At 44.5% G+C, this 72,089-nt stretch overlaps 2 protein-coding genes across 5 annotated transcripts; both read right to left on the bottom strand.

Moving 5' to 3' along the window:
• Window positions 1–18,529: 18,529 nt before the first annotated feature.
• On the bottom strand, window positions 18,530–45,920 carry plod2 (procollagen-lysine, 2-oxoglutarate 5-dioxygenase 2). 2 transcript variants are annotated; one of them, XM_079361963.1, is made up of 20 exons: window positions 45,459–45,920; window positions 36,041–36,132; window positions 34,616–34,752; window positions 32,757–32,920; window positions 30,697–30,809; window positions 30,536–30,599; window positions 30,163–30,260; window positions 29,215–29,316; window positions 27,310–27,435; window positions 27,077–27,198; window positions 26,481–26,585; window positions 25,410–25,535; window positions 24,408–24,549; window positions 23,664–23,726; window positions 21,839–21,952; window positions 21,471–21,536; window positions 21,104–21,208; window positions 19,962–20,108; window positions 19,716–19,841; window positions 18,530–19,602 (listed from the first exon to the last, which is right to left on the bottom strand). In XM_079361963.1, exons 1-20 carry the CDS (start codon window positions 45,559–45,561, stop codon window positions 19,447–19,449), a joined length of 2,271 nt encoding a protein of 756 aa, XP_079218089.1. In that variant the 5' UTR covers window positions 45,562–45,920; the 3' UTR covers window positions 18,530–19,446. The 2 variants fall into 2 exon arrangements, with proteins under 2 accessions (XP_079218089.1, XP_079218090.1); XM_079361964.1 differs by lacking the exon at window positions 23,664–23,726.
• Window positions 45,921–53,508: 7,588 nt separating this feature from the next.
• LOC306835450 (phospholipid scramblase 1) lies at window positions 53,509–58,393 on the bottom strand (the record flags this gene model as incomplete). Of its 3 annotated transcripts, none has more annotated exons than XM_079361989.1 (7): window positions 58,305–58,393; window positions 57,555–57,645; window positions 57,014–57,056; window positions 56,269–56,489; window positions 55,988–56,149; window positions 55,301–55,462; window positions 53,509–54,399 (listed from the first exon to the last, which is right to left on the bottom strand). In XM_079361989.1, the coding sequence occupies exons 2-7, from the start codon at window positions 57,621–57,623 to the stop codon at window positions 54,370–54,372; spliced, it is 687 nt and encodes a 228-aa protein (XP_079218115.1). In that variant the 5' UTR covers window positions 57,624–57,645; window positions 58,305–58,393. The 3 variants fall into 3 exon arrangements, with proteins under 3 accessions (XP_079218115.1, XP_079218116.1, XP_079218117.1); XM_079361990.1 differs by lacking the exon at window positions 58,305–58,393 and adding an exon at window positions 57,811–58,203; XM_079361991.1 differs by lacking the exon at window positions 53,509–54,399 and having other exon boundaries at window positions 55,292–55,462.
• Window positions 58,394–72,089: the final 13,696 nt, after the last annotated feature.

The following is a 72,089-nucleotide window of genomic DNA, read 5'->3' as shown; positions in this document are numbered from 1 at the left end:
CCAACTCCACGTCTACGGGTAAAAGACAACACAAGGTTCGACCTGCTTTTCAACTCGATATGGTTCATTTCTTTTCTTTGCTGCAACGTCCAGGTCAGCCATTTTTAGCAGTTTGACTCTCGTCCAATCGCACAATTTTATCCCCTCCTTAACTCACTTGCTGGAGGAAACACACCAACAGTCGATCAGAACAAAGCAGAAGAGTAAAATCCAGTCTCTGCAGACGCGTACGGAGGCCCAGAAGGGACACTGGAGCCGCTTCACCTCGGTATGAGTCTTCATTTTTTATTATCCCTTTACGTGCTTCCATCGCTGCAGCACCTGTTGACCTGATAACTGCTCTCATATCTGGCAAACCCAGGGGCGTCCAAAACGGCCTTCAGAGACCCGCCTACCTTCTCTGGTCCAATCAAATCCAGAGCATTCAGGAGCAGAATCTAAAGTTAGAAGGAGGACATACTGGCTGCTGCATTGTTGAAGAGAAGCTTCAACACAGCAGGTTTCCTCCATGATCACAGAGGAAGAGAGCAGCTCTCTGATTGGTCCTTTAAAAGACTTCACGTCTGATCACAGAGGAGGAGTAAAAGCTGCAGGATGCGGTCTTTTAGATGATGAAACCTTTGACTGTGTGTCAGTATATTGATTTAATTTTCTGACTGCTGTGGGTTGACCTTTTTTCATACACCACTAAACTTCTTATGAAGTCGTAGACATGGTGCACTGAATTATATTATTAAATACTCTTATGCCCCTAGGTCACATTAACTGTTTATTAAGCTCATAAATATGAAGTTTATTCAACACCAACACACTCACAGGATTAAAAAGTCTTTGGAGAAAGTGGATCTTGTTTTTCTTTAGATATATTCTCTCCAATAGGGCTGCAGTCTGCATCTCTACAGTACGCCACTGCATCTAAAGCAAAGTGCTTTTTCACTGTTTCCTCAGAGTACCGACCTGACAAACTCAAGGCCTGTTAGTCAATCAATGTCGCAGTCATCAGCGACTGCCTGAGAATTTAAAGGGAATGTACTCGGCTCGCTCAGTGGAAGATACAGGTGATGCTGCTCTGAGGCTTCTCTTTCAAACGCCAGTGACAGGACGCACGCCATCTGGTGCACAACTGTTGTGTATTTTAATGTCGTGCATGACGGATTTGAATCATCGCCTTCATAGATCCTTAACTATCACCATCGTGTGGCAGCCACCATCTTGGTTTTTCTTGCAGGAAACATACTTAAAGATAACCTTGTGAATCTGTATCGGACTTTATGTCATTTCTTTTTTTTTTTTTTATTCATCAACACGTGATGTTCACAGAAAGAAATATAGGAAAAATATTCACAATACAATTATGTTCAGAAAGGAGCAGGGAGAAGAATAAATCTTCTTTTTACCTGTCCCTTACTTCCAACCCCCCCCCCCCCCCAAAAAAAAAAAAAAACATGTTTTGTGTGACAGTTACATTTAGAGAAATAAATCTTACAAAGTTCTGTTTCTTCAGTTTTGAGACATGAGAATATGTCAAATGAAAAATCAACCACCTGCTAAACAGAGGCGGAGTCACACAGCGAGAGACGTGAGCAGAAATATCACAATAACAGAAGATTTATTTTGAAAAGAAATTCCTGCTATTCCGTATTGACACACATCTATAAAGAGTTTATCAATAACTCATTTCTGCTCCCAGAATAAACCCAATAGCAGCACCATTTATTTCATTAAGACTCGACTGGCTGATGGACTTTACAAAAGATGACCTTGCCAGATCCTCCTGTGGATATTTTTCTCTCCGTCATTAGAACGGTGTGAAGGCCGACCACGCGCACACTCATCTCGCCTGTCTCTGCGGCGTCACGTCAGGTGGCCTTGCAGAGTCGATGTCTCAGTACTTCATTATATCCCAGAATACACACCAGGTCAGCTTCCAATGAAAACGATTCCGACCTCACATGACTCGGACAGAAGACTCGCTCAGGGCAGAACGGTTTTTAACGCTCCTCCTCTTTTTCTAATGACACCAACTTCTCTCACCAAGGCGTCCCATCGTGCGCCTGTGTTTTTAGACTCTTTACACACTACACTGTATTCATCAGCGGCAAAACCGATATAATTGAAAATCTCCATTACAAAACTATCAACACAGGCGTCACATGAGAAATATGCTCCAGAGGCACAATAACAACTTTATCAAGGCATTTATATCCTTGACAGCAGTAGAAACCTGGTAAATTGCACAGCGCAGTCTTGTCATCTTGATAGCTTTTGTACTTCTTGCATCTCTCTCTTCGCCTCCTCTCGCTGAGATTAATTGCTCCTTCACCCAGCAGTGACAACAGCGTTTATGGAAGGAGGGTTATGGATATAGGAGGCCTGTTCCTGAGGTCTGCTTCCCCGTCTTATTTTTCCCCCTTCTTCCTCCGTCCTTCTTTTTCCGCCCTCTGCTGTGATCCACCGCGGGAGCAGCACACAGCGAGCACGTAATAGGCATATTGTAGATATGACACGACAGGCAGCCGTCTGCAGGAGAGGAAAGGTGATGGCTCAATTTATGATCCACCTCACCAATATTTTTATGAAATCCGTCATCCGCAGATAAACAGCTGACCTCCTGCTACTACTGAAGCCACAGTCCCCGACACAAATACGCCGACTGTAACCACCGGGGAATTCAGTCAGACGCCAACATTGCACTGAGTTCCTCCCCAGAGGAGGAGGCGGCTGTTGTTGCTTTACAAAGTAACATGTCAGAGTACTCGTATGTGAGCAAACATTACAGCCTCTCTGCAGCTCGTAACACACGCTGGTCAAACAACGGAGGCAGCAACCAGCCGTCTGCACGAATCGACTCTAGCCTCCCTTACAGTTACACTCCATCATCTGTAACTCTGCAGCCCATAATGGAAGTCAAAAAAAAAAAAAAATCAACACTTACTCACTGAATTAGCTTGCTGTAGCTACGCATGCACTCTGACCTTTCTGCTAATAAGCGGCGACCTCCGAAGAGGAAGAGAAACAGAAACCAAAGATGATTCTGAGATTTCTTTATTTTTCTTTTCAGGCGACGAAATGGAAAAACGCGCTTATGAAAAAGTAACTTTTCACCGCTTACTTGATTGGTGGCGTTACGTTACTCGTCACTACAACAAAGCTATCTGAGTAATCACAACAGATACATGTAATGTGTAGCATGTTACAGTTGGAGCAACACTTAAAGAAACAATGCAAACAGTCTGAGGGTGGTTTCACTCGGGGGACCCGGGGCCATGTCCAAGTTCCACCCCGAAGTCCGCTTCATTAGACGTTGGCGTCTCAGAAATAACAAAAAAACATCCACACTCGTCAGCAGGCGAGTTGTTGCCATGGTTACTTCTTTTTTTTTTTCTTCTTTCTGCTTCCTGGCGGATGTGCAAACACACTGCCCCCTGCTGTATCGGACTGTGTACAGAACCATGTTACTAACGTGAACGCAGAGCAGCAGGGAAGGGGGGGGGGGGAGCGATCGAGCTTGAGGACTTTACCAAACCGTGGTGTCTAATATGAAAACTAGCGTATTAGCTAGAAAAAAAAACCATGACATCGACCTTTGCTAAGGCCCCGTGTGGACGCGACGGGCAGAGAGAGTAACTGACGGTTAGTAATTCATCAATCTTACCCACATGTGGGACTTCATCCGAGACAGTGAAAGGCGGCGTCTGGAGCAGTGAAGAGGTTTTATTCTCGGCTGATTTAATTCACCTTGTGCATTTGTTGGGTTGTGCGGTTCTCGAGAGGCGTTTGGGGGACAAGCACTCGAGGATGCTTCAAGAATTCAAAGTGCTTCAGGGCCGAACTACTGGCATAATGTCCGAGGTTTCTCTTCAAGTGCATGCTACAAGATGAATTAATAGACAAGGCCTTAACTCGACTGACCCCCGCCGGCTGTCAGCGAGACATCCATTGATGAAGTTTCCAAAGAACTTAATCAGCCTCCACACTTATTACTACTGTTACTTTTGAAAGCAGAAAGTGTGAACTCCCCATGAGGGCAGAAAATAATTGTAACGTCAACACTGACAATAAATGAAGAGCTGGAACTAGTTTTTTTTTTTTATCAGTAAATATTCCTCTATAAATCTCTGAAATATTACATTGATAAGAAACCTGAAAACTTGATTGAACCTGGACTGATGGCGGGCTTGGATCTGTGAGCTTATACCAGGCGATAACAAATGTCTTAGATGGATTGCTTTGTGATTGATGTCTGCTCAGAACAGGATGTTTCTGTGTCTGTAGCTTTAAATATGTAAATGAGCTGTGTCTGACCACGCCCCCTCTCTGGAAGGGCTCGGGTGTACTCGCTGCTTTCTGGCTCCATGTCCTATTGTTTACGGTGAGAAGGCAGACTCAGAGGGCAGAACAAACACCTAGCTGTTGGAGTGTCACCCACCTGGGGGAGGGGCTACTGCCCTTTGTGATGTCATGAAGGGAAAACCTCCAAACGGCCTGTTTGAGCACACATTTTCTGAAGAGTGGAGCAGGCAGAAGACGGAGAGGATGGACTTTTCTCATCATGATATGAGATGCTCTTCTGTTGAAAAAGAAATGACTTCAGGAACTTGTTTTTTCAAATCAAAGGTCACTGTCAAATAATACACTTAGATGTCTGGCTCGGTTTTGACATTTTCTGATGGAGAACTTTTATTTTTTTTAAAGTTTTCAAAAGGTTTTCTGTCAGTTTAATTTGCCACAAACACATGGATGACGAATAGTTTGAAACAGAACCGTATTAATCGCGTCACCCGCTCAGCTGTCACACTGAATGATGGGTTTGTGTGTTGCATGTCCCAGTGGGACATTTTCCATTAGGGGAGGCAGCCGCTCGGTCTGCAGGGACCAGGGTCGGGACCAGTTCTTGTCCTGGTGCAGATCAAGTCTGGAAACTGGTTGACAGATTCTAACGTTAATGACCCTTCATCCATTAGCTGATTGGACAACGAAGGTAAATCTTTATTTTGGACATTCTATTGAAAGAGACGTAAATCACACGATTTCAGAAATGGTGGGAAAAGTTCATCGGGATTGACTCGACAGTTAATCACGTCTGCCCCCGATTCTGATCTCCCCTTCGGGTCTCGGCCCGATTGTGAGCGTCCCCTCTTGTGATACGAGTCAGTCCACAGGATGTGCACGCTCATTCAATAACGCAGCACCAGAGTAGTCGTGGTGCTGTCGTTCATCGGACACAAAGAGCAGCATGAGAGCCCGTTCTAATTCTGCTGCCACCTGATGTTGCCTCTCAGGACTGCAGTGTTGGACGAGTGTCTTTATCCTTGGCTGACACGGGACCCACCTTGAGAGTAAATCCCTCACGTTCTATTATTCCTGCTGCCACACCAGACCACACCAAGACTTCGGGTTTCCTCACACATCCATCACATCTCCCCGGACACAAGAACAGAGAAGATAAACCAAGCGCTGTCCATCCCGTTCATCTCTTCTTCTTCTCCTTCTTCTGCTTGTGCAGTCTCCTCTGATCTCCTTTAAAGCCGGATGGACTGACGGACTGAATAACAATTCTCTTTGACAACACTTCTCTCTCTCTCTCCCTCTCTCTCCACTTCTCCTCATTCTGCTGCTGAAAACACACTGACACCAATGGGTTTGAATCTCCAAGATGAAATGTGCTGCATCTTTCTTTATTACCAAAGATACGGACCATTCAGTTTGTTTATGAAAAGAAAGCGGGGGAATGAAGGCGCATCATTTTTTTTATGTTTTTGTTGGAGATATCAGTGACTCCCAAGCTGTCGCTGCGCCTCATCAAAAACATTTACTTATACTTTACGGATGAAGCTCAACTCAGATCATGAATTCACTAAAGGCGCAGGAATCTGCCACATTAAGCCAGCGAATGGGCTCTGCTATTTACACCCCCCCCCACCGTGTTCCCGCCTCCCATCACCGACCTGCTTTCAAGCCCCAGTGGCATTCTTCTATTCAGCTGATGAAAGAGATTGCTCGGGTCTTGCACTAATGAATTGGCATTATTATTAAATGATGTTTGTAAATGATGACCCAGTTTGCTCCCAGTGAACGGCACGCAAACTCAAAAAACCCACATCGTCAATTAGAAGCCTCACAGCAGAGAGCGAGCGAGAAGTTGTGGAGGTGAATTTGGATTCGGAGTGCAGAGAGTCTGGAAGGTGGAGATTTCATTTGCAGCTCACTGGCGCCACCTTGTGGCCTAAAGGCAAACATCCTCGCTCTGTGCCTTTAATACGCGCTCCATTAGAAGCAATGCACCCAATCATTCAACGTATATTTTATTCATAGAATAGTCTTGATTGTTAACTTTAAAAAACAATGAAAGGTGAAGTCCTTTTTAAGAAACGTGAAGAAATAATGTTTGTTTTTACATGAATTAAAGGAGTGAAGTTGCAGAGGGTGTTTGGTTGGCAGGAGAATCCACAGGAAAGGATTGACAGTTTTAAAAAACACAAGCTTGAAAGGCGAATAGTTCTCCCTTAATTAGGCCGATTTTTGAGTCCCGTTCTCAGCCACGAGAGGGAAGAAGAGAGGAACAGATGGAAGCGTCTCATCTCACTGATCAAATATTTCCTTTTCATTTGAAATTCTGCTTCTTGGTTAATGATGTTGACAACAACTTCAGTCAACTTTTGATAATTCTGATGAATGAACGTTTGACAAAATGCAAATGAGTAAGTGTTAATCAGTCTTTTGATCCAAATGTTTTTTTGTTTTTTTTCTGAAGCATATTTTTGAAAGCTTCCTTCCTGTTGGATGTCTCACTTAAGAATGGTGCAGATGTTTTTAGCTCTGTGGAGGTTCGTCCACGCTGTGCGACCTTGTGTTGGAGTGGCTGACGTGTTTAAATTCAAGCAGACTGAGATCTGCATTAAGATGCATTTTTGAACATTATGTTTTTTACTGTGGTTTATGGTTTACTAGGTTCAGGACCGTAATAAGGAAATATAAGCACTTGAGAATTCTGCTCCAACCTCCTGTAGTGACGTCACCCGTCGGTTCCTGCAGGGGGCTCCTGAGGCTAATTGGCAGCAGCCGCCATGTTGGAACTTTCAGTCGACATGGCGACAGGCTGAGAGCTGGAGCTGAAGACAATAACTAAACCGACCGACCGATATTCGATTTTTGTACCAGGATGTAAACATGTTAATGTCCGCTGTAAAAACGTCTTGTGACTTCCTGTGCTTCTGCAGACAGCCTCTAGTGGACACTCGAAGAACTGCAGGACTTCTGCGATGGCTTCATTTGTCTGCTTGCTTTTTACGTGTTTGTGGATTTGAGTTTTTTTTAACGCTTTTCTCTTCGTCAGACAACTCAAAGGGTCACAGGTGACACCTTCACATTCACACACTGATGGTAGAGGCTGCTGAGTAAAGAGATTAATCCCAGGCATACACATTCAAACACCGCTGACAAAGCAGCAGGAGCTGGGGATCTGAGTCACAGCCTTCACAAGTATCAAAAAGTTAGACGGCCATATTTTAACTTCAAATTTCTCAGTTTGTGAGATGAATAAAAGATTATCTTTAAGTGTTACATCATAAGCCCTCCTTACCAGAATGAACTACAGCACTCTGTCAAGTCTGTAATTTGACCCCGTGACCCTGACGTACAACACTGACCACACAGGCAGCAACAGCTCCAGGTGCGACTTCACTGTTTATAGTGCACATACTTTCTCTCCTGCTGCTCCTGACAGCTGTGCTGACGCTCTGCATTCAAACGAGGGAGGGATTTATCTGTGAGTGGACGGACAGCAAACTGAAGGCGACAATGAGACGCTGTTTGTTTGGACCTTTACTGAAGCGTGCAAAAGGCCTGTTGGTCGACAAACAACTCCAGCGAGAGGACACAAAGAGAGCGTGTTTGGCTGCACAGATTATAAACGGTGGTTTCAGTGACTCAGATGTTTGACCACGCAGGTTACCATGTCGCAGACACCGTCCCCGCTTCTCTGTCAGTGAAGGTTTAGAGTTTCATTCCAAAACTTCCCTGACCAGACGTCTGTCCCCCGCGGCACTGAGGCTGTCGAGTGTTTCCATCCCACAATGTGCGACTTTTAGCACACAGCTCCACCTCCCCCCAACACTTCAAACCACTGGAGAACGATCCGTCTTCATCAGCACTGAGTCACACAGTCAGACGGGAGGAAGGAACCGTGAGGGAAAAGCATTCTCACTCTCAGGAATCTTTCTCAGGAAAGCGTTATGTTCCCGGACATGATGGAAGAAAAACTCACTTTGTGTTTTTTTTGTTTTTTTTTAATGTAGCAACCCTGCAATTTGACGAGGCTGGAGTGAAGTGCATCCTTGCAAATAGCAGCCGGGATAATATCCGTCATTTTAGGGTGCTTATTATTATTTGTTTACACCGCTTAAAGTGCCTCGAGTGAAAATGATATTACACACGTCGCTTCTTTATGCGTTTATCCACAGCTGTTAAAGGTTCACTCCGAGTTTTGTGTGTGTCTGTGAACTCTGTCTGTCTCCACTGTAAGATGGATTTCACAGCTTTGTGTTATTCAGACAGCAGCAGGGTTTGAAGAGGGCGTGGGAGGAGGAGGCGGGGGGGGGGGGGGCATCCAGACCCACAGAGGCTTCAAGGAAATGATGTCAGCCTCACCCAGACTATCATGACTCATTAGTTTCAGTCTGTGCCTTAATGCTGCCCTACATTGGGACCCCTGGCAGTCACGACTGTCCTGGCAGTGCTCAAGAAACTCAACGAGGAAAAACACCTCGGCCATTACATTTCCGTCTCCACACCCATTTCCATTTCTTTTGATTCCTGCATGGAGAAATGTTTTGAGCGTGTTTGTCTCGGCGGCAGACTACACACTGCAGAGTTTTTTTTTCTTCTTCTTCTCATTGTTCCCTCATGAAAGCACATCTTAGTGCCTTGTTAGCAGGCTTTTCTCGCCGTGGATTCCTCTCTGCAATAGAAGAATTTAGAGCGATATTAACATTAATGATTATCAGATCGGCACAGAGAGCGGTCTTGAAAGCTTTTTCATTCCATCATGGCTCACTTGAGAGCAATTTGAGGTCATTATAACCAATTGATATACAATTTTCTTGCTCTATTACTATTGCTTGTTTGTGCAGCTGTAAGGAGCGTGCGCGCCAAAACATATCAACTGATAGACGGGCCGTAACAAGACGCTAATTTGCTTCACTTCTCACCAGATGTTCTGAGATCAGAGACAGCAGCAAACCTGCACGGCGTGCGTACGTGCAGCGGCGAGGTGATCGCTGTGTGGAGGAGTGTGCGATTACAGCAGCACTCTGTGGGTGGGACAGAAGGCAATCAACACACCCAGCGCTGGGCGGCCATATGTGTACATTTAAGCTGCTTCCTGCGCGCAGTGTAAATGATGGAAAATTGTGTATGAATGCGCACGTAGGAAAACATACAGTAACCACCGATTGACCCCAGTTATTTCATCCTGCTGAGTAAATCAAACGAGGGCCTTTAAATAGTCAGAGTGTGTGTGTGTGTGTGTGTGTGTGTGTGTGTGTGTGTTTAAGGAGGTCAGTGTGGCATATATATTTCTGCAGAGTAGCGTAGCTGAATGTTTTTTTTTACTGGAGAACAGACGTGTTGTTTGTAGCCCTTCAGTTGATAAAAGAAGTCACATCTTTGAGACCTCAACGTTGTCATTTTCTATTTTATCTTTTATAATTAAAATACGAAGATAGTTTTTTTTCCCACTGAGGTTGTTCAAATTATTTAGTAAAAATATGAGCAAGTAATTAAAGGCTAATATGTACAAGACTAAACTCGAGAAAGAGTTGCACGAAAAACTCTGTCACGTACTTTTCTACACATGAGGTCAAAATACTCCTGAAGAAATTCCAGATAACAGACTTTTGGGATTGATCTGGATGTTCCATGTCGGAGCCCATTAAACATTAGAGGGCGGATGCGTTTCAGGAGAGCGTCATACAAAAGGTCCAAGCTCGCCAGTATCAAGACAAGCAGTGAGTTACACGCTCCTCTGGAGAGAGCGTGATGTGTGGCAGGTGGAGATCGTCTGTAGATACTGAGGATGATCAGACATGAGTCAGTGCTCAATAATGTCATTTGACTTCTCTGTGTGACAGCATGTTTATCATTGCATCCAGTGTGTCCTGCCTTTAAACGTGTATCCAGGCTCTAAACAAGCAGGGACAGTTTGATGCTTCAGTATGCATGAGTGCAAACGAGGATCAGGCTTTACATGAGGGAAAGGCCATGTACCAAAGTGGAAACATATGTATGCTTTCAGTGTGCACATTTCCTGCAATAAATCATACATATTATGGAAGTCTGCCACATAAAAAAGAGCTTACTGGCTACTCCCAAGCCACCGAGCAGAACGTATCAAGAAAGGTTCTGTCCTGTGTCTATTTAAAAACCCCGTTTGAACCGGTGGTCTCACGTGCGTTCAAAGTTTGAGAAGAGGAAGCAGTGGAGGAAAGAGGAAGGAGAGGAAAGTTAGAGAGAGAGAGATCTGCGAGGGGGAAGAACTTCTGACCTTGTGAGCCGGCCTTAGCATTCCGGGAACGTCGTGTTGCTGGAGAGAGATGTGTGATTTCAAGCTTTCACAACTCCCCCCAGTTTTCTAACCTCTGTGCTGATGCGTGCAGGGGGGAGAGGGGGGGGAGGGGGTGTGTGTGTGCTCCATACTGACCACTGCTTGGCTTTGGTTTTGTTTCTCAACTAAACCTTGACCTTCAAAAACTGCATTTTTATTCTCTTGTTGTTTTTGCAGCGATGACCCAACGTTAGGTCCAGTTTACTTTGTTGCATCTGAGGGGTAAAGGTTTGTCTCCGTCTCAGCCAAGCGGCAACCTCCGGTGTAAAAATCCTGCAGTACCCGGAGTGTCCACTAGAGGCTGGCTGCAGAAGCACAGGAAGTCACATACACACCCATATATAAAAAAAATGTACAGCAGAGTCTGGTTCAGGACACTTCAACCGTACTCTGGATGTAAACTGGCACCTCTAGAGGCATTGGAACCAGCAACCCTCTGGCTCCCGACCCAGGTCAGAATCATCCTTACGTGTTCATTCACCTTTATAGAACTACAAACATGAGGTCATCCTGTTAATGCAGTGACACTCTTTAAAGGTTTCTCTGCTCTGTTCATGCAAAATATTCATGTCTTTGTCTTTTTGGATTTAAAAACTGATGAAAAAGGGGAAAAATGTGATTTTCTCACTTGTGTTTCCCAAATTAAACAAATCCCACTCGTAAAAAAATGTGATATGACACTATGTTCTGGCTGGTTTCACTTCACCCCGATCGTGAACCTTCCCTCTAAAGTAAACTTGTGGAACTTCAAAGAAAACGAGGTTAATGGCAGGATGCCCAGACGAAGGCAGAACGCCACAACACCGGGCCGCTGACCACAACTACCAACTCAGAGGACTTTCTTTGTACATCCACAGAGGTATCCAAGGAAAAACCTAAAGAGTCCCTCACTTGTGGTTGGTCTTTTAAGTCAGAGCCAAGGAGCCAATTAAATGGATTAGGGTGGATCACCACTGGTCTTGTCTTGATGGTGCTGTGGTCACCGGATTGCCAGTCCGCTGCTGCTGCTGCATCGCTTCTGGCTCCGTTCGAGGGCAACAGGTTCACATGAAGTGGATGACTTGGAAAACAAACACGCCCCGACTGTGGGATTCTGCTTCTTCAGTGTGTGATAGGACCCGAGGAAGAAGTGCAAACTACAAATCCAACAAGAGCCACACGACTGCAAACGTGCAATTACATCGTAGCAGAGACATAGACGGGCAATCAGAGAGAAGCTGAAGAGACGATCGACGGTCGTAATGCTCCCCTGACACGAACCCTGCTGTAACCCTCTACTTGTTGTCTCTATAAGGAAACGAAGCACGCACCCACACTCACACATAAATATAGTTCAGAGGTGCTGTAAATATAGATTTCAACACCGGAAAGAGGGAATGTGGTTGATTCATTTTTGGTCGCTGGCTGGATGAGCCGTGCTTTGCCTTGTGGCAACATCAGGTGAGTCAGATATTTGACTGGCAGGCTTTCATCACTGCTTCAGAGCGAGAGCTTCTTTTTTCATTGTGCTTTGGAAATTCACACTACACTGAGTGCACCTTTGATATTTATTTATTTATTAAGCACTGTGTAATGTTTTCTTGATTTCCCCCTCGTCAGTATTGATGATTTGGTGTTTGGTGAGTAGTGACGGATGTTCAGAGCTGGATGAGAATCCCATTTTATTCTGCACATCTTGTCTTCCTGAAAAGGCCACGCTGATACTTTGTGCACCATGGTTTCCTCACACTTACTTCAACAAATGTTCCTCGAGTATGTCGACACACATATTCACACACTGATGGCAGAGGCTCTTATGTAAAGTGTGTGTACACACACACACACGTATATGCTGCCAAGAAGCAGGAGTATCCATGGTTATATTGGACATGTGGCTGCAGGAGCTGGGGATCGAACCTCTACCTTCCTCCCTTGAGTGATGACCGGCTCGACCGCTGAGCATGCACATCCTCCATGTTGAAATGTTCTCTCCACGCCAAACCTGACAGAACTCAATAACAGCCTCCGTCACAGCACGCATTGCAACCCAACAGAAGCGGACATCAGGGCTCGCCTCGGGAGGAGCCTGATCCGGGCCGTTCTCTGAACAGGAGACCTTCCTGGACAAACACAGTGGGAACTCTTGACTGTTTGTGATATACTCTGTGATTTGTTTATGTATGTTCTGTTTTGGGAATTGTCTGTTTTGACAGTAACAGTGCTGTGGAACAAATAAACAATAATGTGTAGAGTATAAGAAATTGTTTCCTGCAAGGCTAAAAGCAGGGCCGTCAGCTGCCAATGTGTGTGTGAGCGTTTCAGTCTTTATGAAAGTTGTTGTAGATATCCATCTTATTTCTCCTCCTATCACAGAAACTAAATTCAAAATGCCAAACAAAGGAATACACAAGCTTCGAATCACTTAAAGAGTAATTCCTCACTCTGCTTGTGTGCGATTGGGAAAAGCTGAGCGTGGGTGGCCATCTCCGACACTGCGCCAAAAATCACAAACCAACACAGATAAAAATCACAAAACAATCATTTAAGGGAAGCAAACACAGGGAGCGTTTGTTGACAGATGTCAAACATTGCTGTAAATAGCGTCATCTGACATGTGGGAGATCTCGGTGTCTGTCGGAAAAAAGGAAATCTGCAGAGAGATTTCATCACTTTCCCGTGCCTGTCAGCACGTCACCCGTGTCAACATGATGCTTTCTCATTTCTTCGGGGCGGAGGGCTTAAACAAACTCTCACCATGTATGAAAAGAGAAGAAAATGGAATCCTTAATATCAGCGCTTTCATGTTTGATGAAGTTTTATATATGAAGGCAGTGAGAAAAGAGAACGACAGGAAGTCTATCCCAGTTGATGAAAACCTAACAGCGGCTGGTCAGCTCGGAATTGAAATTATGTCTGCAGGTTATTTCTTTCCAAAGAGCCAAAACAGGTTTTACTCTTTTTATTGCATCATGTCTAAAAATATTCAAACGTTAGATCTTCATTGGTGAAGATTAATTTTTTCAGACTCCTCAATCCATCGAATTAAAGGAGCAGTATGTAACTCTGCCCCTAGTGTTTAAAACAGGTACTGCAGTCTAAACTCTAATCATCACAGAGAGCTGTCTGGCTCCGCCCCCTCCTCTCACACAGGTCAGCATGTGGTGGACACTGTAGCTTCAGTGTTTAGCCAGCTCTGCATGTGGTGGACACTGTAGCTTCAGTGTTTAGCCAGCTCTGCATGTGGTGGACACTGTAGCTTCAGTGTTTAGCCAGCTCTGCATGGGTCTGTAAAGCTTTCTGCGTTCTAACCTCTCTCCATGTTTCATCTCCAACATTGATCCTAGTTTGAGCAGCTTTCTGCTGCTGGAGCTTATTAGAAACATGCAGAGGCTTTTTAGCTCGGGTACAATCACTTCTATCTGAAGCAGTTCCACTGCCCGCTTCCATCGCTGCAACACCTGTTGACCTGATAACTGCTCTCATATCTGGCAAACCCAGGGGCGTCCAAAACGGCCTTCAAAGCCCCGCCTACCTTCTCTGGTCCAATCAGATCCAGAGCATTCAGGAGCAGAATCTAAAGTTAGAAGGAGGACATACTGGCTGCTGCATTGTTGTCAGAGAAGCTTCAACACAGCAGGTTTCCTTCATGATCACAGAGGAAGAGAGCAGCTCTCTGATTGGCTGATTGATCACAGAGGAAGAGAGCAGCTCTCTGATTGGCTGATTGATCAAAGAGGAAGAGAGCAGCTCACTCTACACATTTTACTGATTGCTCCTTTAAACTGCTTCAACTTGACCTCAAAATGGCACAGACTGTGTCTACCCACACGGGGGCTCTGGGGGACTAAACACTGGCCTCCTGTTGCCCTTTCCTCTTTACTGATGTTGACCATAGACAAGCAGCCTTCACACACTGCGACACACACACACACACACACACCCTGACACCAGAGCCCTCCACGTACACTCCAATTCGTTCATCTCCACTTCAACTCTCAGAGTGAAACGATTGAAACCAGACTAAACACACTGAAAGATCATTCACAAGCCCCAAAGTAGCTCATAAAAGACACGTTGTGTGACTTTCATTTTTTCTCTTCTCTGCTTACTATAAATGGAGCTTCTGTGGCTTTTGACATTCACCCGTCTCTAATTCGGCTTTTGTCTTTTTCCATAAATCAATATGTGTCAGGGAGTGTGGGGCTGCTGATTGTTTTTACAGAGCGTTGCTGTGTAATTTGGCTAAATGCTACGTGCAGCCATTTGACTCTGAGTTGGTAAACAGTCTGGCTGGTTTAAAAGGGAGTGTGCTGATAGACTCAAAGCATACAATCAGATATAATTGGTATTTTGGACCGTGGATCTATTTGATTACTTACCTTGGAGATAGTCATGATGGCAGCCGTGTAATAACAAGTGCTATTTTGGGTAAATTATACAACACTGATCCCATTCACTACATCACCCGACATGCCTGCTTCTATCTCTCCACCGCTATTATATGAGCTCCTATTAAGAGCGATTTCCAACCGAAAAAAAAAAAAATGGGCCCAGCCATACATCGATTCTCACGGTGTTCTTTTTAAGAGCCCAGTAAAGTTGACTAAAAAAAACTTTTACAGTGTGTAAGAGCTGGAGCTGAGTCAAGAGTCGGTGGTTGAAGTTGTTAAAATTAAAGAATTAAAGGCTCCTTTGCTACAGCTGCTGGAGCGCTCAGACTCGTTCTATAGTAAGACATGTCGAGTGGTTAGTGTCACGAGAGAAACCCACCTGACCTGCTGTCATTCACAAATCATTGTACAGTGTAGAGTTGTGGAAAGACGGTTAAAGAATAGGTTATATATGAACATATACATCAGATTATGCTTCACACGCGTTCTCGCCAGAAAAGATTTTATTCAATATGTGCAAATCTAATTCTGACCGCCTTAGAGCAGTGAGCGTCCACCGAGGAGGGCACTGACCCCAGGTTGGGACCCACTGATGTAAATGATATCAGATCATGCTGGGGGTTTTATTCATGCGTTTAGAATATAATACTAGCAACACAAAATTCCCGAAGTGCATGTGAACGCCTCAAACGTCATCGTCCTAATTTCTCAAGGCATCTTAAAAATGTGGGCGCTTGGGAGAGCTTCACTTTCACAAAGGTGGGGGGCGAGGGGGGGGTGTTTCAAGCTTTTTCCTGTAATCACTGTATCTCGCTCACACACAGGCTTTTGGAATCTGTTGTTCCCTGAAACGTTTCTTGTAAAGTATTTGATAAAAAGGTTAAATTAAAATAAAAACCCTGCACAGATTGAACGTTTCCTCCCTGAATTCCAGTTTCATCTCAGTACTTTTCCACTGACTCACAATGGCACTGTGCCTGAACCCGGATACCCCCACTCCTCCACCCCCTCTTCTCTAAACATCATCTGAGAGGTTTACACTATGTGACCCATGCATTATAATGTATGTGTTATGGATGTGACTTGCATGTTTCATGGATCTGTAAGTTGCGGTACTGTGTTTGGTTCCACAGTCTTTATCTCAAACTTTTGCACAATAACAAGGATACTTGACATTTTTAAGAAAGCATGACATTGATGAATTTCTCCGACTTGCTCTGCTCCATAGACCTTCTTTGTTTGAAAGATGATTAAAAACCCATCAAAGGGCTTCATTGTTCCACGTTTTCTCGTTGTGATTAACACAGACTGTTTATTTTGAGTCAGCTCCAAAAACTCGCAGTCCTACAGAGAAAGTGTAAAAACAATCACTACATACAGTTCCCAACAAATGTTTGATTCCTTCTCCTCATTTAATCTTCTGTATATATATATATATATATATATATATGTGTGTGTGTGTGTGTGTGTTCAAACGTTTGGACTCGGTGCAAAGGGCCACCCACATGCTGATGAAGATTCTCACAGCTTGTCAGGAGCTGCATGAAAGAGGTACGAGGTACGGATAAACGCCTTGTGGCACATACCAGGTCACCAGTCTGCATCACGGTATGCTGGAAGCTTCTCTCGTCTGCCACATTTGCACGATCGGCTCCAAACCACGGGCACCAGATCTGACCACACACTGACTGGCCTCAGGCACTTGCAGGCTCTCATCATTGTAAACACTTAATTTAAATCCTTTGTTTAGTCAGAACCAGCGTGGCTGCCGCAGTGATGGTTTAATCACTATCTGTCAGGAGGCACCCGGCAGTTAGTGGCATGCTTGAATTTACTTTGGGAAGGGATCATGTTTCTCATTGACCCTATACAGGCTGCTTTTATGGCCCACTGATGTGTTCAGGTTTGACTTTAAAAACATGCACTCTGTAGTTGAATCTTCTCATAATTCAGAAAAAAAAGAAAGATCTAAGACATCCTGTGTTTGGATTTCAAATACCCAGGCTGCCTCATTCTCCGCCTGACTTTAGAAATAAATCAGACTGCATTTCTTCCTTTTGATTGGCCCATTGCAGTGACAAAAACCGAGAGTTTAGAAGGTATGCAGGTTTTCCTGCACGCCTGGCCCCGATCAATGTCACCTTTCAGAAGGGGCTGGACACAGGGCAGAGCAGGGGAAACGGCTGCCACAAAGGGAGTCTTTCAGCATGAGAGCCTTTCCCCCATGCTGACCTAAATCCCCCCCCCTCCTGGTAGCAGCTACTCAGATATTCAACCAGGCTTCACAGGGAGCAGAAACGTGTCTGTAGTCATGGAGTCAGACCTGCGGGGCACAAACATGGGCCTCAGGGGAGGACTCAAGTGTCTACAGGGTTTGGGTGCTAAGAAGTAAAGGGATCTGAATGAGGGGCCAGACCTGGAAGTCAAAGAGAAAAGTGCCCTGACCCCCCAGTCTGACATGTTTTCTGTTGTCCCCACTTCCCATAAGCCCCCCCCCCCGCCCCCCATACACTGTTCTGTCGTCAGCTGCACAGCCCGCGTCTGTCCAGCTTTCATAAAGTTACATGTACATGTTTGCACTCGGCCCCTAAGGTAAACTGAACTACATTCGCACTGATGTACATCATCACACCACACCCCAAACACTCAGTGCTGCTTCCTGAGGCAGAGCAGACCCCAGACCAGACCAGGCTTGATCTTTCCTGCATGTGACGTGTTCAGAGTGGAGCTCCACTCCACAGACTTTGTGTTGAACTGATACCGTCATAACACAAGAAAGGGATTAATGAAGTGGCCGTGATTATTCCCATCAGCATAGAGGACCGTTCAGCATCTAAAGTTATGCTAACCATTTCAGTTAAAGTCACATTAATCACCACTAACATGCTAATAATCAATTAGTTTACTGAATGATGTGACCTTAAAGTGCCGGAAGATTTGAAATCCTCTCCTCCATGTTCCTCCAACATGTGTCTCTATCTGTCCTCAAACCCCCCAATGATGAGAGAAGTCCATCCTCTCCGTCTTCTGCCTGCTCCACTTTTCAGATAATGTGTGCTCAAACAGGCCGTTTGGAGATGTTCCCTTCATGACATCACAAAGGGCAGTAGCCCCTCCCCCAGGTGGGTGACACTCCCACAGCTAGGTGTTTGTTCTGCCCTGTGAGTCTGCCTTCTCACCGTAAACAATAGGACATGGAGCCAGAAAGCAGCGAGTACACCCGAGCCCTTCCAGAGAGGGGGCGTGGTCAGACGCCGCTCATTTACATATTTAAAGCTACAGACACAGAAACAGCCTGTTCTGAGCAGGGCTGAAATAGAGGGGTTTATAGACATGATCAAATACAGGATCAGAGTGGATTTACAACAACACACTTCACACACATGATGAAGAGGAGCCATGACACTGATTTCACCTGAAGGGGAGGAGATTTGAGCTTTAACATAAAGTGTTACCATAGTTTGTTTATTCTGAAAAAGTAGGAAAAGGTGCTCTCTATAAAATAACAGATCTTTGACTGTTACATTAAGAACATAAAACACAGGAGAAAACTAAAGACTTTCATAAAGACTTTTATTACATTTTGTCAATAAGTTAAAAAAAACTTTTCTGAGTAAAAAAAAAAAAACGTTCACACATCTCTCAGGAAAAAAAAAATTGCAGAATGTTTCTTTAGGAATGCAAATGAAACGAACACATTTCAAAGCAGGGAAGAGAAAATCCTTTCAAGTAAAAACAAAAACATTGAACTTCATTCAAACAGAACTCATATTGACTTCTGCCGCCTCGCTCGCTCTCTCTCGCTCTCTCTCTCTCTTTTGTTCTTGTGTGCAAAATTCCAAAAATAAAGTTATTTTATTGGGTAAAAATCCAACTTTAAATAAATTACAAAACCTTGCACTCCACCAAATACTGACCTGATCTGTAATGCACAAACATGGATGGTTGAAAGCGCCAGTCGTCATTCTTGAAACAGTTATTTGTTAGGTGAATAAATGGGATCAGTGAATTCAACCTGAAACACACGAAAACAGTATGCTAGCGTAGTACAGCTAACTGCTAGGAAAGCTACCAGTGTGTCTGAATAATGGCTATGACAGTGTAAAGATCAGTATTGTAAACGCTTTAAAGCTACAGTACCAGTTCATCGTTGCTGGATGTTGGTTTTGAAACTAAACAAAGAAAACAAATAATGGAAATGAGAGTCAAGCGACTTTCTACTCTGAGCTTCTTCTTGGATCAGCTCCCTTTCTCATCGACTCTGTTTGACAGAGATTCCTTTAATGCAAACATTTTTTCCTTCAGTTTTTTTTTTTTTTTTTTTGGCTTGAAGAAGAATTGCATCAGAAAAACATGTAAGGACACAACACGTCAAATGACAGGGGGGTAAAAAAACAAAAACAACAACAACACAAACGTGACAAGAAAAAAAAGGCAAGCAAGGTCAAGAGACTAGTTTACATCATAGAAAGGTCAAGGGTCGATGAAGGAGACTGCGATGTAGCGCGTGCCGTTGGTGGTGGGCAGGCCTTCGTGGAGGTGGGTCAGTCGACCTGGGTGCATGAAGCTCCAGCCTTTCCTCGGGGAATCTATGGAACAGTTATACCTGTGAAAACGGCAACCTCCGCCCTAGAAGAGGAAGAGGAGGAGATGAATCATCGGGCGAACGAGGATATCCAAATGACAGAAAAGTTTGAATTAGTCCGACACAAAGTCAGCAGGCTGCTGTGGGTGAAGCTCACCTGAAAGTCTGTGTCTTTGTTATTCAGGGCGATGTTGATGGTGAAGGTGGACGAGTCGTGATGGGGCCTCAGGTATGCCTGCCTCCCCGGTGTGTATTTAACCACAAAGTTCATTACGGCGTAACCCTGTGAGCAAGGCACAGAAGAAGCAGACGTTAGTTCACTGTGCGTTCAGTCTGAGTCTGTGAAAACATCACAGGATAGAAATGAGCCCGGTTCTGTTTGGCTCTCTCTTCTTTGTCCGACCTTCGTGTAGTATCCAGAGAAGACTTTTAACGTGACGGGAGATATGAACTCTCTGATGAAGTGCAGCCACTCTTTATCGAAGCCGATCTGCTTCATGTGAATGTCGTCCGTCGGCACGGTCTCGTAGCCACCGGTGATCCGCTTATCCTAGGGATGAAAAAAGAGAGAGAGAGAGAGAGAGAGAGAGAATAAAAAAATCACTGCAGAGCGATTAAGGCTGGGATAAATGACCCGCCTTCCTGGATATGAGGATGACCACGCTTTTTCAAAGTGATGATGACGTGTGCATGTGTGTGTGTGTGTGTGTGTGTGTGTGTGTGTGTGTGCGTGTGTGTCTCTAAAACCGCAGGCTGTTCTGTTGTCTGTCTGCGTGAGGCTTAATGACCCGTCCAGCTCGGTCGTTTCCAAAACACAGTGACTCAAAGTATCTGGGCACATTTTGTCTTGGAGGCGAACTTTTTAGACACGTTGAATACCAATTTAAAAAACGACATGAAACACACCACATGAATTATAAACCACACACACACACACGCACACACACACACACACACACACACATGAAACAGAACATCAGAACCATTTATTTGGCTGCATGTGAATGACAGACCTGCAAATGATAGTCGTTAAATTAAGCATGTGAGGATAAGTACCATGAACTCTATTGTGTGTGTGTGTGTGTGTGTGTGTGTGTGTGTGTGTGTGTGTGTGTGTGTGTGTGTGTGTGTGTGTGTGTGTGTGTGTGTGTGTGTGTGTGTGTGTGTGTGTGTGTGTGGATTCAAACAGGAGCTTAGGTTGAAAGTAACATCCCAGCGCGCCGTCAGAGAAATAGATCATCATCCGATCAAGTTGAGTCTGCAGCTTGTGAGCCTTTCTTCCCTTCACTGTTAACTCCACTCATTAAACAGGATCAAACTCTGGCTGTTAAAAAGTTTGTAAGGTTCTTCTTTAATCATCATTTTTTTCTTCAGGCTACAAAATGGGCTCTGCTGTCTCACACTGTGCAAACTGTGTGCGAACACTGCGGGAAACGTGCCAAAAAGCCGTGGTCAGATTTCAGCGTTGAAAGAGAGGAAACAAGAGAAGAAGAAAGCTGAATGTGATTTATGATGCAAAGACTCAGAGAAGCTGACAGCACCCACCTCGTGTTTGCCTCCAGACCAGGATCCGTAGTGCTCCATCTCCTCCACTATTTCATCACAGGCCTTCTCCGAGAACACTGGGAACCAGAACACATCTGGACAGGGCTGCAACACACACGTGCACACACACACACACACACACACACACACAGACAGAAACACACACACAGACAGACTTCAGTCACACCTTCCGCCTGAGCTGCAGTTGATGTAATGTAATATTCAGATATGTTAAAAACAGATGTCGTGCTTTGTGATACTGTGTTATGTCATTCTCTTTCTCTGTCTCACCGTCTGCCTTGAACAGATGCAGACACACACACACACACACACACACACACACACACACACTCACTCTAATACCAACCTCCTCCATGTAGTTCTGAGTGAAGATTTGAGTGTAATTTTGGTGGATGTATTTCTCCTTCCAGTCCTGTGAGGAGAGAGAATTTTCCATCAGTGGCCGTTTAGTGCGGACTGTTTACTGACCTGCATACCTCACACAGATAATCCCCTCTCCCACCGGGCTGTTCTCAGCGTGCCCAATCCAGGAGTAAATCTCAACCCTTATCAGTCCGGAGTCTTATCACATTCAAGTCATTATTTCAAAATCGTCTCACATCTGTAATCCCCTCCCGCTGCGGGTAATAACCTTTGCACATGGCTGCGGTTTATTTCAGCTATTTAGGAAAAAGAAAATGTGATGAGGATTAATGAGGGAGACTTCTGACTTACCGTTGGGTTTTCAAATATCTGCCACAAGTCACTGTTATAGTGAGAGATGTTATAATTGGCCGTGGAAATGAGCCTCCCGAAGTCGTGACGGTTTGTGATGTACATGAAGACTCCCTGCAGCCGAGCGGAGAAAAAACAACGAGTCAGTTTCACAAACGGGGAAAGTTGAGTTACATGTCACAGGAAGGATTTCTAACGTAATCTAGGTAACCATTACACATGCACAGGTACAGTTCTAAAGCATTCTGCAGTTTGTAATCTGTAATGAATGGTTAGCATTCGCATAAAATCTGACCAAACTGTTACTTGTTGCAAACTACTACAATGCTTCATTTGCATCAAAAAAAAGGGGGGGGGGGAGTGCGATTTAAGTGTGCTTGAACACACTGAAATCTGTAGTTTGTCACTTTAGATAGATGCCGTATAAATAATCTGGGATTATTTATAGGATTATAATCTGGGATTATTTATGGGTGTTTGTTGGTGTCAGGGAACAGGAGAGGGAGGGGCAGTGAGGGGGACAGGAACAGAGGGGTGCTTGGAACAAAGCAAATCCAGGAATGATATTCCCTCTGCGGTGAAGCATGGGGGAGGGCGCTGTGTCGGACCGGATTTGGACTCACTATCAGACTAGGCTTTGCAGAGAACAAAAGGTGATGAATTGGGAACGACTAAACAATTTGATTAGTGTAGGTTTCCAAATAGTTTGAGTCAAAAATCAAACGGTGAAAGCTGTGATTTAAAGCAGAAGGAATTTCTTTGGAGCCTAGTCTGAGATCAGTCAGTGTGTTTAAAGGAAGCAGCTGGTTACGTGTGTTTTCTGTGAAAGTACGGCTGTTGGGTGTAAAGCATCAGGACAGCGGGGACTTGCATGTGAACCGACTCTCCAACCTTTCTCCTCCTTGATTTCCCTTGTGGGGAGGCATTTAAAAAAAAAAAAAAAACAGGACAGACATCATGTGTATATTTCCTTTCTCTATCTCAGACATCAATGTGTGCTTTGAAACAAAACTCAGGAAAAACTTCAACATCAATTTCCAAAGAGCTGCCAGCTCCTGATATGAGGAGAGGCAGCGAGAATTCAATATCAAGATGTTTTTTTCGTTTGAATATGTTTCTGCCAAATGTGTTTAAAGGTCACATATTATGTCACATAATGTCTCTGGTCTGTCTCCAAACCCCCCAATAATGAGAAAAGTCCATCCTCTCCGTCTTCTGCCTGCTCCACTTTTCAGAAAATGTGTGCTCAAACAGGCCGTTTGGAGATGTTCCCTTCATGACATCACAAAGGGCAGTAGCCCCTCCCCCAGGTGGGTGACACTCCCACAGCTAGGTGTTTGTTCTGCCCTCTGAGTCTGCCTTCTCACCGTAAACAATAGGACATGGAGCCAGAAAGCAGCGAGTACACCCGAGCCCTTCCAGAGAGGGGGCGTGGTCAGACACAGCTCATTTACATATTTAAAGCGACAGACACAAAAACAGCCTGTTCTGAGCAGGGCTGAAATAGAGGGGTTTATAGACATGATCAAATACAGGATCAGAGTGGATTTACAACAACACACTTCACACACATGATGAAGAGGAGCGAGGACACTGATTTACACGTTAAAAAGGAGGATAATATGTGACCTTTAACCTTTATAAATACCTGCATATTTCGTGAATTTTAACTCAACCGGTGCCAAAAAGATCCCGAATCACATAAAGCACTTTGCAAGTGAAAGTGTCTGCCTTTAAAATGAGCCAAAGCTCCGAATGGCTCCTGATTGCTAACCCATTGGAAATGGATGTTTCAGGAAGCAGAATAATCAAAACAAATGGACACCTTTGGGGTCCTGAGCATATGGAATGATTCCGGAGAAGGGGAGTCTTTTTCTCTGTGACTCGTCTAAAATAAAGGAGAAGCATCGTGTAAATAGGATAACAGGAATCATGATTTCAGAACAAGAGACAGGCTGACAGCTGAAACATATATGTCACACACATAGCAACTTGGGAGGAGAAAATAAAATGCAATAAAAAAGGAGCAAGGTTCCCTCTGAAGCTGATGTTTTCGTGGATTAATACGGGAGGAGTGCATGCTGGCGAAAACGTCAATCCAAAAGAAAAGGCAGTTTGGATCAGGCAAAGCTGCACACAGTTTACAAGAGGAAAGTAATGCACAAGGAGCAAGAGAGCTTTTCAAGTCAGGTAGTCCGGGGTCGGGAACGTTTGTGTTCATGTTACAATGCGGGGCAGGGGAGAGTGAAGGCTGATGGGATACAACGGGAGCAGAGCACATTGAAGCACCAGAGAGAAACCGTAAACAGGGTCATGCCTTCATAACCGACAAAAACACTGAAAAAAAAAAGCTGATACTTGCCGTCAATCGGATTCTGTCGCTCTGTTGACTTTTACGTTAACATTCATTGTACTTTCCACAAAGCAGGACTAAATCACGTCTCTCTATGTTTCACGTTTTCTCTTATGGACATTCTTTAGCGTGGTTGCAGCGTAATGCAGACTTGTACATCTCGACAGCATGTTTACATTGGCGTGCCGTGAAGATTGATCGGTACGGTACACTTACCATCTCCCGTGCATTCCTACACAAAGACATATCGGGATCTAGTTTCTCCAGGACAAAGAAGTTCCTCTCTTTCAGTTCATTCCTCAAGGTAGTGCCCTTGACAAGGTATACATGTGCCATGTAAGGAATGTTCCACACACCCCTAAAAACAACAAGACAGGAGCAGGAGTGAGGAAGTTCAACTACGCAGTCTTTGCATCTGAAGCCGTGCATGACTGCAGGCGTCATGCGGGGGTCATTGGTGGGCAGCGTGATAAGAAGAGGAATATAAAGTATCTCTTCAGCTTCTTCGGGATCTTCTGCATTGAGGACATTCACTGAGTGCTAAACATAAGAAATCTGGCACATCGCACATCAGCCTCTGGAACAAAAGTATAGTGATAAATAAAAAAAAATAAAGTTTGCAGAGTCGGTCGTCACTCATCTGGAAGGTTGAGGGTTCGATCCTCAGCTCCTGCTGCCACGTGTCCAAGCAGAGGTTGCTATGAGAAGTGTCCATCAGAAGTAACTAATGCTGTTTACACACATTCATACACCACCAACGAAGCAGTGGGAGCAACTTGGGGTTGAGTGTCTTGCCCGAGGACACATCGGATATGTGGCCACAGGAGCTGGGGATCGAACCCGAGACCTTCAAAGTTCAAGGGCTAACAACTGAGCCACAGCCGCCCAAAAAATTAAATACAGATTTTCTGTCATCTTTCAGGCTTTGATTCTCAGTATTCAATCGCTGCTCAGCTTCTTCTTCATCACACGTCATGTGTGTGTGTGTGTGTGTGTGTGTGTGTGTTAGTGCTCAGAGGAATACTGCGTGTGTCATGGTGTCTCTGATTTGACCGTATCAGCACATCCTTTCTTTTAGTCATGGACATGCTAAGAGTTCATGCTCTGGTGTGTGTGTGTGTGTGTGTGTGTGTGTGTGTGTGTGTGTGTGAACCATAAAAAATGCAACGCTTGGCTGTGTGTGTGTGTGTGTGTGCATTTATTGCACTTGTGACTTACACACGTTTCCTCTGCACAATGTCGACATAATCCTCAGAGCGAGCGTAATAACCATCCAGACTCAAGGCTCCCCAGAAGTTGGACCACAGCTTGCTGTGTCGAGTGACAAGGGGGCCAATTATTTTTCTGTAGGGAAGCAGGAGAGAGAGAGAGAGAGAGAGAGAGAGAGAGCGAGAGAGCGAGCGAGCAGAGAGATGGTTATTCTGTCAGAGCGGATAAAACTCAAGTGACATCTCACAGACAACCAAGCGGCTAATGTACTCGGTCTGTTCGAGCTAAAGCTAGCGTGCTGCATCGATGAGATCAACCTCTCCTTGGAGAGAAGTGCTTTCAGATCACAGAAGTGTGTAATCTCAACCTGGCCTGAGCAGGAAATCATTCTAAACTGGATTCAGATTATGTAAGTGGAACAAATCACTGCAGAAAGCTTTTTTTTTCTGAACCCTGAATCTGCTCAATTTCCTCGAATTTCAGGGAAATACTGTAACAAGAATGTTTCCACTGCTGACTTACAAACCTAAAGAACCACAAAGAAAGGCATGTTTCTTTCCTCTATGTGAATTAAACTTGACAATAATTGAGCCGTAAATGACGGGGTCGTTTGATATGGATGTGCTGCATACGAGTGACAGATCGGCGTTTTTCTTCCCGCAGCTTCAGTCCCAGCAGAGAATTCTCAGGCTGTCCTTAAATAATCCGACTTTTACTTTGCATGCATCCGACAGGACTCGATGCCACGCCACTGCCACAAAACATCGAGTTTACGGGAAGCTTTTTTGAAAATGACGAGCTGCAAAAGGGAAAAAGGGTTTGCATGTTTGTTTTTTGGATAATGAAGAGTGGCATTTCGGGGGTTTGGGCAATTGACTTTCCCACTCTTTCCATGCAGCCGGGGAAAACAGGAAGCCGGGCCGTCTTATTTTTAAACTTTCATTCACTCAGCTGTAATGTTCATGTGGTTTTGCAACTTAAAGGGACAACTTCCAACTGCTCCCAGTCACAACAAACAAGCAGGGAGGCTTGTTGACTTCTTTCCAGTTTGGTCTTTTGTTCCATTCAACGTGTGATTACCTGTTCTGCTCGACGAGGAGCTTCAGTGTCTGTCTGTTGGTGAGCATCACATCCGAATCGATGCTGAAGTAGAAGTCGCATGTGGCATCCTTACGGCAAAGGTGCCTAATGAAATCGAAAACAGACAGAGGAGAAAAGCGGTCATTACTCAACCCGGCACTGATTACAGTCAGTGACATACTGAGTAATCACAGAGAGTCCCACTGTTGGATAAAGATTAGAGAGCGCTAATATAACTCAGACGTCCTTATTAAAAGGGTTGTCCTGACCAATGCTAGCATGCTGAGCTTTTGATAGTACCTCTCTTAAATTATCACCATGACGACTGACTAATACTTGACTCCAAGCAATGGGAGAGAGGACAGACGCTGCACCGTTTATTTCTCCCGAATTTCCCCCTTAGGGATCAATAAAGTAATATCTGATACGCTGACATGGATCAATACAATCACATACTTCTGGAGCATCAGGGGACTTTCTGTTCCAGGAAGAATTTTGAGGTTAAACCAAGCAGGAAGTTATTTGGAGCTAAAGATCCCTTCATCTGGTTGAATACATTTCTTCAAAGAAATATGAGATCACAAGCGGAGACCCACATGCCCATGTTCCTGGCCTCTCCTTGGCTCAGATTCTCTTCTGGTCCCACGACCTTGAAGCTGCTGAACGTGTTCTTATGCTCATCCCAGAACCTCTGGATGTGCTTCTCGTGGTAGACCTCCTGCGTTAAGACAACCCGGTGTTAAAAGGGTAAAATACCATGAAGCCGATGAACGTTTCATGACAGAGAGATCTGGCGTAGAAGGAACAGGTGGTAGCTTCCTTCACTCACATTATTGTGGATAAAAAGGTTGAGTTTGTCTTTGGGATAGTCCAGAGTCAGCAGCCGCTGGAAGAATTCAGGGAGGAAAGGAGTGGGCTGCTCGATAAACACTCCAACAAGAACGTTTGGATACTCCTGTTTGGATAAAAAAGGAAATAAATTAAGACTATTTCAAACATAGCAGCTTTACGATGGAGCAATTTCACATAAATCCTGGTTGTATTTGACACTTTGTGTGTGCAAATCTGATCAGAGTCCTCCTGCTTCTCAGGACCAGACAGTGATTTAATAAACATGAGCTGCTATAAAAGCATCCTAACCTTTAACACAGACTGCCACGTACAGTCGGACCCTTTCAGAGTCTCGCTGCTCGGACAGTAAAGAGACACGGAGGAGAGAGGAGGAAACATTTTCCCATGACACTCGAGTCCCAGCCCACACAGCTCGGTCTGGATCCCTGATCCTCTTGACCGGTTCACAGCAAAGGTCTGGGCCCCGACATGAAAAAGGGATCGGCGCAGAACCATCTAATTTGCAAGTTCCGCAATGACTGTGTTTAGTGCACAAGTACTGGAACTCGTGAATCTTTCAAATATGCGCTTACATTATTGTGGACACTCAAGAGGACAGACAGGAAAGGCACAAACAACAGAGGGAAGCTTTCATTATTCATTAAAGCAGAAGAAAGTGACAGCTAGACTTTCTTTGGAACGCAGGACTGCAGCTCCAGCTCGCTCAGTGAAAGGCTAACAGAGCGTGCCGCCACGGGGAGTTAACCCAAACCAAAGTACACCAGGAACCAAAGCAGACGGCCGGTGACCTGATTTTACCCCAGTATGACCAGTGTTTCCACACGACCTGAAACTCCACAAGTCTCAGAAACACAGCGTGGCACAGTCCAATGAGATGGTTTAACCTGACCCTGAATGAGAAGCAGCGTTTTTTTTAAAGCATTCACGACGGAAGGTCACTGAGAGCGTTTTTCACAGAGGAGCCTTTCATGACGCTGCGTTTGTGTTGAATCCGCTCCAGTCAAAACATCCAAGGAGAATTATTTATGAAGCGTACGGGCGGACGGCAGATCTGCTGTTTGTGTATTGTGACGGCCTTCATGAGTTTACCCTTATCCATTAATGTGCTGGTCCATGATGAATGGATTACCTGATAAGCCAGAAAAAACGCTCATAATAATAATTTCCCCGAGCGCGGTCTTTCAAATTCCTACCAACAAAGGCCCAACGTCTTTATTGATTTTCATAATAGACGAAGAAAAGCAGAAAATCCTTTGATGTAAGAAGCACATTTCATTCAACAGGAAAAAAAATAAATATTATTGATGATCCAAAGTGTCTGCAGCACAACGTTCATCCAAACCAGAGATAACAGAGCTGTGTCCACAGAGGGAAAGTGAGGAACCACCACAGCCAGAGACATTTCCTCTCTCCTGCCATTCCTGCTGTCTATACGTCGTCAGGCTCGGCTGAACTCTGTAACCACTGTAACTTACTGTTGTGGATAAAACCCATACTGAAGGCTCACTAAAAGGCAGGCTGGCCGACAGTGACACCCCTTTAAATGAACCCTTCTGAAAACCCCAGAAACCATATCCTGCACCACAGCACTGCTGGGCTTCCACTTCCCCCAGGAGTTTCCCTGGCACTTATTCTCTTTTAAAAGGGTCCAAAAGGACCAGCGGGCACATGACCTATTTCTGTTGGAAAGGCAGCGAATGCAGAACAAAGCAGCTTATCTGTTGAAATAGGACAGACTGGGCTGCCCTCCCGCTGTCCAGACAGACACACACACGGTTCACACTGGAGGAAGAGGCGATGTTTCATCCTTTCCACAAATACCAACTCTCTACAGCTGCACTTTAAATACGGGAGAGAAAACGTCTTAATTCGAAGCACTTACTTTTAACCGAGACAAATCCACGATGTCGTCATCGCAGTGGCTGCACCCATGCTCGTAGTTCCACGTGTTGGGGACGTAGTTGCCCAAGTAGTTCAAGTACATCTGCAAAAGAAAGAATTCAAAGCAGGTGAAATGCCTGGTTGTGGAAGTTTGATTTCTGCCCTTTTTTTTGGTGGGGGGGGGGGGGGGGGGGGGGGGCTTTTTCTCTTTATTGTAAAGGGCAGCTGAAGAGAGACAGGACACTTTGGGAGGTGAGATTGGGCAAAGAGGCGAAGTTTGATTCAAACCTACAGCCACCGCAACGAGGACGACGGCCTCTGTGCACATGTGCGTGACGTCATCGCCCCCCATGCAAACCTGTGATTGCATTAACTGATCATACCAAAACTGTACACATCATGTGTTATCGCCCCGCTCGAGTATTTTCTCTGGATTGAACTTGCCGTGATAAAAAAAGTCATAATAAATAAAGAGGAGACCAACAGCAGTGTACCCGCTGCTTGGACAAGCATTCTGTGATCTACTATTTAGAGCTTCTCCCGCAGATGTCGGGGCCTCCGGGAAGAATGACTCAACAGTTTGTTGGATTTGGTTCGTTACCAAAGACGACCAGAGGCAGACGGCCGGAGGTGGAGCAAAGGAGGGAAGGATCGTACAGCGATATAGAGAGGAGATGATGGGAGACATATGCACAAAAGAACGACCGCCTCGCTGGAGCCTCATTTTGTTTTTGGCAACTAACACAGAGTCTATGCAGTGATATACAACAACTGGCCACAAATGTTGAGTGAATATATAAAGAGACGGTCCAAAAAAACTTCATCTACATATGGTGGAAAAAGAAGGAGTTCAATAATTCAGCCAGCATCTCGACGTCCTCGATGAACACGCTCAGCCTGACGGTATCCATGATGCAAGGTGCGCCTGAGGCCGTCACGTCTCACTCACTTTGGTGTTCGCGTTGCCATGGACAACCACCGGCAGAGAGTCGTACACGGTGTTCCTAACTCTCACGCGGCCTGTTCCGAACTTCAGAAGCACTTCGTCTGCCAACAAAAGGGGGAACATGAGACAATTCAGTGCCACATTATAAAAACATGTATTAACCACACGGGCACGAGCTTTTGAAGGTTATTAACTTAAGACCAAGTCGACAAGTTCTCTGGAAAAATGTTGCCCCGGGGTGTTGGGGCCAAACAGTCGGCTACATCTTCGGCTTGTGTTAGTGAAGAAAAGCCCGGTTTTCTGTTTTTTTAAATGTGCATTTGATTCATAACAAACAGATTAGCAGAGAGTTAAAGAGTGGAATTTGATTTCTCACCGACAGCCCCGTTCAGGTTCTGGAAGATTTGGCACTTGTGGTCCAAAGTCATATTGAGAGATTCCTGAAAAAGAAGAAAAAGAGAGCATCTCAGCCATTCAGGATTGTTTTTCCAGGGATGTGTTCACACAAAGTGTTTGGCCTGAACTCAAAATACTCACTCGCTTTAAGGGATCCAAGTATAGTTTAGTGTAGAAGAGCTGGTCATCATCGTTGTCGTGGAGATTCCACTGAGAAACAATTCGGTTTATGTGCGGGGCGTAGCCGATGATACCTGCAAAGGAAATAACAGTGTGAACCACACGTCCAGCCGTAAAGTGCAGGGTTGAGAAAAGTTTACAAGGTCATATAGGCTACCACTGGCAGACTGTTGGCGACAATTATACACACTATCTGCTGGCTTCACTGTAGGAAGCCTGACGTTAAGTGTGATTCTTGGCAGTAGTCCCAAGCACGCACAGTATGGGCAGGAACTTTCTCTTCCCACACACTGGAGATAGGAAGGAGGGCAATAATGGGCGGCGAGCTCTCAGGGACGCTCTGTGCTAGTATCTCACACTCTCATGGTAATCTCTGCTCCAGCTCTGCTCCAGCCGTCTCCTCCTTTTCCCTTTTTCCTGCTCCAGGACGGTGACCACACGAGCAGATTGCAGGGTACGACTGTGCAGCTTGTCTGCGCCATTTTGCATACCACCATTAAAAAAAAAAAACAGAAGCCTTGGACACTGTAAACAAGTCAAAGGACAGACATGACATAATCCAAGTGTCTGGAGCGAGACACAGTGGAAAGGAAATCATCGGACTGCTTTTAAAATCGACAGATCCTGAAAAGTCCTGGGAACAGCAGGCTCCGATGCTCCTGGATAAATTCACTGTTTTAATCTGCTCGGCTGTAAAACACAGGAAACAACGTCCAAAGTTGCAGGACAATTATATGCAACATGGAATTCAACATTTTTATTTTGCATTTCTTCTGACAGAAATCTATTTTTGTTTAAAGCTATTTGCAGCCGCCCCACTGGATCCGGTCCCTTCTCTCAAATGTTTAGTTTAGTTCCTGGAGCGAGGAGATAAGATAACCTCAGCTAAATAATCACAGCGCTTCTGTATCATGAAACCCAACACTCTCTGCGATGTGTCCAGATGCTCTGAAACATTCGCCCAACGGTCATCTGGGCGGTAGCTTTCGGAGCAAAAACAAAACCAACAATTTCATATAAACTGCGGCACTTTGTGGGGGCCAACACAAATCCACATGTCAAGTCAATGACAATGAATGCTAAAAACAGTCTCTGATCAGTGGAGGGCAGCGAGACTCCAGCATGGGAGGTCAGAGCAGGCTGATGACCACAGAGAAAGTAGTAATTCAGTGTCCTGAAGACAGACAGGATGCAGCTGGCCGAGCCGTGTGGACTATGAAGGGAGCGTCACTGTTTTTGTTTCTTTGTTGAAAAATCTCTGCAAACATTTTTAGATGCTGTTTTTTTCAGGTCAGAGAGGGCAAACATGGGCATCTGTCTGCTTCGAATACCTCGAGAGAAAAAAAAAAAGAAGCTTCCATTTGTGTTGAAAGAGATAGCAATAAAAGTCCTGCGGTTTTAAACTTGAAAACTAACACAGCTCTGCTCATTCCTTGAAGGCACCACGAGAATCTTTGAAACAATAACACTGACGCTGAGCGGCTGCTCATGGCGCCCCGGATTCCAACTTGGCCTGCGACTCTTCAAAGTGTGACAGCTGGGGTCGGCGATGTTTAAAGACACGTCCACGCAGAGGAGTTACTGGTTCAGAACCAAGTTATTCAAACACCACTCTACCCCGACATGCATCGATCATCAATCAGAGTCAGACTATCCCCTCCAGACGAGGACGGATAAAGAGGGAAAATGGTCACAGTAAATGGAGAATGTGAGTATGGTAGTTCATTTTAAGGATAATGCAGCACAGGGTTGGGGTTTAAAATTGGACCAGGTCTTTAGTTTCCACTCACTTTAACTCAATTTAATATGCATTGCTGCAAGATGCATATAAAATGGGACACGCTGCCCTTCCCTGAGCCCCAGAGGTTTGAGAGAAACCAGAAGCACACATTCATTTATCTTACGTCAGCTGACACGCAGGAATTTAAGATGGCTGTAGATAACAGAGCTGACCTATACAAAGCTGTCTTCGTATAGGTCGGAGAACATTTGGCATCACATCTAAAATTCTCGGGACCCACCTCCTGAGTTGAGGTAGCGCTTGCCACTGCGGACTGAGGGGTACTTGTCAGCCAGCCGTTTATCCGGCCATATCAGCCCCTCGGCAGCGAAGAGCACTTTGTGATTGGCTTGCTGGAACTTCCTGAGAATCTCTTCTGGTCCGCCGGCGAAGATAAGATCGTAGCTAAAAGGGAGGAGTGCAGATGAAACATAACAGATCATTATCATTCAGTCTTCTTAAAGAAATAGACCTGTGCTTGAACCCTACACGTTAGCATGTCAATGTAAGGAGAAGACATTCTTCATTGGTGGGCATGTGTACAGGCAGGCAGACTGTGTCGCTGCGTGCATACAGCTCGGGGATGGATAGAGGAAAATGTTCCGAACCCTTTTCAGAGGCATCGTGGTAACTTAAAAGCCAGCTATTATATAAAGGTCGGATATTTTAGGACGTGAAAAACTCCAAATGTCTCTGGTGATTTTACGGTGAAGTGTGAAGTCCTGACAGTAAAACAGCTGAATCCTTTCCCACCCAGTCACTGGCAATAAAACACCCTCTTTTAGACTGTGATTCAGCACTTGTGTCTGCACACGCTGATCTAAAAAAAAAGTCTGATCTAAAATAAGAATGATGAACTTTATACAAACTGGTTTATATACAGGATGGTGGCAGGAAAAGGGGGAAAGACAACCACCTTCTTGGATAACCTGCAGCACCTCAGGCATGTCATGAGAGGAAGCACCAGTCAAACACAGGTCACAAAGACACCAACATCTGGCCGACACATGTTTATACGAGCACCCTCTGCCTCTTGTTAAGTCGTAAATCACTGTAAACGCTGCGGTATAAAAATGACCTCCAGTCATCCAGACAAAATAATCACGACGACGTCTTTAAAAAAGTTCATTGTAGAAAAATAAATGTCGAACAAACTGTTTCTCATCGTGTTTGTAGGTGTTGCCCGAGACGATGGAGATAGAAAAAAACAGTAAAAGCTCTTACGGCAGAGACAGAGGGACAAACACGAAGAGTCCTTGAGATGGAAAGCTGCAGCCGCTGACAGATTCAGGAAGCAGCAGAGAACATAAACAAGAAGGAGGTTCGTGTAGCATGAAGCCTTATAAAGAAAAATGTACCAACGCTCAAATCCCTTCCACTTTCTCTCTCACAAAAACCAGAGACCAACCCCAGTGCATCATGGTACACTGAGTCCAACATGTTCAGTGAGCATGCATGAGCGCAGGGTGTGGCAACGTAACACACAGATTATAGCTCCCATTAGTCATGCGACGTGATGCAGTGAGCATCATCATCATCATCAGCTGCTCTATTTGAGGAAAGCTGTTATTATTCCAAACCACTAACATTATCTCTGTCAAACTTTCCATTGGCCGTGAAGAGTCGGCTCCTATAATCCAGCTACCTGCATGTGAAAATGACTCCAGCTCTATAATAACGTGGGCCGGCTCAGCGCCGCTGCAAAAGTGGGCAGAACGCGGCTTCTACACGCTGAGGGAGGGGCAGATTTCAGAAGCGATCATTTCAGTCTGTGATTTATGAAAATCTGTTCAATTTCTAATTCACGGATCTACACGGCAATTAGAAGAGTTTTGCTTCTCTTTCTTGTCGGGGAAATGTTTTGTGTCTCAAAGTCAAAGGTAAATCAGAACAAAGCTCAATCACACTGACAGCTCGGTATCTTTGATAGAAACACACGACGACGACACAAGAACAGAGACAAATAATAAGAGCCTGATCTTCTGTATTAAATGTGTCTTCTTCCATCAAAGATGGAGGCTCTTAGAGGAAAGTGTTTACACCTCTCAGGGCAGATTCAGGGACAAAGTTGGTCACATGAAGCTAAATAGAAAGTGATACCTGTCCACAGAAAGGATGATCAGATCCTCCTGCTCAGCCAGAGTCTCCATGGCCTCCTTCAGTAGTCTGACTTTTTGTCCTCCACCGATGGAGCGACCCACGTCGCCACCTTTCCATGAGTCTCCCATTCCCAGCACCTGAGACAGAAGACGTGGTGAATCAGCTGAGGAGCAGGAACCCGCTTAACACCAACAAAGTTCAAAAGATGTTCTGTATCTGTATAGTTAATTATCTTGAGACCAGGTAGCGATTCTTCCATTAGGAGGACGTTTTTCAAGTAAGTCAACATGAATTATTATTATTATTTAAAGAAGCAGTATGTAACTATGCCCCCTAGTGTTTAAAATGAGTACTGCAGTCTAAACTCTAATCATCACAGAGAGCTGTTTGGCTCCGCCCCCTCCTCTCACACAGGTCACCATGTGGTGGACACTGTAGCTTCAGTGTTTAGCCAGCTCTGCATGTGGTGGACACTGTAGCTTCAGTGTTTAGCCAGCTCTGCATGTGGTGGACACTGTAGCTTCAGTGTTTAGCCAGCTCTGCATGTGATGGACACTGTAGCTTCAGTGTTTAGCCAGCTCTGCATGTGGTGGACACTGTAGCTTCAGTGTTTAGCCAGCTCTGCATGTGATGGACACTGTAGCTTCAGTGTTTAGCCAGCTCTGCATGTGATGGACACTGTAGCTTCAGTGTTTAGCCAGCTCTGCATGTGATGGACACTGTAGCTTCAGTGTTTAGCCAGCTCTGCATGTGATGGACACTGTAGCTTCAGTGTTTAGCCAGCTCTGCATGTGGTGGACACTGTAGCTTCAGTGTTTAGCCAGCTCTGCATGTGATGGACACTGTAGCTTCAGTGTTTAGCCAGCTCTGCATGTGGTGGACACTGTAGCTTCAGTGTTTAGCCAGCTCTGCATGGGTCTGTAAAGCTTTCTGCGTTCTAACCTCTCTCCATGTTTCATCTCCAACATTGATCCTAGTTTGAGCAGCTTTCTGCTGCTGGAGCTTATTAGAAACATGCAGAGGCTTTTTAGCTCGGGTACAATCACTTCTATCTGAAGCAGTTCCACTGCCCGCTTCCATCGCTGCAACACCTGTTGGTCTTGCTAAAACCACCTGTAGTTTTGACCCCCCCCAAAAAAAGTTTTGTGAAGCAGCTTTTTTTGGTGCTGGCAGGAGAGAGACAGAGGACCACACAAATGCTCGGGCGCACTAACTGTGTCTTTTTAATGTGGCTTCACCCACAGGGGGAAATCCTGGACCCACACTGAGGAGTATCCCTTTAAGATGGATGCTTTTGCAGCTTGCCACACACCTCATTGTTCCCTTTAAGAGGCCTAATCAATCATGTGATCCTCAGACTTTGGTGTTTGTTTGAGTGAAGCTCCGTTAGCCGGGAGCACTGCCTGTTCGAGGAGACAGACGTACCTTCACAGTGTAGTTGAAATAGTCTGCAGACTTCATAAAGCGGAGGAAGCCATCTGTTTCCTCGGTTGCGACTGTTAGGACCAGCAAGTTTTCTGAAAAGAGAAAGAAAAACAAAATCCCACAACTTCACTCGTGTGTCTTATAAAGTCATCACATATTTTGGCAACCAAATTACAGGGATGTGGGGATGTACTCTTGCTGCTGAATAGTGTAACATTTGATGTTATTGCCGAAGAGGGCTAACATTTAGATATTTTTATGGGATAATCTTGGCTTCAGTGTGTCCGCAGGAATATGATAGAATATAGTGGTACTTATATATATAAGCACAGAGGTTCCATCTTCTCCTTGTAAACCTCAGACCAACGACAACAAACTGCTAACTGCGCGGCTCGGCAGTCTAAAGCTCAAATTAGCTCCATTGACTGCAGTCTATTTGAGTCTATTTGATTCAAAATGGAGGCATACACTTAGACTCAGACTTAATAATTTCTTTCCTGTTCGGTAAAAAAAAATCTCCCACAAAGCTGCAGGACATTTCCACCGGCCTTGAGTTCAGAAGTCTGAGGTTTGAAGACGGGTTAGACCAAGTACAAATTAGCACCATAGCCTCATGTGAAGCTAAAGAGAGGCAGGCTGAACCCACTAAGCTGCTTTTCACTTCTGCTGTTTTGTTTCGTCAAACCAAACCGGGGGGCGGCCCTGATTAGAAAGTGCCCAGGAAGGAAGGAGCCTGGGTCTGTAGATCCTGTTGTTGCATGCAGGAGGAGTAATCATTCAGCCGTCTTCTCTGAACTGTGCACATCGAGCTCCCGAGCCAGAAGTCCGACAAGCCAACAAAAAGTTAATAACGCTTTTATACGCTTTTATACAACCACTTCAACGCTAATCCTGCTTCTCATCTCTCCAGAGCCACTCTGCATTCACTTTAATATACAACACCAGGTTTCACTAAAGCCTTGTAAATCATTTATTGGACATTGGCACGTTAGATAGAAAGTATGCGAGAGAACATGTCAGGTGCCGATGAAGGAAAAGAAGTTCACTCTGCATTCAAAGAGCTTTAAACTCGAGTTTCTATGTTAAGTGATGATTCATCTTTTTTACTGCGTAACAAATCTCACAACGCAGGTCAAACAATCAAAACCGGGAAAGAGTGTTTAATCAGGCTGCACGAGTACCCCCCCCCCTATTGGATGGTCAAACAAACCGAGTAGGGCCAGTGAAGGTGAACTCTGCAAAAGGGTTATTATCCAGTATTGAACCCACAACTCGGGTGCTCCGATCCTCCGAACATCGACACGGTGAACGCAACGTTGACATCTTTCATTCTGGAGAAACACGGCTGGAAATAAGACAGTAAAGTATCTGTCATGTTCTCTGATGTGTTTTTTTTCACTCTGAATGCTAAAAACAATAATAAATGAAATACTAGAGGATAGCGCGTTGTGGACGTAACGATTGGTCTAAAATATTTTTGCGAAAACAAAGCAAAGGGGCAGATTTTAAGGCATTATTTATCCAAAAACAACCACTTCACCCACTCCTTTAACATTAAGTGCATCTCAGGGAGTGTCCTTGTCTTTTCCGAGTCATTCTCTCATCCCCGTCTCGCCCTGTCAGTCCCCGTCTCGGACACAAAGCTTCTGTTTCAGGTTGGAAATAGTTCCCAGTGTGCCGGTAACCTAACAGCTTCAGAAAACATTTATGGCAAGGAAGTGGGGCTGATCCAGAGCAACGTGTTTCCCCGGCCTGTGACTGGACGGTTGGTGCGCAGACGTTATGATGTGTCCCACATTTGGAAAAGACATTTCCCACACAGCTTTGAAGAACAAGAGTTTTAATGGCTACAGGATCATTTTATCAGCTTCTCCTTCCTCCAATACCAGACATGTGCTTTTATTAAGACCACAAAGTTGCAATACATGTTTTTTTCTATTATTCCTTTTCACTTTGTGCAGCAGATCTTTCTGCAGGACTACTTTTGTTGAATATTGGTGGAAAAAACCACCTTTGTGCATAAGACTCCTGAAAATCCTCCTTAGTGCTGCAGACTTTTATTAACTCTGTACAAATACAAGCAGATCTGCAAACCCAAAGTATTTTCCACTGGGGTTTCTTTGCAATATTGGAGACCTCCATGAATACGGTCTATTTCATAATGCTGAGATTCCAGCAAGGACATGGGATGTATCCCCTCAACGGATGGTTTCAATTAGTTGTTGTGCTCGAATGAAATGGGAACAGATCACCAGTAGCTTTGTTTGTATTTAAGCAATTGAAGCCAGTGGTAAGCTGCATGTTGTGACCCGTGATAACCAATTCGCCCCTCAGTGACTTCACCCGAACTTTTCCGAACCCACACACGCTTTCCTCGCTTTGTTGTAAACACGCAGACCACATGACTGCGTCCCAGAAGGCACGCTTCCAGCTAAGAACAGCTCGCAGATGATTTAGAAGCATTAGGGCAGACACTTTTTTTTTTTTTTTTTTCTAAATTCAAACTTGTTGTTCAAACAGCCCACTGTGGTCTGTGAAGAAATGTCTCAGGATTTACGGTGTCCTCATCCAAACTAGGGCAGGAAACCAAGGCTGGAAACTGATAGTCACATATCCACAATATGAGACTGGAAGATTTATGATGTATCAATGTGTTCCAATCTGAGTCAATGAATCTTGTTCATGACAAATAAGTCAGACTGCGGGGATGTCAAAAGGCCCCTTTAGGTCCAGAATTTGGGAGTTTCCTAAAGCTGATTGTAACTGCACGATGTAAGACTTTTTAATCCCCGCCCACTTGTCAAGCCCTCCATAGTTTTATTTAAATAAACAGCTCGGCCACTAATGACCAAGCATACCTTCGAGGTCAATGGCGACACTCTATAAAGGGAGAGGGTTTCAGACAGCCGTGGTTTTGTTGGATAAGCGCCTGTTCAAAGTAAACACAACACACTGTCATGTCAGTCCTAGAAGAACAACCCACAGGAGGAAAGGAATGCAGCTCCTACGGTACCGCTGTTACTTCTCTCCAAGAAAGGAAACCGGCGCCAAGCCGTCTTCCCCTCTCTCTCTCTCTCTCTCTCTCTCGCTGTACCACATGGGGCTCAGCCGTCAAGCTAAACTTTCACACTCCGATGAGCAAAAGTTCTGACACTCTGTCCTGGGAAAAGCCAAAGTAAGCACTATTTGTGAAGAGAAAGAGGTATCATGGGAATGTGTCCCAGCCTTGAGCATGAGGATAACATCAACTCTCCTGTTTGAAGACGCAGTCCTGGCCAGAGAAATCACTGCTCGCTCCATTCTCTGATTAATCCACACAAACACAGCGCTCACTGTTCAAGATCAAGAACGGTCTGAAATAGTTCCAGGAAAAGAACTTTTCAGCTGTTTTAGTCAAAGGCCCAACATTCTTGTCCTTCACATGGTTGTTCAACTCAATTAAAAAAAAAAACTTTATTTGTCCCCGGGGGGGCAATTCACACAGAACAACAGTGCAGCTTTAATAAAATTAGACAAACTGAATGTCCCTAAAGCGGACTTTCATACTTAAAGCCTTCATCATACGACATGTAAATCCAACTTTAACTGGCCATTTCAGGCTGTGCAGATCAAACCCTTAACTGTACTAGTCAAAGTAATTGCTGTTTATTCAACACTGGCAACAACCTCCTCTAGTAGCTAATGTTGAAACGCTCTGAGCCAGGTTTTTAAGAGGTTACAACATGCTCTGCTGGTTTGTGATGAGCAGCTAGCAGAAGTGTATTTAAACATTTAGACACTTTGGACTCGATGTAGTGAGCGTTGAAGATGTGTCATCCAGCTCCCCTTAGATACAGACAATGACTTCCTGGTGGCACAAAGCCATGCACTACACTGTCTACTGAAGAATAAGTTAAATTAGAGCGGCAACAAATGTGTTTCTTCATTGAAAAAAGAAATTCAGATGGTGCTTCTGCTGAGATATTGGACCACAGTTGGAAACCGGTGAGGTGTTAATCTGACCATCAGTGCAGCCATGTGCTCTTAAGCCATTGTAAAATATGACACTATTAGTAGCAGATGTAGCTCAGAAAGGCATAAACTAAAACGCCTTTTAAAGCTGAGTCTGCTCAGAATGGGACCAATGGACCACATGTGGGGTGCTGATTTAAAAAAGAGAGCAGAATCAAGTGATTCATCTATGAATCTAAAATGTTGGGACTTGAAATATTGTCAGGGTAAACTGAGGGTCTACCTCGCCTTTTCGGTCCTTATGCAGCAGTTAAAGAACGGAGGTCAGCACAGAGCGCCTCAACTCATCCGTTGACATTTTTTTGTATTTTATGGTTTGTGTCAAGAGACCATCAGAAGTCCCTCATCGCATTCATACACATTCACACACTACCCACGAAAAGCAGCGGGAGCAACTTGGGGTTAAGTGTCTTGCTCAGGGACATGTGGCTGCAGGAGCTGTAGAATCAAACCCTCAACCTTCAGTTTGGGAGCCGACAACTCTAACAACTGATCCACAGCCCCCCCCCCCCCTTGTCTTTTCTCGCCCAATCCATTACTGACAAGTCTTCACATGTTTCAGTGTTAGACACCCGTTTCTCAGCCTTCTGCCAGACGCACAAGTGTGCGAACAAACCTTTATTGTGACGCCACTTTTAAAGGTTTTCCATCTTAAAAACACATTACTAATTCTTCGTAGGACTTAAAGCAGCTCTGGCACAGGAGAAGCACTTTTAATATCTAACAGCCAGCAGCTCCCGGACATGCAGACATTCCTGAAGCAAAGATTACACAATTGTTGTTACTTAGGTGAGCACCCCATGTGTTAGTAATTTGCTGTAATTTACCAGACGAGACCAATGGGGCGACGCTGACAGGTCTGATGTTTCAGCTTTACATGATGTAAATAAGAGTTGTTTTCTCTCGATTGCTCAACAAAGTCACATCAATTGATTAAACACACCATTTCCATGAGTCCGAGAGGCATTCAGGACATCCCCAGGAAAAAGACTGTGAGTCCAATTACACATGTCAAACCACAGGCACTTCAGCCCACGGATGTGGAATGATGTCACCCGCATTGTGCCAGGAAACTATTTAGTAGTGTCGTCACACGCCTTTATGATTCACAAATAGCTTCTTCTTTTATTAATGTCCTAGAAGATAACTAAAGTGTAGAAAATAAAAACAACAACTCTCGTCTGGTTTGTGTCAGCAGTCTTGAAATACTTGTAACCAGAACAAACTCTTGGTTTGTCTGTCTGGTGTTCTTTAATGAAAAAAACAGATCCTAATTTAGTGAAATGGGACCATTATGATACAGCTGAAAGTTTACTCATGACAAGATTTCACACTCTGTCACAAACGTATAGCTGAGATGGACGCCCCTCTCTCTCTGCAAGGATTGCAGCCTTTCTTTTCTTTCACATCAAGTCGAGTACTTATACATTGAAAAACAAACTTTTACAAGTCGGAACGAGTCATTTTCGTTTAAAAGCGGCACGCCCTGTTCGGCTTTATCAGGAACAGATCCAGCCAAGATGGACGGCTGCTAAGTCTGCATTCTCAGCCAGTCGTGATGTAAACGACGTGTGAGGTAGATCGATGCATGGTAACCATAGATCCCGACCAAAGAGGCTGGACTTTCTTCTCTTTTCAGAGGACTCTGCGTAATGGGAACTGTTGTCTCTACATTCTGCTGTCATGTATTTAGTGTTTGCAGAATATACCTCAGATGCTGCAGGCAAAGACACAGAGTGAAAAAGCAGACAACACAAGGCATATTTGGCTGCAAAGAAGGCACGAAACCAACTTTGTGGTGATACAGTGACAATGTCTCAGGCCTGATTACAGACTGGGCTTGCCAGCGGGGTTTGTTAGTTTGTTAGGCTGGAATTACAGGCATGGAGAGCGACCTTCTACTGTGTGTCAAGCATGGGTGACTTTAGGTGGAGCTTCCTTTTTCTCCTCTGTAAAACGCTCCCCGCTGACACGTCGCTGGTGTCTGAGAAAGGTCATCTGTTCCATGGGACAGATCCTTCAGAGTGATGGTCCTCCCACACACCAACACTGCAATACGTCCAAGTTACTGTCAAAAACTCTGAGCTGGTTTCCCAGCTCTTAATGTCTTCAACTTTCTGTGAAATACTCCTGATGTGGACGGCCTTACTTACTTAAGTCATCCCAGCTTTTAGGATTTTCAGATGTTGGCGTCTTTGTGTATGGAATCGTTTTTCACTTCTGAAGCGTTTTGACCTTTTACCCACTTGGACAGAAAGTTGTATAATGAGACTTGGGTTTAAAAGGGCATCGAAAAAAGTGACGCTATGGATGCTGGAGACAATTTGGATTTTTGCAAAGGAGATACGTGCACGGAGAGACGCAATAATAGTCTCTTTTATTGTGAAATGAGTGGTCCAAAGTATCAGTGCAGGAATGAGTGAAAAGCTCCTTTCAGATAGCGGGACAGTGAGCGGGTCTGCACAGTCCGCTGTTCACGAGGACCTGCCAGGTGCCCGGAGGTGAGCAATGGGCAGAAGGCTGAATTCCTTCATTCTTTTTTTTTTTTTTTTTTTTATTTCGCTGCTTAATCACCCCGTTTTAATCCTGAGCTATAACTGATGGAGAGAATTAGCGCTCGCAGAGAAAAGCTGCTGCAGGAGAGAATCTGCAACAAGTGAGACATGCGTTCAGTACAAAGTGTTTTTTGCTTTAAATAGCCCATCACAATAGCAACCAGCGTCTTGTCCCACCTGAAGTAGAGCTGCTCACGCAACAGACATGCTCTCCTTAAGGTGCTGGCTAACACGTCATCTGACCTCGTTTAACAGGGAAAAATGATGCTTACCCAGCTGCCAGGGTCGCAGCATGAGTCCACCGATCATTAGAGACATTTGCTGCTTCACTTTTCAGCACCGCACTCTCAAACATTTTGTTTTAGAGGGTTTAAAGAATTTACTCAGAAACTTGATGGAGAAAATGACTCATCTAGTTGATATTACACTTATTAACACATCATTGAATGGGTGTCAGGGCTGCAATGTTTCTGTCGTTATTACTTTTAAATTCCCTGGAAAGGCTGATTTCTAATGGACGTAAGTGTTCAAACAAACAGCTTTTTTTTTTTTGTATCAGAAAAAGAGGTGGGATAAAACACATCTGTGCTCCATATTACAGTTTTTAATCATGACGCTGTGTTGAGTTAGAGGTTAATCTCTTGTGGGTGAAAGTTACACTTCAAACTATTCATGGAGTAAATTGTAACATCATGTTTTACAAATAAGCTTTAATTTGGATCATCAATTAAACAATTACATTTGTCAAGACTGACTGTTAAAGGTCACATGATCGCCTCCAAATCAGTGTCCTCGCTCCTCTTCATCATGTGTGTGAAGTGTGTTGTTGTAAATCCACTCTGATCCTGTATTTGATCAGGTCTATAAACCCCTCTATTTCAGCCCTGCTCACAACAGGCTGTTTCTGTGTCTGTAGCTTTAAATATGTAAATGAGCTGTGTCTGGCCACGCCCCCTCTCTGGAAGGGCTCGGGTGTACTCGCTGCTTTCTGGCTCCATGTCCTATTGTTTACGGTGAGAAGGCAGACTCAGAGGGCAGAACAAACACCTAGCTGTGGGAGTGTCACCCACCTGGGGGAGGGGCTACTGCCCTTTGTGATGTCATGAAGGGAACATCTCCAAACGGCCTGTTTGAGCACACATTTTCTGAGACGTGGAGCAGGCAGAAGACGGAGAGGATGGACTTTGTTTTATCTTTGGGGGGTTTGAGGACAGACTAGAGACTCCTGAGAGCTTATTGAACTTCTGAAGTAACATGAGAGTGAGGACAGTCAGGATCATATCGTTTAAAGACTTTCAATACAGACTGATTTGGATAAGTCGACGTGGCCTCTGAAGGACTCACATCTTTTTGATAATTGTGTTACAGCTTAAAAAGTGACCATGTTTACGGTTGGTAGCTTTGAGACAAGTGTGTCTGTGGTTATCAATGTCTGTTGCTACGACAACGCAGACGCATTCCGCTGAAACTAGTCAAACAAACTGGACTTTGCGAGTGAAGCGTGATCACCTGTAGTCTGAGTGCACCTTCTTGTCAGCTCTTCATCTTTTAGGGGTTGATGTGATTTATTTTAATTGTTTATTTTTTTATGTCTTTTATTTCAAAATTCCACAAGCTCAGGAGATTTAATGGATTTAGTGTGTGCATCCTAATGAGCTGACCTGCTCGCTGCTGCTACTCTAATCCCTCCCAGGTGTGCTGAAAAGGCTTTTATAAGCAAACATGTTAACCCTTGTAAAGTAACTGTGGCTACTGTGTTGGTCCAGACCAGAGGACAAAACAGGCCTGTGGAGACTGAAGGCGGCTGTTGTTCCCTGACAGCAGACGGCCTCACCCCAGCAGAATGCTTCATTAGAGAAGTACATTTACTAGATTTAACTGAGAGGCAAACCCACATCCCCTCTGACACCAACACAGGGATTTAAACACACACACACACACACACACACACACACACACGCACACAGACATCTGCACTTATGTTGTTGTCTACAGGTTTTTACAAGATGCCCCGCGAGCGTGAAAAGAGCTGTGTTTAACTGAAATGGGTTTAGCGCAATTTAAAGCAATTTACCCACAGCAACATGCAAACAGGGGAAGGGATTCAAACAACTCAATAAAACTGGGAGTGTGTGTGGGTGTGTGTGTGTGTGTGTGGGGGGGGGGGGGGGGGGGGGGGTTAAGAAGCACAACCCCACTGTATAGAACTACATTATATAGGTTGTCCCAACAGCTGCTGCAACAGGTTGTTCTTGGCTCTGCTCCATATGTCGTCAATTACAAACTGCTTTACAACCTGCAGCTCAGCTCCTCGTGCGCATAATTGCTTGTTTTGCCATTAAAATCAAACGATAATTGATTTCCTACACATTCCCATTTATGATGAATTCACGCCTTCAAAAAGTGTCTATAGGACTGAGTGAGATAAAATGAGTGAAAGCTTCAGAGAGTAGATGATAATTTGCTCAGTTGTTCCTCCGCGTGTCGACTTTTCTCTCTCTCTCTTTTTTTTTTTTTAACAGCCTGACGCGTGGATGTAAACGCCGGAGCTGCGCGAGAGCAAACAACATGAAACACGCAGTGACAAACCGCAGACACTGCTTTTTGTGTCAAGCTGCTGCATCACATCATTTAATGGGCCGACATAAGTGCGTGACACAGGGAAACGCAGGCATGGTGACCCGCATTTTCCAATGACACCTTCAAGGATAGACAACCTAAATCTCTGTTTGTACAGTTTATATCATGTGTAAAATAAAATAACGTGAGGAAACAATCAAATATACCGTACAGTAGACTCTCCATCACAATGAGGGTTATACATAATGATTTTTATTCTTGTGATTTCTTACCTTTAGGAATTGGCGCTGGAGTTTGAGCTGTTTCTGTAGAGGAGAGAGAAGTGGCAAACTTCATCCAGCATGAAAACACAAAACAAAACTTGAGGTACTCCATTGCTGTTTCAGTGCGTGTTCCCGCACAGACTGCGGGTGAGCGGCTGGATTAACGGGGCTGCACCTCCCAGCAGAACGCAGTGGTGAGTCCCAGAGAGGTTTTTAATGTCTCTCGATTAAAAAAAAGAAGAAGAGAGAGAGAAAGAGAGAAAGGGAGAAAAGTTATACAAGATGAAGTTTTCTGCAGGAGAAGCTCTTCTGGGAGCGGATGAAAGAAGTAGTGAAAGTCAGGGACATGAAGTGAGCAGCAGGCGTGGTTCCTCTGATTATGTATGCAGCGTCTTGAAGTGGAGAGGAGGGAAGGATAACGGTGTTCACCCCTGACACAGGGACGTCCTGCGCGAAACTGTGAGCCAGCACAGCTGTATTTAAACACCCCCCTCCCTCAACAACCCCCATGGCTGCCAGCCCCCCCTCCTCCTCTGGTCCCCTCCCCCTGAGCACCCAGCAGTCTACGTGACCAACACTGCCCTCCTTCTCCACCCTGCCCACAAGAGACTTTTCATTCAGCCTCCTTCCTATAAAGCAAGGAATACCCCCCCCCCCACAGAATCCTATTAATGCTGCCCTGAAGTTTCTTCAACTTTCTAAATCTTTATTCACAACACTTCTCCTACCTCGACTTTTTTCTCTTCCGTAAACAGATGACAAAAAAAGCAAAACCATATGTTTCATTAAGAGCACAGGGATATGTATTTGCCTTTCTTTCTGGAGTATAAGTTCAAACATCCTGTACAGCAATCAAGCCCTATATTTAATTTAAGGAGAGCAGATCTCTTTTCAGGGGCGGCTGTGGCTCAGCGGAGCGGCACATTTTGATGTGATTTGTTGCAGTTAGACGTTTAAAGTTATAAATAAAGTTTATTCTTTCCACCATGGCAGCATGATGCTGGTTATTGTCTCAGTGAACTGATTCATCATTCGCTCTTTAAGATGTCAGAAAACAGTTTTTTCCATCGTCCGACACAACAAAGGAGAAACAGCTCAGAAATCCTGATTGTAACTGAACTTTTCTGCCAACAAACGTACCGGCTAATTATTTCTACGGTTCAGACTCACGTCCTCACCTAACAGTTGACGATGTATTAAAAAGTTGACTGATGCTGCAGATGTTTGCACTGCTTCCCGGTCCTCTACAGCACACACACACACACACACACACACACACACACACACACACACACACACACACACACACACACACACACACACACACACATAGGGGGAGCAATAAGGAGGGAAACAGACACCACACATCAAACCCAGCTTCCATTTACTGTCTAATTTCATCTCCGTCTTTGTGTCGCGCTGCTAACCTTGAAACCATTCTCTTTTTTTCTTTGGATTCATTTGAGTCCCTCAGTCTTTATTAGACCCCCACCCCCCTAACCCTAACCCCCTCCCCCCCATGCTAAAGCTGTTCCTGTCTGGTGAACACTTCGCATGGCTGTTGCTATGACTGCCAGTGCCCAGATTGTTTTCCTGAATGACATCACCGGGGGTTTTGGGGGGGTTCAAATGCAGTGGCTGTAGAAGCCACATTTTCTTTGATTTTTTTATGACATAAATTACTTCGTTCCAGTGAGGCCCTGATAAACCCTGAAAATGTGCAGCCATGCCAGAAAGCTCAGCGTATAATACTTCTCCTGGACTTCAGCCATGATTCTTTTCTTTACTGTAGCTCAGCATGCAAGAGATTTAAAAAAAAAAAAAAAAACACTGTGCAGACACATTTATGGAAATCAGTGTGTCATGAGGAAATTATCACTTCATATCTTGCTCTGTTTTAAAGACAAAAACAAATCCATGATCCCTGCCGTGATACTTGGACTAACTGAGTTAAAACAACACAGCATTAAACTAAGGTTTCCATTTGGATGAGCCTTTAGGCACGTATAATTTAGCAACCCAGTGACAGATATCGAACAGGGATTCTTTTTCCCCGTGGGTTGGTACGATAACTCTCTGCAGCTGGAAAATGTAAGTGTGGTGGAGAACCTCATAGAGCATATTGGCAGTGTGTGATAGGGATTGGGATGTGTGTTGCTTTAATTCACTGGCCCAAGTCGGGACACCCACCAAACATTTGGAAAAGCCCAGCGAGTTGTCGTCTGGATTTGATTACACCCTGACAGAATGTCCAGGAGTTATACGAGCTGCTTTATATTCCCGTTGGAGCGTTGCACTTGAAGATGTGAGATACTGTAAAGCCCCCAGAAGAAACAGGAAGCCATCTTTGCTAGGTTCAGGATTTGCAGGACTGGGACGAGTTTTAAGTCCCGGCGATGTGGTGGCACTGCTGACATTTTAATTTGGGATGCACGCGGCGTGGGTGAGAAAATTACGCTTAATTGCAGAAAAATTGGCAGAGTGGGAAGCTTGGTGACTGCTGTGGTTTGTGGGGCAGGGATGGAGAAAGCTCATTGGAACAAGAAGGCATACCTCCACATAATTATCCCCACTCTGCGTTCCTCTACCTTGGTATCTGCAGACGGTAGCAGGCTTTGGAAAGCAACCCACATGGTACGTATAGCTACATCTCATGGAGGTTAACAAGGGAGAACAGACTGTGTGGCAGCCTTTAAGCAGGTGGTGCTCTCTCGAGTCTGCATGTTCATTTGGGCTTTTTTCAGTGCCAAATAAAACACACACAAGCCTCCAGCCTGGGCAAAGCCCCTTTACCTTGCAAAAGACTCAACAGTGTTGCAGCCTCCTCATGACAGGAAGCCCTGCTGTGGAGGCAGGAGATTAAAAAAGCAAAAGTTTCAATTGGATCGAGCCGAAAGAAGAAACACAATGCATCAGGCAGACTGTAGTGAAGAGTCCAAATATTGAACAACACGCAAATACAAACAGAACTCAGCCAGTCCACTGCTTTAGCTGTTGTCTAAACTGAATTTGCGTAACAGTCAGTGGCTTGGACACACCTTGGATTTCGCTCTTTACTCCATTTTGGATGAAATCCTCTTTTTTTGTGGTGCAACCTGATGGTTTTGCAATTGCCCTGCTGGATCCGTCGGCTCCCTCATACCCGCTCGAGAACCCACAATCGCACCATGATTGTAAAAGAATGGGCTTCCATTTTTATCCCGAAGGCTTTGATCACTCCACAGCGAGCTTAATTACTAGTCCAGATCAATGGAAAGGACAGCACTCCTTTCTTCCCGTCAGCATGTCTTACTGAAAAATGAGCCTTGACGTCATCCCCATGGCTCTGTTCTGTCTACACCGGTCCCACTTATGAGGCCACAGGGCGCATCCACCGGCCCAGGGTGTGGTCTAGGGTCTGCTGAGAAGGGGTTTCATCAGCACACCGTCTAATCCAAGACTTAAGAACTTTAACAAGCACAGCAAGTACACATCCAACGTCACCATGGAGTCTGACCACAAAAAGGGAAAGAGGTCGTGCATGGATTAATTAACTTGTATCGCGGGCGGTCTTTCATCTATTGTCTCAGACTTCAAGCCTGAGCTTACGGTAAAGACTTGAGCAGTTTGAAATGCAAAGTTCAAGATGTTTGCAATTTGGAAACCAGTGTGATATTCAGCCGGATTAAATTTGCATTTCTACTGGATAGACTGGGTTTTTTTAAGGGCAGTGTTCCTCCAAGATTATAAATAAACACGCTCTATTGCCAGCCTTTCATTTGAATGTCATCATTAGGCGGCAATTTGAAAACCACAAGGCTCCGGAGAACGTAGCAGAAGTAGGTGGAAGAGCGCTGGATTCAACCTTGCATTATCCACCATCTATCATCTTCAAGAACACGTTTGTACACTGGAAAACGTAATTGTTGCATGGAGTCCATTCGCTGTCCCGACTGGATGGATGACATATCAATGGCTGTTTCTTGAATCAGACACGTCTTTGGCCTCTCAGAGGGGAACTGCCCGCTGGGGACAGGAATACACAGAAACACACTTTGAAAACACGGGAGATGGCAATGCTAAAGTGACATCGGCCAGCTGGTGGTTGCTATGGAAACGGGACAAACAACAACCACATTGAGGAACGCCGTGGTCAAAACTGAATGTTTGTTGTGTGTCAGGGGTTTCAAGGCTCGTTTTGGGAGAGGACTGACTCAGAAGTAGGTAATAGATGTGTTTTCCACTGCAGGAACTTTACCCAGGGATCAGGGACTTCAGGAAGTTCTCAAGTGTGTCACCAGTGAAGAGGACTGAAGTGCAAAAGAGCCTTCTGATCGGGAGGTGTTCTATCCTGAAAGTACGAAGACTTTTGGTCAAGTTCTCACAGCACACAGGAGACTTTACTTTATGTAAAAACACAACAAAGTCCTGCAGTGAGGTCGGAAACGCTGATGACTCTGATGAAGCTGAAATGTATCAGTCAAATTGTTTTCTATGTTGATGATCAAACCACAAAGCGTTTCACTCTTCATGCACCTGCTCTGCTTCTTCAGTGTTTTGCACGATTTAAAGCTCAGGACTTTGACACTGTAATCTGGGTCGAGTCCCGTCTTCCTCTTTGTGTTGACACCAGTTTCAAATACAAAGCTTTTGCTAAGTCTTAATTTACATTCAGGTAAACGTTTCCTGTCTGAGCATCATTTTGAGAAGAAAGCGTCTGTGAGGTCTTACATATCTGCAGTCTGCGATTTACTGTCATGAATCCAAGTATAAAAATAAATGTCCACCTCCTCTTTTTTATTTTACATCTGCTCTCTCTTCCTCCATTTGTGTGTTCAGGGTGTTTTCCTAGCCTGCGTTTGACCAGATGTTGCTTCGGTCATTCGGTTGCTCACAGCAGGTTTTAAACAAAGATACCAGAAATTCCAGATACTGAATACTGTCTTGTTTACACACTGCACTCTGTTTGTCCTGGTGGTGTTGCGCTCCAAAAAATGAATCCCCAAACACGCCTGGCTCGTTGTCCCAAATGACGAACATGTCTGCTTCAATCACAGAAGCAATAAGTTTGTTGAAGTTCATTGCTTTGATGCTTGTTTGGATGTCCTGATTTACAGACTTCAAATTCACTCCAGTGATCATTAGTGTCATGCGTTACAAAAAATGACACCATATTTTATGGGCTGCGAAGCTGTGATATGTGTTTAATTACAAGGAGAGTCAATGAAAAAGGATGTTGGACTAAAAATTACTCCCACATACTGCTGGAGATGAAGAAAACATCTGTGCTGTTCCCAGTCCACGTTCAGCCAAAAAATCACTGCAGTACTTACATTGGTGACATCACGAGTGTGTGGTCTGGGTGATTAATTGTTACCAAATGTCTCAGTGCACAGAGGAATGAACAATGCAGTTAATGTAATGCAAGCAGAAACCCCCCCCTGAGGGGAGGATTTCTTGAGAAGTCTCAACAGTCCACACAAGAAGGAACAGAGCACCGATAAACACCCGTCGCAGCCCACAGCTGTGTCTGTTAGTGGGGGGAGGTGGTCCAGTAAAGCTAATAGATATGTAGGGTCATTGGGAGGTCAAAGGTGACAGCTAGGAGACCGACCAAGCAGAAAAAACAACAGCAATAAATGTCAGAGTGTACAGCACTAAAAGAAAAGGCAGAGAGGACACGAGAAGAAAGAATGAGATGTGTAAAGGCAGGATGTGTAGATGTCTCTCCTGAGCTCCAGCACTACAACGAAACAAACTGATGTTTGGCCACGCCTCCTTTATTCTGAAGCCTCCGATGCCCAGGCTCCCTCTAAGTGCAATCGCTTCAAATCATGAGTGTGAGGAGCAAGTGATACACAGAAAGTTTGCATTCACCAGCATCAAATAAGAAATCAGTTTTAAGCTCACACTTCTGTCAAACCTGCACAATGGCGAGCGTGCAGGTTTTAAATTACAAAGAAAAATAAAAAAACAAAAACTATCTTTTGTAACTGTATTAGACTAATGACTTAAACGCACAGTATGTTGATTCCACCACGGTTGAGGGAGGCGAATCTCGGGAGTGACTCTATCCCTAACCCCGATAAAAACAGACTCTGAATTGACCGTTTAGTGCGGGTGCGTACCATGCCTGGAAATTGTTCTGGTAGTCGGTGAGGTGCCAGTTCACTTCCTGGAAACTGCGGAGGAGCTGACAGTGAAAAACTGAAATTCCCCTCGCAACAACTGTGGAGACACACAGCATGAGCTGCGTCAGACTGAACCCACGGCACAGATTTAAACTTCTCCTTCTATTCAAGCCCTTCTCTTTACTTAGTGCAAAAGTTGATCCCTCCATTGATGCCAGGCTCTTTTAAATGGTAGTTCTTCAGGTTACTCCCAAGGTTAACAGCTTGAGGTTAATGGCGAACCTGAAAAGGGAGAAAATGAAATGTTCTCACTTCCTTTTCATTTCCTCAAACCCCCCCCAAGGACATTTACGTTTGACGTAATCGCACCAATCAGTTGCTCTGCAGGCTACATTTTTTGCTGCACAGAAATTAATTCACATTTCTCAAGGACTGCCGGAGAAAATTTGCTTAAAAGGGTGAAAGAGGCAATTATACTGGCTTTTGAACTCTTAACAAGCCGAGTCCACTGGTTTAAAGCGACCGTTTATATGAGGTCCTGCTACACTTCAGATGAAAAAGCTGTATAAAGAAGGTCCACTTGTTTTCAGTGCTAAATCGTTAAACGCCAAAAGGATTGTTGATGGAAAAAAAACGAGGACTGCACAGATCACCATCGTGTTTTTATTGAAGTATTTCCATTGACTGTTAGCACAATTAAAGCTAAGCTCACAGAGTTGAATATTTACTGCATGACTAAATGATGCATTAGTTTACAGTATTAGTGCAAAAGTAGAATCTATCACGGGCTGCAAATATCTAGACTTGTTGAAACACATTCAGACTTGATTTTTGGCGTTTACACAAAATCAAACGACCTCGAGAGAATGTAGCACAGCCATCGTTTACCATCAATGCATGAAAATCCTTTTCTCAGCCACTTCAGGTTTGAGAAACAGAGCAGACTGAAATAAAATATTCAATATAGAGTATTTAAACGAAGTTTCAACATCTTTTGCTCTTCAAGGGCGAGATGGATCCTCTCAGGTCCAGGGGCGTGTCTAGGAGTGGCATGGGGCCCATTTGAAACCTTATTGGCCACCCTAAAATCCTTGACTCTGATTGGCTGTTTGCTTTGCCAGAGGTGGGGCTTATGTTGACAATGCAACGTGGGGCTCATAGTTTTCAATGTGCAGATGTTTATTTGCAGTTTTTTTTAAATACGTTGGGTGGACATATTTTTTTTCAACCCTTGAAGGATGAAGCTGAGAAGATGTAGACGTCGCCATCATCTTGTGTCACCTAAAAGTCGATGTGATTCGTGCAGACAAGAGGAGATACATAAATGCTCTTTATGCATTCACGTGTGCGCACACACTTCAGGCCACCCCTGCACAAGTCAGCGCCCCGGTTGGGTCACCCCAGTCCCACAAAGTCAGGACACGCCCCTGCTCTACGAGGTCTACGAACACTGACGCTCTGTTGAAGGCAGAATAAAGAACGGGTGACAAAGATAACATTGGAAACGTTGGCTTTTTCCAATTGGCAGTTTATAATAAATTTTTTATAAAAAATAAAAGCCTCTAAGCTTTTAAGACTTATAAATAAATAAATAAATAAATACTGAGATGACACAAGGTCGATCCCTCCCCCAGTTTTCTAAAACCACATAGTTAAACATTTGGAGACAAATGTGTTTTTTATCACGATGGTACAAAAGCTTGGATCATATCTTTGCATCAGTATTTACCTCCACGCCCGAGGAACAGATCCTCCACATTCAGAGTCTTACACTGAGGATTGTTGCACAAAGAAAATGTAATTTTAAACTCTAATTTTTTTTAAATATAAACATGTGTATAATATGATGTGCAAACCCTCCTCTAAAACAAGTTCGATCTTTTCTTATTCGTAGTATCAGGCGTGTAATTCGCAGAGCCGGCATTAGCAAACACTCTAAAACAGCAGCATGCATCAACCTGAGTTTATCCCACAGTATACAACGTCATCAGAAAGGAAACCTATGGCACGAACAGCCAATGTTTTCATCCTTATGGGCTGGTTAAGGGTTATTTCAAATGAAAATCTAGCTCCCTCTGGTGGACAAAACCGGGATCACATATCAACCCTTCAGTTACCCTTACCATAAACCCCTCCAGCAGAGATTGCAGTGGCATTATTGTTCATGGCATTAGAAACACTAGTGCACCCTATGAGAGTTCATGTGTTAGTAAAATCACACACAGGCACACTTACAGCACACGGACACACGAGCACTCACTAAGCAGTGCGCACACATCGATTTGTAACGACCTGCCGTCAAACAGAGCAAAGTATGAATCAATAAATAAGAGAAGGGAATATTTGCTGCAAACTACGACCATACATGAGTCCTTAAGTTCCTGAAAATATAGCTACACATATATTCTATAATAAATACCATCTTGACTGTAAGTAGGACACAATAACACAAGTGTGTCACACACTAATGACACAATCTACTTCATATACTGTTTAACAGCACTTGTATGCAATGTTGTTCCCTTTTAGTAACAAACGTCTCTTTGTCGTTTCTTAGGAGCTCGTCGTGTAAACACAAATAAAAAATGTCCCAAAAAAATAAAAACAACCAACCTGAGCTGCTAAGTAAGTCGTAAACAAACCTTCTTTTTCTTTGTTCATGCAAAAAATGACAACATTGACTTTCTTGAAATCATCAGTCTGAAGGTTGTTTCTGTGTCCGGGCGTTTGGGACCGGTCATTATGGCTTTGTGGCCTTGTTCTCCCAGGAATGTTGAACTGTATGCTCACATGGAGATCCGGTTTGGCTCCTAGTTAGTTGTCTCAAAGAACATGAAATCCTGCATAAAAGGAAACGAGTGTTAACATGAAAAAATACATATTATTGAAGAATATTTAAAGGTCACATATTCTCCTCCTCGTCAGGTGAAATCAGTGTCCTCGCTCCTCTTCATCATGTGTGTGAAGTGTGTTGTTGTAAATCCACTCTGATCCTGTATTTGATCATGTCTATAAACCCCTCTATTTCAGCCCTGCTCAGAACAGGCTGTTTCTGTGTCTGTAGCTTTAAATATGTAAATGAGCTGTGTCTGACCACGCCCCCTCTCTGGAAGGGCTCGGGTGTACTCGCTGCTTTCTGGCTCCATGTCCTATTGTTTACGGCGAGAAGGCAGACTCAGAGGGCAGAACAAACACCTAGCTGTGGGAGTGTCACCCACCTGGGGGAGGGGCTACTGCCCTTTGTGATGTCATGAAGGGAACATCTCCAAACGGCCTGTTTGAGCACACACTTTCTGAAAAGTGGAGCAGGCAGAAGACGGAGAGGATGGACTTTTCTCATCATTGGGGGGTTTGAGGACAGACTAGAGACACGTTAGCGTGTTTTGCATCATATGTGACCTATTAGCGGTAAACATTTTAATAAAGGTTTAAAATGTTTTCACTCCCAAATTGACTTGTGACTTGATGATTTCACGTTTCAGAAACGTGCTTTCTCAGAAAGTAGCTTTAAAAAGCTGCTGTGCATTTATTGTGATTGGGGTGGTTTTGGGTCACATTTCCCACAAACTGGAGGCTCAGCGGCGCATTAAGTGGTAGTTACACGATATTTCCGACTTTCCGAGAGCGAGGTCAAATGAGGCTACTGCATCTGAGCAGCCACACTTAGGTCATAATCACGCTCACTAAGCTGCAAGAGAATCGTCAAAACTAAAACAACAAGCTCTCTCTCTTTTAACTTACAATTAGAAAACATGCACCGATCATCACGGCCTTCATCCTCACATCCAGGTCCATGGGGAACTGGATCCCAAAGTTGTCTGTATCCGTGAACGCTTCCCGAAGAAGTCCTGTCCACTGCTTGCTGATTTTCCCGATTTTATTGACTTCATCCATCGTCAAAATCTGCAGAAAGAGTTCAAGGGGAGAGGAGAAATGCTGACGTGCACTGCATTCGGATAAGGATCATTTCCTGAACACTGTTTGGTTTCATTGGAGGGAGATCATGGAACAACTCCTAATCCCGTCCATTTACAGCGCTTTGCCAGCTGCCACAGAAACTTTGCTTTTGGATCCTCAGTAAGGACTTCAAAGCTGCTAAGGATGAACAGACAAGCTAATATCATGCTTCAGTTGCCCATCCTCTGGATCTTGGGAAAGGTCTGTATCACTGACCCAAATCCCCTTCACAGCTCAATCTAATAACAGCAGCTGAGCCGTGGAACAATGCCCCCCCTGTACGGCTCAGGAGCACGCCCTGTGCGACGGCTTCGTCCGAGAGCGGCCACCTCGCTCTGATTGGAAACACATTTCCTGCTTCAGAGCGCCGAGGACGATCCCTTACACGGAAATGTCCAGAGGGCGAGAATGTAAGCGTGTCCCGTTATGTTTTCACAAATTTAATGGATCTCTGTGTTTAGATAAACCCACCTCAAAGTCGACATCTGGAAGGCAGCTCCATCCGCAGAAAGGCCCGTGGATCTTCAGCACAGGCTCGCTGTGTTCGTTCGCTACGATGAACTTGGGCGAGAACGGGTGCCACTGCTGTATAACGTACCCCACTGTGTTACCGGGGGGAGACTGAATCTCCAGCTGAGTGAAGGATTGTGGGAGAACAGAGTGTGATTTGTTGTCATATCCGCAACAGAATGAGTATTTTAAAGAAAGTAGACCTGGACCGCACCAGGTGGAAACAAGAGGTTCAGGCTCACCTCTTGTAGACAACACGGGAAGCAGCAGGACATGCACTTCAGCGGCCTGGTGACAGTGATGACCTCTTGTCCGAAGTTGTCGAGCACATGGATGGTGAAGGAGCGCATGGGACCACAACACTGCCGGCTCAGACAGTCGTTCTCCTCCACGGCGTAGAAGACGTTCTGGCCCATGCTGTTGCGCACTTCGTACTTGTTGTTGCTCTCGAAGCCAACCAGGGCTGCGCAAAGAAACAGGAAGACGCACCGCTGAGCGACTCCAACTTTATCTCACACGAGTCAGACAGAAAAGCATGCAGCGCAAAGTGTTTGACCAAAGAGCCGACAGACATGGACGACAACAGATACAATCCTAAAAGACTAAAACAGGAAGTCAGAAAATAAAGTAAATACAAAAAAAAATATTCAAATATGTCAGAGTGAATATATTCAAATGTTGATCAAGGCTGTAAAAGGACTCCAAAGGAAAAGCTGGATTCAAAAGGTCTTGAGTTTAAAAGCACGCAGAGAGCTCGCCATTCTGACGTCCGAGGCCGCGACCTCCCGAGTTTAAAAACAGAAATGATTTAATGAGCCATCTGCAGCTTCACTGTCTTTAAGACGAGCATATGCTACTGGCAGGATCGACCAGGCAGCCCGTGACACGGACCCAGGTCTCATCAGGGTCACTTAAAAGCCTCCAAACAGACCCTGCAGAACCCCAACACCCCAGTGCTAAAGCTAAACACATCCGGATGGACTTTACCTTCAACAAGCTCCACCTTCTGTTTGATCAGGAGCTGATCCACCTGGAAAACAAGAAGACAACACACAGTATGCGTTTGTGTGTTTTAAATGAAGCAGGGACCGTAGAGAAACAAGCCGGCATGCATTCATACATTTATCAGACCCAAAGGGAGGAAATTCAGAGAGGAAGAAGATAATCACAGATCTAGAGGGGAGGAAACAACTTCAAATACTAATAACAATGCTTTTTATTTATAACACACTTCACATTTGAAATCTCAAAGTGCTTCAATTAGAGTAAAAACAATGTAAACAATATGACTCGTCAGACAGGTAAAATCAACCTATAAGCAGATAAGGGACACCAGGCAAAGCCTCACCACCACCCAGCAATCCCACCACTCCTCCAATTTCTGGATGTAAATTAAAACTGTAAGGAGAGACGAGGAACTCAAACTACCACCTGCTTATATAAATATTTTAAAGCAGCAGTAAATCCTCAAACAATAAAGAAACACACAGTGAAATAAAACACCACATTATGCATGCGTCGGTCCTACCTGCGTGAGGTACTCTAATCCTGGGGGGCAGCCTGGTATCTCAGGGTTGGGCACAGCGTACATGTTCATGGTTTCTTAACCCGAAGGAGACCTGTTGATAAAACATGAAATGTTCAAATGAGAGAAACAGCGCCACCTCGTGCTTCTTCAGAAAACACTCATAAACAAATGGAGATCTATTCGGGCGGTTAAAAAAAACACATGTCTTGGCTGTGTATTGCTGCAGTTTTTTTAAATGTAAAGGGAGCACCAACACCTTTATGTGTCCTCTGCTGCAGTGTTGGAGACAGACTGATGAGGTGGACACAAGGAGCGAGGCGGCTCGTGCACAGCCTGGAAGGGGGAGGAGGAGGAGGAGGAGGGGGGCGGATTTAGACCTACATGGTGGGTGACACAGATACTAATCTTTGCCTATATCTGGAAGTGACGAGCTTCTGACGGGAATACAGCACCGTGACAGATCCTCTCACTCCGGTAAACCAGGCGATCTGTTAACCCGAGCAGCTTTAATAAACACACCACGACCACGTATGAGAGAAACGATCTGTTCACTGCCCATGAATGATCCGTCAGCTGGTGAGCAGAGCAAACCTACGTCTGCACGCCCGACGTCTTATCGACCTACTTTTTCATTCTTGAAAAAAAAAAAAAAAAATCGAGCGCTCCTTTTAGAAGCGAAACTCAAGTGTGACATATTCCTCCTCAGAGCTTTAACACCAGCTCCACACACACATTTATTCATTTACTCACCGATATTTCACCTGCTACTCACAATAACACCAGGCCACTCCGGAACCAGCCCTGTGGAATAAACCTATAATCTCATTGGTCGACGTCATCGTACTTCCCATAGCCACGCGCCAATGACAAGCCGGTAGTACAGATGAGAAGCAGCCAGAACTGTAGAAGAAGAATGTGTCAGCATCTCTCACTCGAGTCGTGTTTTATGTTTTATTTGTATTTAAACTGAAATAACCTCCATTTTAAGAGCGTGCGAACATCTGCAGCCAGATGTGTCCTCGTGACACATCCTGTCAAAATCATCCAATCAGAGCAGCTTGTTAAGTTTCGGCTCTTTTTTGTGATTCGTTCAGAGAAAAAGGGAGCAGCAGACTTTTGAGACAATAAGGAAAAGATCCTGGGACCAAAGATTGTTTTTGTTGTCAGTTTGCAGAGTTAAACTTCCCGCTCTTTTAAAACATACACCCCCCCCCCCCCCCCCATGACTTCCTGATGTGATTGCAGATCGTGAGTTTAAGGCTCGAGGTCTGCATTGCTGTCTGTTGACATGTTGTCATGTCTTGGTCTCCAGCCCACTTTATGAAAGTCTCAGAATCTGAAGCCTTTTATAAAAGATTCAACAAGAAGATAAAACATGAGGCTTGTTCTTCATGAGGGACTGCACTTTCTGGATGATCCATAATGTGGGTTATCTACCTCAAATACACATTTTTTATTTGTTTTGTAACTGGTTGACTTTAGGTTGTGTCAGATGTTAGTAGTCACCTTTTCTTTGTTTTTTTGTTTTGTTTTTTTAAACCTCAGACGACTCTTATTTTACTGTAAAACCTGTCAGTTTATCTTTGTTTGTTTCAAAAGTTAATAAAAAAAAAAAGTTGGGGGGGGAAAAAACAAACACACAATCTAAAGTATTTTTTACTCAGTCTCAGCCTCAACAGACTCTGGATTTTAAGTCAAGACCACTGACAGGTTATTTTTTGTGATTAGATGAAAAACACTCTTTCTAAAAGAACAAACCACCTCTATTCTTTAATGATTCGATTGTTTTCCTCGGTTACGGCTGTGTTACAATCGAAGTCAGTGACATGCTCGCTGCAGAAAAGATGATGATTTTTTTAGAGATATTTATGGTCTTGGCCTTGTCTCCGTCTCGCCCTTCGCAATATATATATACAAAAACAATACGTACAGTATGGATGCTGCCCTGCTCCTATGTTGAAGTTATATTTATGCTCTCAGATGTCATGCAGTTATGTGTTGAAGCAAATTGCATGTTATGAGAGACAGTAGTTGGGTCTCTCTACAATGCATCGGGAGAGTAATTGTTTCCAGCTGCAGCCTCAAATCTGTGCACACAGGCAGAGGCACCGTACGGGTGAAGTTCTCTTGATGTGCTCGTGCGATCACATTTGGGATTATGCAGGTACAGCACTCTGCAGGGAACTGTTTGGCTTTGTTTTATTGGAAGATTGGATGAATTAGAAAGAACAAGCAGAAACCTCCGGTGCTGAAAAATGAAGCCGATGCACAGGTGAAAAATCTCGCAGTTCGCCGAGAGGCCGCTTGGGGCTGGCTGCAGAAGCACAGGAAGTCACATACACACCCATTGAAAAAAGCCTTTACAGCAGGAATTAACACGTTTACAGCCTGGTACAAAAATCGATAGTGGTCTGATAAATTACTGACATTGTGGGCAAACTGTATGGGGGGGGGGGTGAATGTTTCAATGACTCTTCAGTTTTGATATCAACGATACTACGTGTTATCTAAAGTTAGGGGCGTCGCTGTCCTGATTGACAGAGAGACGTGATTCAAAACAAACTAAAAGCTGTGTGAGGCTGCGTGCTGCTGAAGTGCATCGTTATCTCTGTCCCCTCACAGTGAAGAGGTTGCTGGTTTGAATCCCTGTCTGACAGGAGCCTCTCTGTGTGCAGTCTGCATGTTCTCCCCGTGCATGGCGTGGCTTCTCTCCGGCTTCCTCCCACAGTCCAATCACATGCTGGCTAGGTTACCTGGGTCAGTTCATTTATTTATTTATCAGGGAAAATACATTTAGATATTGTTACATCGAATTAAAGTGCAACTGATGCCATGTACATCAGACTTGTAGCCATAACTTATTTGCAGTCCTTTTGGGGAAACAAGCCACACACAATACAACGCTGTAAAACAGACATAAAAACTACAAATACAGACGGAAAGATTGCAGCAGACAGAAGACAAGCAGCAACATAGAGGCATAACAACAAAGAGTAAAGAACACACAGACATACAGCTTGATGATAATGACTAAAAGTAAGAATTAAGAACAATAACTGAGAACATGTGTTACCTCCAGGGTGGATTATTGTGATGGTCTTTGATCAGGGTCTAAAGACTCTTCACAACGCTGCAGCTCGTGTACTGACGTGATCTAGAAGGGAACACATCACTGTGTTGGCTGATGACCGTGCAATGTTGGGTTTTTGCAACAAAGCAATGAGTAAGGTCTTTCACCTGATCTGATCTAAAAAAAAAAAAAAAGTTTTGAATTAGTGTTATACAAATAAAGACTGATTGGTTGATTTAAGCTGCGTGAGTGTTTTGAACGTCTCGGGGTGCCAGAGTTGGTTTTTTTTAAGTCACAAGCCCAACAAAAGTTGTGAACATCTGGACTACAGCTTCTCCACATCTACATGATTTTACTCTTTAAAGGCTGCTGAGCAAAGTTTGAAAAAAAATCAAGAAGAAAATCCATTTCTAAGTTATGTTTCTTTGAAGCTAACAATCAGACGCTGTTGGATCATAACAGTGGAAATTAAGTCGTACTGTGACATCACCTCAGGCAGCATTAAAATCTTTACACACACACACACACACACACACACACAGATGAGTTTACACTTGAACTTTCTGAGTGTCTTATTACACTCTGTATCCACTGGAGAGCAGTGTTGAGCTAATGATGCTCAGCCTCATGGCCATTACTGAGACTAATGCACAAATGGTCTTTTTCATTGTGAAACAAAACAGCCACAAATATACACACCTGCTAAAAATACACACACACACACGCACACACACAGGAGTACACTTACTACTCTGTTACAAATGACGTGACGTTGGTGGGTCGAGGATCCTTATTTGCAAATACAAATTACCTGATTTCCTCAAGCGCTGCTGATTTCTCTGAGAAACACTAATGAGAACAAATGACGACTGGCGCCCAGATCTGCTGACACTTCAAGGCACAGACAACTAAAAAACACGTTTTAATTGATTCACGTTACGGTAATTGCCTTTGCTGACCCGACGTAGCCTCGAAAGCACGGCACAGAAAATAAGCTTTGTTATTTCTTTGCAGCACAAATGGACAGGGGAGCTTTTTTTTTTTTAGTAGTATTGTTTAGATTTTAGGAATAATTGTAGGTGTGAGATGAAGCTGTTTTGGGTTTTGTTTGCTTGTTGCATCACTCCTGCTGCCAAACCAGAACTTAAACTTATGCTCTCCGTCAACGGGATCAAAACAACGTCGTGTAAAGGCTTTGAAATGGTGGCGTTCTGTGCTCCCATCTGAATAAACAGAGCGGACAGTCAGGGGTCTTTGAACGCCACTCGGGTCCTCTTTAAGACTCCAAGAACGCACTTCCTCCCACCAGGGGTTTGTTTGTGTGTCTGTATATTTCACTACATTCTTACCTGTTTTACAATTCCTCTGTGTGTGTGTGTGTGTGTGTGTGTGTGTGTGTTCGCGTGAAGGTGGTGCTCTTCACCCGCCTGGGTAATCTTTCGTGCACTCCTAATGAGGTTGTCATATCGAGCGCATAATGAGGAGCCTAAAGATGAATGTAAAAACGCCTCCATTACACCGCTTTCATCCTCGTGTTCATTAGGTTAGCATAAGGTTACAATACATTACAGCGGTCCAAATGTTCTGCACACAAAATTGCAGGTGTCACTGTGAGGTTGTGTCTGGTAAAAGTCATTCTCACACACACACACACACACACACACACACACACACGCTAAGACAGAGACACGCTAAGTGTGCCTACTTTAAGTTCAGCCAGATTCTTCGCCTAAATCAGACTCGAGTTTTGTTTGGAGAATGTCTTCTAATGTCCAATCCTGAAATCTAACACACACACACACACACACACACACACACACACACACACACACACACATAAAGACGTCTATTGTGTGTGTGTTTTCATCCTCTCTTCATGCCCACATTTCACATTCACCCCTTTTGTTATTCTGTCTCTGTCTCCTCACCTCTGCCCATCCCTCACCTCCCTCTTTTTTTTTTTTTTTTTTTTTTTATTTCTCCCATTTCTGCACCCCTGTCAAGTGCTTTGTTTGCTGTGACTTTCCATGCGGTTATCTGAGCGCAGACAGTATGCCTCACCCTGGCACAGGACCTCAGTTTCCACGGCAACTTTATAATTGTTTTGGATGCGTTCCAAGCGCCACTGGATGCCGAGGCATTATTGATGTCAAAAGAAACATGTATGAAATGAGGAGATGTGGAGGCGTCCATATGGTTCTGTACACAGCCTCATGCGTCGCCATTTAACCGTTTTTCAATGGGAGTTTTGTGATACCGCTGAATGGATCCCACATGTGTCGCGTGATATTTCATAATTTTGATCTTTCTGTTTCACAAAAGGTATAATGGCACGCAATACGAGCCAGTGAGCTGTGCAATATTTCCCTCCATTCACGTCATTAAGTCATTGTCACAGTATGCACTGCTGGCTTGAGTGCGGCGACCTTGGTGAATACAATACGTCCATCATGATGCATTAAAAAAAAAAAAAAGTCCAGATGAACACAATCCTGCAGGAGAGAAAGGACGAGTCAGGAAAGTGTTTCACTGTCGGCCTCCGTCCCTTCAAGACGCTTTTGTTTTGACGGCGAAGGAAGCATGAGTTATCCCACCGCTTGTCACCATAACCATATTGTGACCCCCCACCACCAACCCTCCCCCATGCCCTCCAACTCTCTATCTCTCTCTCACACACACACACACACACACACACAGAGCCTGGCAGCACCTCTGAGCCATGAGCTGTGGCCACATTAACCACAACGCAGCAACACTCATTAAAATAACATATAGTGTCAACAGCAGTGTGGCCCCAGTGGATAACCCCAAAAGTGCTCCTCCTTAACTCAATCCACACACTTCTCTTTGCATCGGGGGACTTACCCTCCAAGCGGGCCGCCGCTCTCATTCCTACTCTTCGCTTGTGAAACTTTTTCCCCTCTCTAAATATATAACAGAATATGTGATAGAAGCGAAAACCGAAATGAGGCCCTGACTGATCTTTTTCCTCTGATCTCGAGCCTCCCCTCCCTCGGCTTAATTTATGACCTGTGAGGAGGAACCCAGGGAGTGAGAAGTGAGTGAGACTGGTGTGAAAGCCCTGAATAGAGCAAGGGGCAACAGGCCCTCCAAATAACACAAAAGAGGCACCACAGCTGTTTGGAGGCAACACAAGCCCCTCCGCGAGGCTCTACTGTCTTCTGCTCTGAGCTCCCAGACTGGCACTCACGCTGACTTTGGAAGCCAAGTTGTTATTTGAATACTGTAACACAATCATCACTTTGAATTTGTGGGTAGAAAACCTTCCAAGACACGGCCCATGTGTATGAAATAAAAAAAAACATACTACGACATAACGTTAGCTATTTTCCTTGGATTAAATTCGTCTCTTCGCTGTCCCCAAAATTTATGATCGACCCTTAAACAAGAGGACGACCACACGGTGACATCTGCCTTTGAACCGTTTGACGTGTGCGACGCTAGGAAACGCACAAAACAGAATTAAAGACGGAAAGATGTAAATTAGGAGCGGAGGAGGATAAATCCAAGAGGAGGGAAAGAAAAGCAGCGCAGCAGCCGATCACCTTTGGATCGTACGAGGAACCCGCTGAGCCGCAGGGGGAAAAAAAGGTGTCACCAGCCTCTGTGAGCTTGTTGTCAAGCGCCGGTTACCGACTGTCAACTGCGGCTAAAAATGATTTCAGAACCCGGGGTTAGAAGTTCAGCACGCTGTTTTCTCCCCCCCCCCCCCCCCCCCGAACTGAGGGGAGAAACGCTGTCACTACCGCCGGGGCCTGTAATAATTTATTCCCCCTCTGTACAAAACTCTGCTGCCTCTCCGTTCACTCCTGTGTGCTTCTTTAGCTAGCTAGCCACATGCTGGACACGTGTGAACTCTGAGAGCGATGGCGGCTTTCTTATAACTTAATAGTCGCCCGTATTCACCCGGATGACGGCACCAGAGGAGAGCAGAAGTTAAACCAAGAACGCCCCAAAACCAAACTGCTGTGACATTTCAAATCATCAAACTAACTAAGGAGCTGAGCTGAGATATAAAAACAAGGATCTGAATTTGTTTTTTCTCTCCACAAAATAAATGAGCTCAGGCGTCTCTCTGTCTTTCCTGACCGTCCACACGGAGACGATCTGGAGCCATCTGCAGACCACGATCCATCCCCAAACACTGGGGATCACAAAGGTGTTATTTTTCAAAGCTGGCCCTGTCCACCTCCTGCCGAGGGTGCGCGGCTGTGGTTCAAGGGAAGGTGGGAAACTTCTGAGGCCCTGTTCCCCTTGTACCCCCCTCCCTGTCGCCTGCCTCCTTGGGGGCAGCCCTTTGAGGGTGTCATAACCGCGGCCTGTATAACATGGGTTACTGCTGACGGCGGTTGGTCACAGTTGATGAAGCCTTTAAAGAAGCCTCCCCTCTCATGGTTTCTGTTAAAATTCTGGGGAGCTGGAGCAAGGCCTGGCTCCCAGACCATTACACACACACGTAGGAGTAACTCTGGGAGGACTGTGGAGAGGGCCTGCATTTTGACTTGTGATGGGTAGAGGGTGCTCCAAGTCCATGTTTGAGCACATTGAAGCATTGCAACCTGAACACTGCTGCCTCCAAACACTGAATCTGGGAAAATGGGACAGAGAGCCATGACGGTGCAGCGGTAATAGCATGAGAGGTTTTCGCAGCACCTGGTACTCACCTCTCTCTCCACAGAGTCCCTGCGGACACCATGTCCTGCTGCTGCACCGTAAAACTTGATTGTGGAAAACATGATCACGCTGAGGCATAGAAAGGGAGAAATAACAGTTTTTAAAAAATTTGGTTGCAACAGCGGAGGAGGAAAGAAATGTTCTGCCAGATTATTATTTATTTGAGGTCATTTCAACAAGCCTTGTAAATTTATGAGGATTGCTTTTTAGACTCCGGAAATTTTGTTTTATTTTGAAGGCGAGTTATTATTTTACCTTCTGCAAAATTCCATCTGTACAAACAGAGTCAGGAAGAAAAAATAGTCAACATATAACGTCTTTAATTAATTACATATTTTCATATCTGTCCATTAAAAATATTTAGAATAAATTATTTTTCACACCGACATTTGTTCCTTTTTTTGGTGCATATTCTTGTTTTGTTTTTATTTATATATATTTTTAATTTTGTAATTTTTATTATCTTTTAAATATAATTCTTATGGTGTAATATTTGCACAAACTCAGGTCAGAGTCTAAATTATATGAAAACCCAACAGAAAACCGACAGATATATGTGTTATAATTAATTATATTATTGCATTGTGATTTAATATCTATTTAAATATATTCTGCATTTTATTGAGAGCAAATAAATATCTAAACAATTGAGTAAAATCTGGAGAAAAAAAATAAAAATGCTTAAATAAGTCTCGATTGTTTAGAGTCTCATTTACTTTATAAAAATATTTTTTGGGGTTATTTATTTATTTTGCATTTGTTTTACTGAATTCCATTAGTCTTCAGGCTGAACCAGCTTCATCACACTATAACTGATATTATTATTGGTTATTTATTAATATCATATCTGTGGAGAAAAGGGTTGCATGTGCCGATAAATATGTTGGGGAAAGAGCAGCCCTTTTGAATTTGAAGTGTGAAACAGCTCCACGCGTACAGTAGGTGTGCTGTTTCCCCGTGGCTCAGGGAGTGCACTGAACCGGGCCTGAGCACACAGACTGACAGGCGGCCACCTCGGCCCTGTTTGAGTCTGAGTCGGTCCAAAGTGCAAAGGCCAGAGCGGTTCAGGACTTGTTTTTTTTTTTTTTTTTTGGGTCTGTTTCTATGTGAGGTGCAGCATGTGGACGACGTGACGGAGGGGCTCCTCACAAAGCTCCTCTGTTCTTTGTGCTGTACTGCTATCACTCTCTCTTTGTCTCTCACAGCAAATACACACACACACACACACACACACACACACACACACACACACACACGCACACACACACACACTGAAGAGGTCTCTCCACACAGTTGGAAAGACAGGGGTCACTGACTCGATGCTCCCAGCCGAGTACTTCAGTGCAGCCCTTCTCTGAAACACACCTACACACACACACACACACCTAAACACACACACACACACACACACACACACACCTACACACACACACACACACACACACACACACACATACACTGTGTTAATGTCTTTTTCCATGCTGGCATCCTGCACAAAGATTTGGCCGTGTTGCAGTCTGCATTTCTCTGAGAAACTCGAGCATTAACTGAATGTGTTTTTTTTCTCTCGTTCGTTGTGCGATCGGTGAAAACGGTGTCATGAGGGAACGCCAACTTTGTTGCAAAAAAAACCCCCAAGCCAGGCAGTAGATTTCTTTCTTGTGTCCAGTCAAACAAATGAATCAGAAAGTCGGATGAAAGTTTCGTATGTTGTGTTCATGATTTGATGACACTGAGACTATGAGTCCTGGTTCTGTTCTGTGTCTCAATCAGCAAACATCGTGTTTTAAAGCCCAATTTTTAAAGGGTTTGGGCGTTCTCACTCATATTTAATTTGATTTATTTATGTCTTTGACCGTTTTGTGGTTCAGGAAAATTATTACTTCACATACAAGAGAAATATGAAAACAAGAGTTTGAACAGTGAACAGAGATGTTATTTGTCTTGTAAAGGAAGTCCTGCAGAGATGTTCTTTTTTATTACAGGGTTAACCTTTTGGATATTATTATTATTATTTTAACTTGTAATAAAAAAATAATGTCAAGCAAAAAAAAAAAGATGTCGTGATGGATTCGGTTGTACATGAGGTTTTCTCTTTTTTTTTTCTAAACTGTTTGGCAGATGATTCAATCGACAACCTCTGATGAATTAATCACCGCCATAATGCTGCGGTATCGATCAAAAAGGCAGTAATCCCATGGCCGTTAATCATTTGTGTCAAAATGGGAGAAACATAACCCAGCCAGGCTGTGCAGGGGGCCGAAGAGAGGAAGTGGAATGCATGAGGAACGGCGAAGGGGCTGATCCTTCTGCCGCTTTGACGTCAGGAATCCATCTACCGGTGTTATTCCTTAATCTGATTCACTTGGCTGCTCGGCGGACCAGCGTTGCCTGTTGGAGAGGTTTCATGTGTGTGATGGATGCTATTGTCAGAAATGCCAAGGTCAATATGCGACGCAGCAGCAGAAGCAGAAAAAAAAAAAGAGAGAGAGAGAGAGAGAGGACTTTCTTGTTTCAAAAAGTGCTTCCCATGTATCATCATCGCTGCAATCTGACCTTGCTTTCCTCTGTAATAACATTCAGAGAGAGGACAACTGCTGCGTGCGTGTTCACGGGCTGCTGTTGATCTTTAAAACGGGTCATGGCGCGGCAGAGAAGAGGCCCATGTCGCTCGTGACCGCACGCCGGCGAGCTCCTCACACGAACTCGACACTTTTTTGGGGGGGAACGGAGTCGAGCTGCGCGTTGTGATTACGTCTCGTTCTGAACAGTTTTTTCTTTACTGCACGCTCTCCGTGCCACGGCGATTAGCTGCGATGAAGGCACATCGTCATCATCATCATCGAAGAAAAAGATTTAGTATAATGAAGTGTCAATTTGTACAAATGACAGACAATAAAGAAGAAGGCTGCACCAGGCGTGAAGACAATCACTCTTACAGATTCTCAGTTTGACTGACACTGTCAGCTCTTACTTACTTCTGCGTCACATTATGTGATTTATCCAACCACATCATCACAACATTAAAACTTCATCTCCGCACTGACAGCCGGTGATGAAGCCCACATGAGGAAACCTTGACTCATCCTGATGCACCAACTTTATAAAGAAAACACTTTGTTGGGAACACCCGCCTGGAATGATGCATCAGTGTTTTAGTACTTAAAATCAATCTTTGCATCCAGACTGGTTTTTGAAGATCTCTGAATCAAAAGGATTTTCACTCGGTCTTGTTTCAGTCTCAGACCGGGTCGACTTCGGCTTTTAAATCAAGAAATCAAGAAAATTATAAAACCTTTAATTTGTTTATAGGTGGATGTTTTCCCCGGTTTAACGGTCTAAGTGAGTGACATGCTCCCTGCACACAAGAGGATTTTGGTTCGTGATATTTATGACTCTGTCTCGATCCCCAAATGTCTTGGTCTAGTCGTGGTCTAGTCGTGGTCTAGTCGTGATCTTGACTACAACTTTTGGGCCGGCGGTAGCTCAGTCCGTAGGGACTTAGATGTGGAACCGGAGGGTCGAGTCCCAGTGCGGACCACTTCTTCAGCACGGCTGGGGTGCCCTCGAGCAAGGCACAGAATCCACCCCCAACCACCAGCAGCAGCCCTGGAGCGCCTGCCAGAGACGTCTCTTCATCATGTCCACAGGATCCTGTTTGTGTGTGTTCTGCATGTTCAGCAGAGTGAAAACAAACAAAAAAATAAAATCTTTGTCTCTTCTTGTCTTGAAATTTAACTTCAGGACGTTTTTCTTCTAAATAAGCCGAAGACTTGTCGTGCACTCGAGGTCGGAAGTTTTGACTCCACGTTTGAACGTTGTCTGACTGCTACGCTGACGACACACTTATATGCATGTCTTAAACTTTGATTTTGTTGTGCACGTGCATCACCATCAGTCATCCAGATGAAGAGACAGTGAGTGACTGTCGGAGACTTTAATCTGCTTTATTTACGCGGTAAACTTCTTCCCACCGCTCCGCTAATAGCTTGATTGCAAATCGTTTTAACTGAATTATCTGATAAGCAGAAAAAGGTTGCACGGTGTGTCCTAACAGAACTGTAATCACCAAACACGCTGGTCATCACACCCTCGTCCCCCTCCTCCCGTCAGTGGCGTGAGAAGTTTCTGCAAACCTGAACGCCGTTTCCCCACTGAGCCTTCATCTCCCACTGTCCACTGATTCGCCCCTCCCACGGGGAAGACTGACCCCCTCAGCCACCCGGGGAGGACTTTCCCCCCGCACAGTTAAATATGCTCACAGGAAGGAACCACGGAGGAGAAAATCACGTCCTTAATATCCTCCATCGGGGCCTGCTGCGCTGTCCAGCTTCTTTTACTCTACGTCCAGGGAATAGGAAATACCCCAAGTCTTGGAAAATGACTTCAATTAACTGTAATGTTAATCACTATAGCTCAGAACAAAAGTCAAGCTGAGAAATCCCTTGATGGAAATTGTTATAATTGCCCTAACAACGGGTATGAATATTTCTCCCAGCTTAATTACATGTGACTTAATATTTAAATATACCATTTGCAGGTTTTAAAGTATCTTAATCACTGCCATTAATTTTAAATATCTAGCATTTGGAGTGGCGGGGGAGCAGACAAACACCTTTTACAGTGTGACTGGTTACATGTGGCAGGTAACGTTAGCAGAATGTCAGGTATGTATTATGCACGAGGTGCTGCTGACAGGGCCTGTGTGCCTCCACAAGAACAGGTAATTGTGCTTTCCTCCGACAGTAGGAGGTCGAGAGCGATCTGTTACACGGGAGCTGCAGTCCGACTTGAAGGTCCGAGTCATCCATCTTAAACTTCGAGGCGTCCTTCAAGACGAAACTCAGCAAAGAAAGAATTCAGATTTGTGTGTGCCAGGATGACTCGCCTTTTATTGTTTTGAGTTGTTTCTGTGCGCAGCTTTGTTTTAAAGCAGCTTGACTCTGAATGTGCAGAACTGACCGTAAACAGACCGGAGAGTGCGGGTGGGAGGAGCTCAGACAGGTAAAGGGGAGGAGCCAGGTTATGGAGGATGTGTGAGAAGACGAGCTGCAGCGTTTTGGATATGTCGTCGTGTCCTGGGTGTTTTGGATGAAGAACCGTAGATGAAGCTTTTGCAGTATCGTCAACAGTACTCGTCAACAGCCAAGGCAGGCAACTGCTCGGGGCCCCGGACCGGTAGGGGGCCCCTGAGGGCTCTCAAACTTCAACCAGAAGCTGTTTGCAAATGTCGCACTGACAGTTGAAAACGTCTCTTGGAGGTTTCTGACAGCTCGAGCTCACGCTGCATTGCTGCAGTTAAAACCAAAGTTTAAAAAAAGAAACAGGTGAACACTGGGTTTGGAGGGGGGGGGGGGGTCCCACCAGTGTCTGGAATCCCCTCTGTCTCTTCCTCATATATTTGATGAAATTCAAGCGAGCCTCTTGCAGTATCTCAGTCTGTGTCTCGTCCATGCGTCAGCCACACACCTGCCTGAGAATGTCATCCTCCACCTCCGTCCACAATAACATGTTTTATATTATTTGAATGTAGCTGCTGTGAACTTTATTTTCCCACAGGAAACACATTCCTACACTTCACTATTTCTGTTTGTATGAGAAACACAAAGATAAGCCTTAAGATCATTGGAGCGCTACTGTCCATGAAACAGCTTTAAAGTGGTAACATGAAGGATGCACATGATTAATGCAAAAAACACCTGGAGTGAAGTCAAAGAAGGGTCACATGACAAACGGTAGTCCAGAGGTTAATTATCGTTTTGTGTTTAAGACGCTTTGTAAATATGATCTTGTTTTGGCTTCCTCTTTGTGAGAATCTGCAGCTTTTCCTCTGTGTGTGTGTGTGTGTGTGTGTGTGTGTGTGTGTGTAATATCATCGATTGTCTAAATAGCAGTTTTGAATGTTTGTTCTTATCTTGACTTGACGTTCTACAGGCAGCGTGTAGAAACAGAAATGTGACGGTCGAGGTTCATGTTCATCTGTTTGCAGTTATTGTGATATTTTCCATCATTCTCGACGTTCTAATGTGTAAATAATGAAAAAGGACTCTCTGAAGAGGATTTCACATTTTTGCAACAAATGAATGTGCTCTGGTCATCAAATGTTCCTTCCCTCCGCTCCCCTCGCCGCGGTCATTTAGGAACTCGTCGTGCGGCTTCTCGAGGTTCAGGGGTGGCAACCCCAGTGTCTTGGCCGGCAGCCAACAGTGACACTCCCAATCTGGCCACCTAAATCACCGCCTCATCTAATTGGCCAAATCACCCGCTGCTCTCAGACCCCCATTGCTGCGTGGCAAAGGCCTTCTGAGGAATCAGAGCGTGTTTGCAAACTGTTAATGCTGTGTTTGGTCAGAGCTCTGATACAGCGCCGACAGCCGGGGACAAAAAAAGTTTAAAGATCTGCGGAGGGAAGGGAGGTGGTGGGGGTGTGTGTGTGTGTGTGTGTGGGGGGGGGGGGGGGGGGGGTTAAGATTAATACAGAATTAGAAATACTGTTTTTTATTTCATGTTTGAGTTTCAACAGTGAAAATAAGTTTCCAGCTTCAAAGCAATTACTGCAATACACACAAATCAGGCAGACACTGGGATGCAGCATTTCCACCATGCTGTCACTTATCCAGAGTTGACAATAAGCTGAAATGCTGCAGGGCTAACACACACACACACACACACACACACACAGACAACTGTGCCTGCACACACAAAGTTAAGCAGGCCTTTGGGTCTCACAGTGTGAGTGAAAAACAGAGAGTGGGAGTGAGCGAGCAGCT

This window comes from Symphodus melops, assembly GCF_947650265.1.
Source record: "Symphodus melops genome assembly, chromosome: 14".
Lineage (NCBI taxonomy): Eukaryota > Metazoa > Chordata > Actinopteri > Labriformes > Labridae > Symphodus > Symphodus melops.
The sequence above is the reverse complement of the archived record's forward strand: the minus strand, read 5'-3'. Positions and strand labels throughout refer to the sequence as shown.

What these genes read in the sequence shown, in the direction of transcription:
- plod2 (XM_079361963.1), bottom strand. Translation starts at nt 45,561, where the DNA reads ATGGAGTACCTCAAGTTTTGTTTTGTGTTTTCATGCTGGATGAAGTTT. An exon ending in TCCAGCGCCAATTCCTAAAG is followed by an intron (nt 36,133 to 45,458) that starts GTAAGAAATCAC and finishes TTCTCTTTTCAG; the next exon opens with AAAACTTGCTGGTCCTAACA. An exon ending in CTCAGAACTACATGGAGGAG is followed by an intron (nt 21,209 to 21,470) that starts GTTGGTATTAGA and finishes TGTGTGTTGCAG; the next exon opens with CCCTGTCCAGATGTGTTCTG.